The sequence below is a fragment of the Quercus lobata genome, chromosome 6, assembly GCF_001633185.2.
Source record: "Quercus lobata isolate SW786 chromosome 6, ValleyOak3.0 Primary Assembly, whole genome shotgun sequence".
NCBI classification, from domain to species: domain Eukaryota; kingdom Viridiplantae; phylum Streptophyta; class Magnoliopsida; order Fagales; family Fagaceae; genus Quercus; species Quercus lobata.
Window position 1 is genome coordinate 5,127,506 of NC_044909.1, and position 72,089 is coordinate 5,199,594.

The 72,089-nt window shown below is 33.9% G+C and overlaps 2 protein-coding genes and 2 long non-coding RNA genes across 5 annotated transcripts; 1 reads left to right on the forward strand and 3 right to left on the reverse strand.

The window, feature by feature from the left end:
- The first annotated feature begins 13,536 nt into the window (after positions 1-13,536).
- On the forward strand, positions 13,537-16,415 carry LOC115994616. The gene has a single exon (XM_031118822.1). It carries the CDS (start codon positions 14,859-14,861, stop codon positions 15,669-15,671), a length of 813 nt encoding a protein of 270 aa, XP_030974682.1. The 5' UTR covers positions 13,537-14,858; the 3' UTR covers positions 15,672-16,415.
- A 2,855-nt stretch (positions 16,416-19,270) lies between these two features.
- On the reverse strand, positions 19,271-21,431 carry LOC115994617. Its single transcript, XR_004093239.1, has 3 exons — positions 21,325-21,431; positions 20,690-20,857; positions 19,271-19,384 (listed from the first exon to the last, which is right to left on the reverse strand). It is a non-coding gene; the product is annotated as an uncharacterized LOC115994617 (long non-coding RNA).
- Positions 21,432-38,175: 16,744 nt separating this feature from the next.
- LOC115994618 lies at positions 38,176-43,640 on the reverse strand. 2 transcript variants are annotated; one of them, XR_004093241.1, is made up of 5 exons: positions 43,569-43,617; positions 42,767-42,807; positions 42,597-42,645; positions 40,282-40,390; positions 38,176-40,110 (listed from the first exon to the last, which is right to left on the reverse strand). It is a non-coding gene; the product is annotated as an uncharacterized LOC115994618 (long non-coding RNA). The 2 variants fall into 2 exon arrangements; XR_004093240.1 differs by lacking the exon at positions 42,767-42,807 and having other exon boundaries at positions 43,569-43,640.
- A 7,434-nt stretch (positions 43,641-51,074) lies between these two features.
- Positions 51,075-52,328, reverse strand: LOC115949711. The gene has a single exon (XM_031066999.1). The coding sequence runs from the start codon at positions 52,326-52,328 to the stop codon at positions 51,075-51,077; it is 1,254 nt and encodes a 417-aa protein (XP_030922859.1).
- Between the last annotated feature and the right edge of the window lie 19,761 nt (positions 52,329-72,089).

Here is a 72,089-nt window from a genome sequence, read left to right on the forward strand (position 1 = left end):
ATGTGGATGATATGCTTATTGCAGGGTCTAGCATTGAGGAGATTAATAATGTGAAGAAGCAATTGTCCAAACAGTTTGCAATGAAGGATTTGGGAGCTGCAAAACAAATCCTTGGTATGAGAATCATTAGAGACAAGACTAATGGTACATTGAAGCTTTCACAGTCAGAGTATGTGAAGAAAGTTCTCAGCAGGTTCAACATGAATGAAGCTAAACCAGTGAGCACACCCTTGGGTAGTCATTTCAAGCTAAGCAAAGAACAATCACCGAAGACAGAAGAAGAAATGGACCATATGAGCAAAGTGCCCTATGCCTCAGCTATTGGTAGCTTGATGTATGCTATGGTGTGTACAAGGCCAGACATTGCACATGCAGTGGGAGTTGTGAGCAGATTCATGAGTAGGCCTGGAAAGCAGCATTGGGAGGCAGTCAAGTGGATTCTGAGATATCTGAAGGGTTCATCAGATACATGTCTTTGCTTCACAGGTGCAAGTTTGAAACTGCAGGGTTATGTAGATGCTAATTTTGCTGGTGATATTGACAATAGAAAGAGTACTCAGGGTTTGTTTTCACTCTAGGTGGTACAGCTATATCATGGGCTTCAAATCTACAGAAGATTGTTACTTTGTCTACTACAGAAGCTGAGTATGTTGCAGCAACTGAAGCTGGAAAGGAGATGATTTGGCTACATGGTTTCTTAGATGAATTGGGTAAGAAGTAGGAGATGGGCATTCTACACAGTGACAGTCAGAGTGCAATTTTTCTTGCCAAAAATTCGGCTTTTCATTCAAAGTCGAAGCACATACAGACAAAATACCACTTTATCCGTTATCTTGTTGAAGATAAGCTGGTAATGCTTGAGAAGATTTGTGGATCTAAGAACCCGGCAGACATGTTGACTAAAGGTGTCACTATTGAGAAGTTGAAGCTGTGCACAGCTTCAATTGGTCTTCTAACTTGAGGACAGGAGGATGAGTTGCAGGGATGAGGGATTGTGTTATGGAGGATTGTGGCTGATGTTTGCAGCTTGTGAGCCCTTAAGGGCTAAGGTGGAGCTGATGGAGGAGTTTGCTAGTAGTGTAGCTTAATCAATTCAAGCCAAGGTGGAGATTTGTTAAAGTGGGCCCGTGTGTGGCTTGAATTGCCACAAACCCACCTTATTTGACCGAATCCTTTTTGGAATAGGAACCTACCTCTTCAGCCGACTTTGACATATATATATATATATATATTAGGTTTTTAGTAGTAGTGCAGCCATGAGATTAAAAAAAGAGTAATTCCAATTAACCTAGTTAGCGGCCGCATGAGAGAAAATAGAGAAAAGAGAGGCAGCCAGTTTCTATTCTTATTTTTTTTCTGTGAGAGAGTGTTAGGGTGTAATTGAGATTTGGGTTTCTTGAGAGTGTTCTTGTGTGCTATTGTATTTTTCCTAATAATAGTGAAATCCCTGCAACTCCGTAGACGTAGGCAAATTGCCGAACCACGTAAATATTGTCTTGTGCGTGTGATTATTTTCTTTGACGTGTGTTTTCTCTATTTGTTTTGTTTCTCACAGGTTGGGATTTTTTTATTAAATTCCCTACATGATCATCATTAGCTAGAACTACTGGAGACTTGGGAACCAACGTGCAATAGATGTACTCACTGAGTTAGTGAGGAAAAAAAGACCCACCGTTCTGTTTCTTATGGAGTTAAAGCAGTCAATAGCAGAGATGCGAAAACTATGTTTTGACTTGAACTTCCAATCAGTGCTAGTTGTTACTAGTGACGAATGTAGTGGAGGGTTGGGTATGTTTTGGAAGTCAAATTGTAACCTGCACATTCAGACCTTCTTGCCAAACCATATTGATGCACATATATTAATTACCTGATAACCAACAACCATGGAGGATTACTAGTTTCTATGGTAGACCAGAGGGACACCAAAAGCATTGAGTCGTGGCAACTCCTTAGACACTTACATGCAAGATCCTCACTACCATGGGTTTGTATGGGTGACTTTAATGAAGTAATTCACTCTTCAAAGAAGCACAGTGGCCTTCCTAAACAGCTATCACCAATGCTAGCATTCAAGGAGACACTTCTTCATTGTGAGTTGATGGACCTTGAATTCCATGGTTATTCGTTTACTTGGCAAAATGGTCAACCGGGTGCAGCATTTGTGGAGCTACATTTGGATAGAGCGTGTGCCAACACGATTTGGCAGGCTTTGTTCCCTACAACTAATGAGTTCCACCAACAGGTAACATACTCTGATCATGATCCTATACTCATAAACACCCAATATTCTGTCTAGTAGGTTCGGCTGCGGCGTAAGCAGCTTCACAGATTTGAGGAAAGATGGGCAACTCATGAAAGGTGTGAAGAAAAAATCAGGGAAGCATGGTCCCAACACATGCCTAATGGCAACCCTATGTCTCGACTGTTTGAGAAGTTTAAGTTTTGTCGAATGTAGCTGGTTGCTTGGAGTCGAGAGGTCTTTGGGAACACAAGACACTGGTTGGATGAAAAACAGAAGGTGTTAGGTTCTAAAGACTTAGGTATTTATGTATTTAGAACTCTAATGTGTATTGTTGGCAAACTATGATCAAAACAATATGTTTAGAAGTGTTTTAGTCTTGCTCAAAGTTGTGTATTTTATGTAAAGTTGGAATCGAGCTAATGCAGAAAGAATTATGCATTTTGGCCTGGCTTGATCGATCGAAGCTTAGGCTCGATCGATCGAATCTCGTGCAGAATGTTTTTTTTCTGTAGATTTCCAACTCAGCCCTAGTTGTTTAAAACGTTTTAGGGTTTTCTAATTTGTCCTAAGTATAAAAGGCAAACCCTAACCACGTTTTAGTGTTGCTCATATTGCGGTTTGTGTAAATCTCTTGTGAGATCTAGAGGAGCTTTCCTTTACACAAACTTAGGGTTTTCAAGGAGAAGATTTTATCTACACCTTGATGATCAACTCTGTTGCTGCCATTGAAGTTTAAAGAAAACACAAGCGGGTGTGCTTGTATTTGGTGGTGAATCCAAGAAAAAAGGAGTCCGTGGATTCAGAACTTGCACGTGGTCGTGTCAGTAAGTTCTATTGGTTGGTAGCAATAAGAAGTCGAGCGTGGGGGCTTGTAAGTCTTATTGTATGAATTTCGATTCTTTCAAGATAGTGGATTCAAGTTTACCTTGAGGATAGCTAGGTCAAATCCTCCCCAGGTTTTTACCGGTTTGGTTTCCTGGGTGATCATATCTTGTGTTATTTATCTTTCCGCTGCTTTACTTGATATGATCTTTGTGATTGTGATAACCTAAATTTGTTAAATTGGACTAAGTAACAACTTGGCTAATTACCTAGGTTAAATCAATTGTGTTTTGAGGGGTCTAAAAACTATCAAAAGGTACTAGAGGAGTTGATCAACACAGGCTATGGCAACAACCTGGACCAAATTAGCCAAGTGCGAGATGACATTAATGACTTGTTACACCATGAGGAGGTGTTTTGGAGGCAAAGATCAAGAGCGATATGGCTCCCAGCAAGGGACAAAAATACCAAGTTTTTCCACAGATGAGCAAGCCAAAGAAGATGAAAAAATTAGATTAAGGACCTAATGGATGAAAATAAGAGTTTGAGGTCAGATGAGCAGCAAATAGGTGGTATAGCAGAGAGGTACTTCTAGGTGATTTTCTACACATCACACCCGACCAATGTAGAGGAGGTTCTGACCTTGGTAGATAGTGTAGTAACGGAGGGGAATGAACCAAGAGCTGAATAGACCCTTTATGGGAGAGGAGGTGAGGAACGCATACTTTGAGATGCATCCGTCAAAATCGCTTGGCCCAAATGGTATGTTGCTGTTTTTCTTTCTGAAATATTGGCACAAAGTGGGTGGGGATGTCACCGAAGCAGTGCTCTCAATCCTAAACTCAGGCCACATCCTTAACAAGATGAATTTCACCCACATCCTACTCATCCCAAAGATTAAGGACCCGCAACATATGGCAGACTACCGCCCTATTAGTTTGAGCAATGTGGTGAGCTATATAATCTTAAAAGTTTTGGCTAATCGCGTAAAAACTATCCTCTTGAATATCATCTCTGATACACAAAGCGTATTTGTTCCAAATAGACTCATCTCCGATAATACGGTGGTTGAATATGAGATGTTGCATCGGTTGAGAAACAAAAGACAAGGTAAAATAGGTTACATGGCTGTAATGCTTGACATTAGTAAATCTTACGATCGAGTGGAATGGGAATTCCTACATAAGAAGTGGAAGATGCCAAGTAATTCCCATTGGTTGCAAGCAAGTGGAAGAAGTCAAACCGATGGATTTGTTATAGCAATTATAGTCTCCACCAAAGGACATATATGAGCAATTAGAGAAGATGCCCATAGACCTCTGAAACAAATGTTTCCAAGTAGGAGAGAGCCTCCCAGTCATAGAAAAGATGGAGCTAATATTGTTTCTGATAAACAATATGGATGTGTTTGCATGGAGTCCATACGAGGCACCTAGGGTAGATTCAGAGTTCATATGCCATCAACTTAATGTGGACCCCTGCTGTCTTCTAAAGAAGCAAAAACCACGCAGGTCTTCGGATGTCCACGCCAAAGCAGTGAAGGAAGAGATGCATAAGCTTAAGGAGGCTGGGGATATCAAAGAGGTTTTCTACCCCAAGTGGCTAGCCAACATGGTGGTAGTAAAAAAGAAGAACGAAAAGTGGTGAATCTGCATTGACTTTATGGACCTAAATAAAACTTGTCCAAAAGTTCCCTTCCCAGTACCAAAGATTGACCAATTTGTTGATGCAACTTTTGGACATCCAAAAATGAGCTTCCTTAATGCCTTCTAAGGATACCATCAGATAGCTTTAGCTCTCGAGGATCAAGAAAAAACCTCCTTTATTACCTCCACGGACAATTATCATTACAAGGTCATGTCGTTCGGGTTAAAAAATGCAGGGTTGACATATCCGAGGATGATTACTAAAATGTTCAAAAAAAAATTGGGGAGAAATATTGAGGCCTATATGGATGATATGGTGGTAAAAAGTAAGGTCGTTGAGGATCATCTTTCCGATCTTGCTAAAACTTTTGAAACTTTCTGGAAACATCGATTAAAGTTGAATGCCTCTAAATGTGCCTTTAGAGTAAGCTAGGGAAAGTTTCTAGGATACTTAGTTACACACCGGGGTATTGAAACGAACCCAGACCAAATTGTAGCATTGCAAAACCTGAAGTCCCAGAGAAATCCTAACGAACTCTAGCGCCTCAAAGGTATGAGTGCAGTACTTAATCAATTTATCTCTAGATCTGTAGATAAATGTAGGCCATTCTTCCAATTACTGAAGAAATGGAAGGATTTTCAATAGACAAGTGAATGCCAAGTGGCATTCAATGAGTTAAAATTATATTTATCTTGAGCCCCAATCTTCTCTCGACCAGTAGCCGGGGAAACGCTGTATATGTATTTGGCTGTAACAAACCACGTGGTAAGCGCTGTTGTAATTAGATTAGACCAAGATGTTCAAAAGCCGATCTTTTACATTAGTAAAACTCTTGTGGAGGTAGAGATGCACTATCTCCCTTTAGAGAAAGCAGTGTTAACAATAATCCACGCTGTATATGCATCCATCACCTCCACATTCAATGTTTTGCACCCACTTAGTTGGCAATATTAATAATGAAATGACCCTTGAACAGTGTCATTACAGCTTACAGCCTAATAGAAAAACCTTTTAGTAAGACCCTGATGGGACAAGTATCAGGGAAAATAAGCCATAGCCCTCCAAGTGAAAGGTCAGGATACAACCTGGATGACTATATAAAAGAAAGAGATCCCTACAAAGAGAGGGATGAAATGTTTGGAGAAAGGAGAAAAGAGAGTGACAGTATTGTAACCCAAGAACAAGTGTAAACCTACCCCTCGGACTAAACCCAAGGAGCATAACTTAATCAATCCAAGACTAGTATTGTTCAATTTCCTTGACTTAGATATATTCCTTGACTTATTTCAATATCACCTGATTAATTCACTCTAACAAGGGTAACTAAGGTTGATTGACATCCCATCTTTACAAATAAATTGTGTGAGGTTAGAATTTAGCTTATCTAATTTTGACCCGTCACAAACTAGTTTTTAACTTTTTATCTCGCATTATACAAATAAACTACTAAAAATAAGCATTCCCAAAGTTTTTTTTTTTTTTTCATCTGAACAACAAATGTTGACTCCACCTTATTATTTATATTGCTTTTGGACTTCATAATATAGTATGCGTTTGGATACACATTTTTGGTGCTGCTTTTGTGTTTTCCTTCTTTTTTTTTATTAATTTATTTGTTGAGAAGCACTGGGATGTTGTCTGTCAGTGGGTCTCGTGCACTGTGCACAGGACCTACTACCTCTTTGACCAGTAAAATAAGTGGTGGACAGTGCTTTTCAGTGGGTCCCGTGCACTGTGCATGAGACTCACTACCTCTTTGACCAGCAAAATAAACGGTGGACAGTGCTTTTCAGTGGGTCCCGTGCACTACATTTTTTTCAACCAAACTTTCATTAAAAATTGGTTTCATGACACTATTCACACATTTAAAAATTATTTTGTTACAGTGTTTTCAGTTTTCAGTAAAATAAATGGTATCTAAATGAACCCGTAATTAGCTAGTTTCCACTTCCTAACCTATTTTGGATTTTGAAGTTAGAATTTAGAAAACATTTTCTGTGTTGATAGTTAATTAGTACTTGGTTAATTAATTGGTTTAGCTCCAAATTGATTATAAGTTTATGATTTGATTGGGGCCACGTAGGAGGGTCCATTTGCATTGGATTACGTCGCGAAATTCGGCCTAAGTAATGCGGTGCCACAGATGTCCCTGTCATTTTCTAAAAGGGGTTGTAGTATTTCTGACTTGGAATGACTCTCTCATATTAAGAAAGTCGGTCTAATGGCAATCGAATCACAGAATCCATTGACAGCTGCATTTATCACTTTTGTAATGGCCCCTAAAGAAACGTAAGAAATAGCTGCGCACGCAGATTCGCAACATTAGGAGGCAAACGAATTTTTTGACACCTACCCAATTTTGTTGTTGTTGTTGTTGGGCTATTTATAGCAGGATAATGATTATCATTGACTCATTGCCCGTCCCTCTGTGAGTGTACTATCATCTGTACCCTGACCTCGTAAATCTTACTTTATCTTTTCTACAAGATCTACATGTCGTTCATGCCAAAACAAAAAATTAAAAAATATATATTATTTTCAAAAATTAATAATAATAATAATAATAAATTATAGATTCCGTGAATTGTTTTCTTACATATAATCTTTGTTATATAATTTTTTTTTAATAAGAAAGCAATATTTTTATTGACATAAATTGTGAGAAATAAAATACTCATCATTCACCGGTGTTTATTTACCAACTCAATGAACTCATACATTTCTAAGCCCACACGGCCACACGTGCACCATTATGTGCTGGTGGTACTCACAGACGATATATCTGTGAGGTGTGGTCGACTGTGATATCACACATGAGTCACCTTTTCAACTCTAAAAAAAAATAGATTCGCGTTATGTGGACATAAATTGTGAGAAATAAAATATTCATCATTCGCCAGAGTTTATTCACCAACTCAATGAACTCATACATTTCTAAGCCCACACGGGCACCATTATGTGCTGGTGGTACTCACAGACGATGTATCTGTGGGGTGTGGTCGGTTGTGATATCACACATGAACCACCCTTTTCGACTCTATAAAAAAAAAAAAAAAAGATTCGCGTTTTGTGGAATTTTTTTTTTAATAAAAAAAAAAAAGAGGATTATTATTAAGTAATAAGAAGCCTGATTACAAGTAATGTCCCATAAATTTTTCTATTTAATTGTATAGTTGTCGATGATTATTAATAGCTATTACGTTGACACCAACAAAATATTCACATATTTTGCTTCTATTTACCTTTTTTCCGATAAATAAATGAAATCAAAACATAAATGAAATATAATGAAATACAGCCACTCAATTAATACATCTAGAAATATGAATAAAATAATATTATCATAACCAATAGAGGCGATCAATAACACGAGGGTTTTTTAACCCCATCCATTATGCATCTAGAATTATAAAGTAGCTCATGGTGGAAAAACACCCATTAGTAAAGGCTTTTTCACCCTTACCATTATGATAGAGTCATAAAATAGCTCATGGCAGAAGAATTGTCATATGATTCATGTGAATAATTCAAATGAATCTTTCAAAAACATGAACCAAAAACTTCATTTCTTTAGAAAACACGGCTTTCCCGCAACTTAATATACCAACTCTTTACTTGCATCGCACTCCTCAAATACCTCCAGAGTTCAGATATGTTGGAAAGTACTACATATTCTTACTATCTTAGTTTAAATTTCATAAAACAGATTGAAAAGTTGTTAGGAAAGTCGATAGTATATGTGATTAGAAACTCATTAAAAGTTTATACACTTAAATTATCTTGTTCAATAGTAATGAAGTGATCAATCTAAAATTCTAATTCCTTTATTTGACATAGTTTTATATTTTTCAATTATTAATTTTGTTCATTTAGCCTCTCTCATGTAGTGCTAAAATATTCCAAAATATATACTACAATAAGTCTTGCCTGGGGTATGGTGATAACTTGAAATGATATTGATAAGCCTTGTCTAAATATAGGAACATTAAATAACACTTGACCAAGCTTGTTAAATTACTCAAATAAACAATTAACATAAATAAATAAATAAAGAACAATTTTCTTAGCAGTTTCGATAAATGAAATCAAATTGGTAGCTAAAACGCTTACACTTAGCTTGAAATGATTTATCTAATAAACTCATCTCAATGAAATAGATTGTGCCAACCAACTATATTGAAAGTAGATATGCACAGTCGGAAAATAACTTTGTCAAGGCCATGACTTAGCAAAAAAGAAAAGAAAAAAAAAATCTATATTATATAAAGTATGTAACAGACAACGGTCTTAGAAATTATAAGAAAGGTATTTAAGTGATTGCCCATTAATAATGACATTTTTATGGTATCCCATGTATTTGGTTCAAATCTTACCTCTCTTTTCCCCATTATCTATCTATAAAAAAAAATATATATATATATATATATATTCATAAGAAAAAAAATCTCACTTTCTAGTAATAAGAAGTTGCTGCATGCTTCTTTTCGTAAATGTAGTAATGTATATGCGTCAGCCTACTATTCATAAAAAGAATATGATCATTGATTTTATTTAATTACCTGAAACAAATATATTAATCAGAAAAACACTAAAAATATGATAATTGGAAAAAGATTACCAGGAAACTAATATAACTTTTTTATAAGATTACCATAAAAATAATATAATCGTTGGTATAATTATAAAAAGAAAAAGTAAAAACAAAAACGAAAGTAAACTTACGTCCATATCGCATACTAAATGACTCGTTAATGTCTCTTTAGTATTCAAATTATAAAAAGAATCTAAAGCCTAATAAAAATGTACAAAAGATCCTAAAAAACTGGGTGACATATGGTTAATCTCAGTTTTCTTTTTAAAAATCATTTAATATCTTATTGTATTAGTATTCAAATTGAAAAATACTCTAAAGCCTAGTAAAAAAGAAAACTATAACATTTTCACAACAAATCACAAGTAATAAGTTGTTATTAATTCTAATTTGAAGTTACAACTAAAATTACTTTTTTGTCTACCAATAACAATCTGTCGCTTATAGTTTGTTGTGAAAATATTGTGAAAATAACATATTTTATTAAAAAATATTAAAAAAAAACCTTAAAAATTGGGTGATAAATGGTTAATCTCAGTTTTCTTATTAAAAATCATTTAATACCTTATTGTAAGCAGCAAAATCGTTGTCTAGTGGAGGAGGGAATAATTTCACTGGGAAGAGATAGGCAAGTTTGAGTAACCATTGAGATTACATTAATAAATCTAGTATATTTTCTTTCATTAATTGTGATAGGCTATACCACAAGGTTAAAGGAAACCAAAAAACTAGCCTCATCTAATAACAGCAATTTACAGTAAATAAATAAATATTTGCAATGGTCAAAGATGCAACTAAAAGAAGATAAGTACAAGGCTATAAGCAAGAATGCAAGATAGCAAAGAAAGTGAGAGGGAAGGACAGCCCCGCCAAAAGACAAACAAATGAAGGTAAATTGTGGAGTGGTGTAGGTTTTGTCTTGCACAATCTCCTACTTTCACATAAAAATTAAATATAAGAAAACAATTCTATAATACGTTTCAAACACAATATATATATATATATATAAAATGATACAACAAGAATCTCAGGAAAAAAAAAAAGGAGAGAGAGAAAAAGATACAACATGAAGCTGAAGGAGAAAAAACCCAAAGATATGAAGCGTGGCTGTGGCCAATGTAGATATTGAACTCCTTTACCTTAAGGCAATTAGCTAGGCCATGTAAGTGTTCAAAAAAAAAAAAAAAAAAAAAAAGAGTTAGGCCATGTAAATACTATAGAAAGAATTATACATATCATTTTCCATATAAAACTGTACAAAATGAGTTTAGAATAAAAGCAGAACACTGGTGAATTTTATCAAACCATTTGTGTGCATCTTACTCAACATTTTGAATGTTGTTTTGATGCATGTCAGTCTGTTTATTAGAACAAAATATTTTGATACTAAAATATTTTGAGATTAGTAAATTATGTGTCAATTTGGAAACAGCTTATTTTGCTAAAATTAAAAACTTTTTACTGAAAGTATAGTAGATAAAAGTAAAAAATTAAAAATTAGCTGAAATAATATGAGATTCATGAATAATATCAAAAAGTACAGTGAAACTCATGAATAAACTGGCAGAAATAATCAATGTAAAACACGCGTGCGTGCACACACACACACACATATATATATATATAACAAATCTTAGATTAAAAAGTTTGTATTATATAATTTTAAAATAAATGTCGGTTTGTCTATTAGAAGGAAAAGAGAAAATAATAGCAATGAAAGCGTATGCTTTGATTTGACCGAGAAAGAGGGGATGAGGGATTGATACAACTTACAAGAGTGATGCACGTGAAAGAGATGTTTAGATTCATTAGAGAGAGATAGGGAGCCAGAGAGAGAAATATTAAAACGTAGAGGAAAAAAGAAAAGTGAGAAATCATAGTTAAGACTTTAGAGAGAGATAGTTGAGAATTGTGGCCGATATTGGGTTGAAATGACTTGGAATTTTCTGAGGTGGGGGGGGGGGGGGGGGGGGGTTCACTTTTTTGTCTCGATTTTTTTTGTGTTACTGGAATGGAATAGAATCAAATCAATCAATAACTATAATCTTATGTTTTTGTAGTTATTATTACCATTTTGGAAATTCCTGTAATCTGGAGCATGTCAATAATGTTGGCTACCAGTGGCGGCGCCACGTACAACTCAGGGTGTTCCTGGGAACACCTTGACCTGAAAAAAATTAAAAAAAAAAAATTATATTTAATGTGTATTAGGAACACCCTCAGTCACAAAATTAAGAACATCCTCAAATTAAAAAAAAAAAAATTATATGTTCTACTTTCAAGAGAAAAAAAAAAAAAATTGTAATAGAGCCAAGCCCACGGCGAGCCCAATAGATTACAGAGGTAGCAAACCCACCCACGGATTCTCAAAAAAAAAAAAAAAACCAATGTAGAGAATTAGAAATCAAACCCTTACCCATGGTCACGTCGCTGGCAGAGAAAACCAAGCCCCAATACAGTCAGTCTATAAGAGCAAAGCAAAACAAACTCCAATACAGAGGTGTTTTAGTGTTTATCAAAAAAAAAAAAAAAAAACCCAATACCGAGCAAACCAAAGGTCCAAAACCAAACCCCAGCAGACCAAACCCATGGTCACATCGTCCCCGTCGTCGTAGATCGCTCACAGATCACGTCGTCGTAGCCGTAGATCGCTCGTCGTCGCCGTCGTTCGCTCGCCCCTCATCGCAGATTGCAGATCGCTCTGCTCCAGTGCTCGATGCTCACCGCTCAGTGCTCCCTCCCTCAAGGTTCTCTCTTTTTCTCTCTGACTCTCTCTCAGTCTCTCAGTCTCTCTCTCTTTATCTCACTGAAATGAAAAAATGAAATAAAAGTAATGAATAGTTCTCTGTCTTTATTCTTTAATAGTCTAACTTTACTCAGTATCCCTCTCTCTTTTGAATTCTCTGATTGGTTGGCCGAATTACCTTTATTTATATTTTGCTTTTTACCTGTTTTTTGTTTTTTTGAATTGAATTTGGCCTTATGTTATCTGTTGGTGTTGGTGAGATATTGATTGTCTTTTAGTGTAATGTGTATTGTGATTGTGAAATTTTCTGATTGGCAGGCTATTGTGATTGGGGCATCAGGCTTGTGCTTGTTTGTTGAGGGGGGTAGATGGGCTGATGGGTTGGGACCAGGTAAACAATAATTAAAGCAGTGTAATATGCTGCACATTATACTGCTTTAAATGTGTAATGTGCACAAGGGGCTAAACAATATAACAAATTAAAGCAGTATAATTAATGACAAACAAATTAAAGCAATATAGTTTATTGTTACGCTAAACAACAATAATTAAAGCTGTATAATTAAATTAACCAATACATTATAAAAGACAAATAAATTAAATTATGTTAGGCTAAATAACAATTAATAATTTTATAATTAATGAAACAACAAATTTTATAATTATAGTTTATAAAAGACAAACAAATTAATGAAACAACTAAACAACAATAATTAATAATTTTATTAATATTTCAAATGAACTTATAGTTTATTGTACGGTTACATTTGTTCATTTATTTTCTTTTCATTTTTTTTTTCCTTTTGAGGTTTTTCGGTGTACAGAATGTAAATTTGTTTTGATTTTAAGAACTTTTTTTTTTTTAAAGTACAAACTTCATGCCGGCCAAATTTTAAATTTCGGCCGGTATTTATCGAAACGTCACAAAACACCCGAAATAGATCGAAATGACCCGAAATTTTTTCAAAGTGGAATAGGAACACCCTGGACAAAATTCCTGGAGTCGCCACTGTTGGCTACCCAATGGAGAAACATGTCAATAAGACAATGACTATAGAATGGGGCTGATGTTTGTGTAGGAAAAGCCAGCGAGGTGTCCTTGGATTCATATTAAGTTCTTAACCCACAATGCAACATCTGCTAATACTAAATCACCTACGTAATATATCCAATAGCATAATATTTGAAAACAAACAACTTTTAATACTTGTGTATTTCATTGTAAAATGTTTTACGAAGAACATTTTCTTAAAGTAGTTTATATGCGTTTTTCTTCAAACTAAAAGTTTTTAATAGGTTAGCTCCTAAAAAAATACGAATGCCCCCACCCCAAAAAAGAAAAAAAAAGTTATAGCATAATAGTATCTCATAAAAGATAATGATATTACAAATAAATTGTATAAAAATCACATCAAATTCATTATTTTTGTGAAAATAATACATGATTATTTTTTAGTGATTCTAATACAATTATATTTAAGACATGTAGCTAAATAAAATACATTGTGTATTTGTGTTTTCTAAAGTCAAATACCTATTTGGTATGAGTAAGTACTAAAATATTGTCTTAAGTTTTAATTTTTGTCAACCTAGTACCAGCAATGTACTTTTCGGACTGTGATTAGTTATATATTTATACAGCATCATCTTGGTCATAGGATCAGCCCCCTCCAGCTTTAAGGCAGCAGGTATACTAGCAATTCAGCATAAAAAAATAAACGCAGGGATACTGGCACAAAACACCTCACTGTTGCTTGGATTTACTGCCAAGCCTGAGATTTTTCCAAAATCCAGCAAGGCATCTTTGAGGAGATTAAATTAAGGCAGGTCAGCAGCAGAAAACATTAGAAGATCATATGCAAAGCTGAAATGAGTGAGCCCCAGTTCCTGGCAGACTTGCAGTGGGGATGGAACTTTAAATTATTGAAGCCTTGTACCCTAGAGTGGACCAACCTTGATAAAACCACAAATAGATAAGGGCACAAGGGATCTCCCAGTCTCAAACCTTTTCCTCGGAAATATACCACCAAAGAACCATTTAGGCTAATAGAAAATCTGGGATAAGTAATACAAACCCTGATCCAATGCACAAATTTGGTAGGGAAGCCAGCTGATAGCAGACACATAAGAATAAAGTTCCAATCTAGAGAATCATAGGCTCTCCTCAAATCAGCCTTGACGGCACACCTAGCTATACCATTGTTCCTATTAGTGTGTTAAGGCACCAACAGTTATTGCTATGAAGCCTAGCTGCTGAGCTGGAATGCCCCGTGGAGTTTGTACTTAGATACTTGTTGTAATGTTTACCCTTGTAATTGTAATGTAGTAGATTATACCTTCAATTAACTAACTTCTAATTGTCCATGTGAATAGTGGGATTTCTCACATATGGATAGTTGGGAATTAGTAAGGCTGTTAGGGAAGGAAATAACTGATTGAACAGTTAATTAGTTACGACAATTGTATTATAGAGAACAGTAGCATTGTAATGGGAATCAATCAAGAAATAAGATGAATACTCAGTTTCCATCTCGATCCCCTATTCTTCTCATGGAGGACTAGGTTCCCTCGAAGTAACCTACTCATATTCCCTATAATCTTTCTCCATTCACCCATTCAATCCCTAAAATTTGTGAGATCAGCTGGGATCTTAACATTTGGTATCAGAGCTAAATCATCTTATCACCATGGCTGAAGCTCGACCGGCCTCCCATAACTCAGAAAAGATCACAGCTTTAGCCAAAGTTACTGATCAACATGATATCATTTTACAATAAATCCAGAAACAGTTGCAATCCCTCAATCAGTTTATGCAGAAGATCGTTGAAGCAGAAGATCAAAGACAATTTATACCTAGGGATCACCATGCAACCAACGATTCAACAACTGCAGAATCTTTTTTCATGAATCCAGGAAAACCCTTGAAGCTGGATTTTCCAAGATTCCAAGGGGAAGATCCTGCGAGTCGGGTACTGAGGTACTTTGCATTTTTCTTACTACAATACACCAGTGCAACAACGAATTTTGTTGGCTTCTTATCATATGGATGGGGAAGCGTTGGTGTGGTTTCAAGATGTGAGAATGCTGGAATATTCACAAGCTGGGATGCTTTCAATAAAGCTCTACAGATTCACTTTGGCTCTACAGCCTACGATGATGCAATGGAAGCTTTAACAAGGCTTAAACAATCATCTAATGTAGTGGTTTACAAGAGTCAATTTGAGGCTTTATCAAACAGGATCACAGGTTTGTCAGAAACCCATAAACTCAGTTGCTTCTTGAGTGGGTTAAAGGATGAGATACATCTTCCTGTGAGGATGTTGGCACCCAAGTCTCTGAATGAAGCTTTTGGCTTAGCCAAAATTCAGGAGTATTTGATCAGTTGCAAGAAAAGCTTGAAGACTTCTTTTGATCCCAGCAAGCCCTCATTGTTAGGGGTGCCCAAGATTGAAAATAAGTCTGAACAAAAGGTAAGATTGCCTCTTCAAAGATTAACAAGTGCCCAAATGGAGGAAAGAAGAAAGCAAGAATTGCGTTACAATTGTGATGAGAAATGGCACACTGGCCATAAATGCAAAGGAGAAAAAAAAAAAAAAAAATTTATTGGAGGGCTCTGCATTTGAAGTGGAGCATGCACACAGTTTGCGATTGGTGGAATTAGATGACAATGGTGATGTGGTGATAGAGCTAGAAGAACAAGACGACAAGGCTGAGATTACACTCTATGCCTTGGGGGGAAATCCATCTCCAAACACTATGAGGGTCGAGCAAAATTAAAGATCAAGAGGTAATATCTCTGTTAGATTCAGGGAGTACTCAATTTCTTGGACGCTGCTATGGCAATGAAGTTGAAGTTACAAATTGATACTTATAAGATTTTGGAGGTGAAAGGTTAAGACTAAAGGTGTCTGTCATGGAGTCCAACTCTTGATGCAGGGTATCAAATTTATGGGGGAGCTTAATGCCATTCCTTTTGGGGGTTGTGAAGTGGTTTTGGGAACTCAGTGGCTGAGTACTTTGGGTGATATCAAGTGGGATTTTAAGTTGCTGACTATGCAATTCACTTACTCAGGCAAGCAGGTGATGTTAAGGGGTGTCCAACCTGAGAAATCAACTTTTCAAGAGGGTGTCAAGTTCTTCACCAACGGTGCAACAAAGGGCTTAATCTTACACATTTCAACACCAGTTCTCTCCTCTATGCCACTGACTCAGCTACCAGAACCTTTGCAGCAGCTCTTGGAGGAGTATTCTCAGGTCTTTGAGACTCCCCTAGTTCTTCCACCATTAAGAGGCCATGAACACAAGATTATTCTCAAAGAGAGCTCTCCACCAGTGTGTAAACAACCTTACAGGTACCCGTTTCCAAAGATCTGAAAATGAGAAAATTGCGAATGAATTGTTAGAGGTTGGATCCATTAGACCAGGCCAAAGTCCTTCCTCTTCTCCTGTTTTACTAGTTAGAAAACCAGATGGTAGTTGGTGAATGTGTATTGATTATAGAGCTTTAAATAAGGCTACTATTACCTATACCCATGGTGGATGAATTGTTGGATGAACTTGCTGGGGCTAGCATTTTCTCAAAACTGGACTTAAGATCTGGTTACCACCAGATTAGAATGAGGGAAGAGGATGTTCCTAAAACTGCATTTAGGACACGAGGGCCACTATGAGTTTCTGGTGATGCCATTTGGCCTTACTAATGCACCCTCTACATTTCAAGCACTCATGAATGATGTTTTCAAACCATATTTGAGACATTTTGTGCTAGTATTTTTATATGATCTATTAGTTTTAGCAAGACTATAGAAGATCATCTAGCTCATTTGAAATCTGTGTTAGAGTTTCTTCTTCAACATCAGCTGCATGCCAAGAAGAGCAAGTGTGTTTTTGGTAGTGGTGAGGTGAAATACCTAGGTCATAAGGCTGATCCTAAAAAGACTGTTGCTATGCAGCAATGGCCTGCCCCCACATCTGTTAAAGCATTAAGGGGATTTCTGGGATTAACAGGGTACTACAGAAAATTCAATCAGAACTATGGAGTGATAGCACAACCTCTAACTACCTTGTTGGAAAAAGACTCTTTCCATTGGGATGCTAAGTCTCAAGCAGGCAGTGGCTAGTCCACCAGTTATAGCTTTACCTGACTTCTCAAAACCTTTTGTTATTGAATGTGATGCATCTGGAATTGGTTTAGGAGCTGTGTTAATGCAAGTCCAGAGACCTATAGCTTTTCACAGTCAAGCCTTGAAAGGCAAGAATCTGCATTTATCTACCTATGAGGAGTTGTTGGCCTTAGTTTCTGCTGTGAGGAAGTAGGAAAAGTCCAATCACTAATCAGTCGCATCCAATGACAGTATAATCACCAAAAATAATGCTCAAACACAAGATCTATTAACAAATGCAACCTATAAATGGCACATCTCATGAATCTAAGGTTCAATATTCATCAATCTGTAAGAGAACATTCACCATAAAAATAATTGTTGGGAGGCATTCAGCACAACAATAATTCAGATCTAAAGGACTGAAAAAAAAAAAAAAATGGGATGAAGCAAAGCTATAATATATCTCTGAGGAGGCTGCAATACATCTCTGATCTATAGGTTACCCAAAACAGTGAGTTTTGTATGCAATGCACAACCATTGTGAATGGTATAGACCACAGAATTCAATCAGAGTTATCAGTTATTTCTTGTTTTATAACACATTCTGTCTTGTTTGGTTTCAAAACCAATAAAAGTTTCAGTTGCCTGTTGCCATTGCAACATATGTAACCTCTCCACAAGATATATTAAAGTGCAAATAACAAAACCCAAACCATGCTCAACACGTGTAACTTTTCCACAAGAATGAAGCGGGGTTCCCTAGGGAAAGCTCCCTTCATTCCTGGTTCAAAAGGAATCGCAATTGTTCTATTATTCACGCTCAATTTTCTATCCTTGGGCTATTGTGTTTTTTTGACAGGCATATGGAGCCTTTTGCTGAATAGAGATGCATAATTTTCAGCAATAAATTCCTCACCCTGAGACTATGTCATCTGTGTTTAAGTCAGGCAATGGAAACTTTTGCCTTTTTACACTCAAACGATGCATCTACAGCCGGGTCTACTATGTTTCTGAAATGGGAAACACCTCTGGTGGGCTGGTTCAACTCAATACCGATGGTTCCTCTAAAGGAGTTTGAGATTGTAGGTGTGAGAATAAAACAGAGAGACAGAGAGAGAGAGAGAGAGATTGAAAAACATCCAAATCTGATATTATGCAGCACACTCTGTAATGCAATACAAAAGTCCTATTTATAGGACTGGGATAAGCTTAAGCTTAGATCAATTTAGGCAGTAAACCAAAACTAATTCTCTAACAGAACTCTAACAACTACAGATTGACAGCCCTTAATCAATCATTAAACACATGTTTCCAATAAGTGCACCACGTGTTAAGCCTGAGGGAGATAATTAGACAGAGAACAATTTGGGGCTTTGGCACTTGTATGAAACGCTGCTGTTAATCTTAGAGTAATCTATTGTCCATTAGAATTGATAGTACAAATAGAACCAACTATCATCAAAAGCTGAGATAAAACACTAATGACATGAAGCTATCAAATTGGACAACTCCTAAAGAGACAATTACCATTAATCTAAACACCCATGGCCTACCAAGGCCCCTAGAAACCTGCTCATATAAAAAAACAGTTAATATAACAAAAAGATTAAACGAAGGTGTAGTAATTCTCTAATGCGCCCATAAAAATTTAATGCTAAACGAACTTCAATTGGTTATTGAAAATATACCCAACCTGGAAAAGCTAAATGTGAACCAAGAGCACTAAACTGGGCATCATTGATGACCAAGAACACTAAAAATGGCAGTTTCACAACCTCTAATCAATTTAGAATGCTGACAGATGTTCAAATACTTGGAATCTATGCCAAAACTTTATTTGGCATCAGGAAAACCAAGTTAGACTCCATTAAACCATACATATTTTACAACTACAGTAAGAATAAATTTGAGTGCCTCAATAAATGGTTCTTTACACAAACTCCAAGGTCCTCTTGTGTCATTAACATGCACATTTTCCAGTTTATCATTAAAAATTTTAATGATAGCAAAAGGGAGACATTTTTGAGTTGAAGAACAAAATACATTTTCAAAAACCATATTTTAGTCATAAGAACAACGAAACAGAAAATACAGAGTACTCCTGAAGATGTATCAAATACATAATTTCTATAAGTAGCCATAAAATACAAAAGTTGACATCACAGGTTCCAACTATACATACCTGTATAAGTACAGTGTTTACACCATTTGCATAGGTAGCTCTAACCAGCCTACATAAAAAGGTTAAACAAACATAAAGCTTTTAAAATTGTAGTCAACAACATGAAGGAAAAAGTTGGTAGTAGTACATATTAGAATCTAAATGACAAAAGGATTATTCTTGTAACACACAATATGCATAAAGTTTCTAAGCACCAATCTCTCAAATTGGTTTGACATGAAAACATTGAGAGAAACATCAAACTAAATGATGTGTAAAAATAGCGAACATTATAAACACTTATAGCATCTTATGTTGAATACTATTTAAGTCTACTTAAATGGGGGTGAAAATGAAAGATATGGATCAAATATACTTTTTCATTTAAAATTATCAAAAAGCAAAGAATGTTTTCAACATTTTTTAAGGTGGTCACATATGCAGTTGGTCATTGTTGTGTTTGCTACGAATTAGTAAGTTTGAGAAATAGATAAACATTACAAACTTTCAGTGTATTATTTCTTATACAAAGGATAACATTAGATAGAACAAAGATAATTCTTTTTTTTGATAGGTAATCAAAGATTTATTTCATAAAAAGGACATCATGTTCACAAGAGTGAACACTCAGAACTTAAAACGAATACAAGTACCTCAGGAAGAGATACACATAGAAAGAAGAAATTCAGAAATGGAAATACCTTGTGTAAAACCCCAAATTTTACCCCACTGAAATAAGGTCCCAACTAGTATAGGCTTCAAAAGATCTATTGATCTCACAATATCTTCAAAAGTATGATTATTACACTCCCACCAAATTAACCACATCAAACAAGCTGGAACCATATTCCAAATATTAGAAGGATGCTTCCCCGGCCAATTTCACCAGCCAAAAAGAAGGGAGGCTACTGTCTTCAGCATCACCCACTGTATTCCAAATATCAAAAAAACTTCACTCCACAAGGCATAAGCAAGCCTACAGTGGAGTAGAAGATGATCTACAGTTTTCTCATCACACCGGCACATGCAACGCCAATTAACTAGGGGTAAACGCCTAAGAACCAGATTATCAATGGTAAGAATACTACCCCTAGCTGCTGTCCATAAAAAGAAAGATACCCTTTTAGGTGCCTTTGTACTCCAAATGCACTTCCAGGTAAAAGAGATAGAAGAAGAGCCATCGGGATCAGCTAGCAATTTACAATGAAAATTCTCCCTATTGCAATTTATAAAGAATAAGCAAAATACACAGCACCCATAATCAACCTATCTGCTGAGCAAGATTAGGATTTCACATTCTATGAAACAATTTAATTAAACAACATAATAGTAAGCAAAAACAGAACAATCAAAGTAATATAGAAACACAAATTACCGTATAGTCTGATTAAGCAAATTGAGCATGTTAGGCTTGAAGTCGTGATCGACCACTTCGACACTAACCCCTATCACTCTTCAGCATCGCAAACACAGCTTCGACACGAACAGTAATTATATACAAACTCCCCAAGCATATGTCCAATGACCTCCAATTCGACTCTTCCTATATCAGTCACAATAATATAATTACTAATAATTTTGTACTTATCGAAGGAAATCACTCTCAATAATCACCGTCGATGTAAAACCTTGAAAATTGAAATAAACACACACAAAGTTCAGCCTAATTCAAAACCCTAGAATTAGCAACCAAAAAAAAAAAAAAATCAGAATAACCTAATAATTCAAAATTGAACTTTAATTTAAAATCCAATTGGATTTTCTCTCCGTATATGATTACCCTAAGGCAAATTTACCAGAAAGGCATAAATCTCATATACCAACATGGAAAAGCACCTGGTGATCCAGTAATAAAAAAAAATACCCCAAAATTTCAACAAATTTAACATATCTAAAATAAAAAAGTTTTATAGTTTTTCCCAAAATATAAACACCCTCAAAACAATTCATCACATTGAAAAAGATAAAACCCCAAAAGAAAAAGGAAAAAAGAAAAGAAATTCAAAGTACCCAGAAAGCCAGAAGATCTGCTTCGTAAACCTATTCCCATGATGGCCACGAGCACACCGAGCTGGGGCCTTCAGACCCATCGTACTTGCTTGAGCTTGTTAATTAATTATTATTATCATATATGCCTTTTTTTTTTTTTTTTTTTTTGGGTGCCTTTTCTTTCGGGGCCTTCCTTTTCGTGTGAAACGGTGCGTTATAGTAAATGCAAATTACGAAAAAAACCCATCAAACAGGACTTGGTACGATTGAATTTTGTCGACAAAAATGTAATTCCATATCTTAAGCGGGGAAAAGAAAAGAAAAGTACATTCTTGGCACGACGTAGTTTTGGAACAAAAAACACAAAATACGGTTTTTATTTTTTTGATGAATAATATACGGTTTTTATTGATATGGAGACTGGAGAGTAGAGAACATATGCTGCTAGCCTGCTACAGACATTCATCCCAAAAAGAAAAAAGAAAAAAACCTAAAACAGGCATATTTTGGCACGTATAGATATGTTGCCATTTGTTTCTACTACATAACAACTTTATTCTTTCCAAAGCTACTCTATATTATCTTCAACTATGGTGGCGAGGGGGCGGGCATATGAGTACGTGGGTTTGGTTTTGAAGGAGGAACCCGTCCACGACCTTGAGGATCTGTTGAGTTCATCGCAGCCGAAGGCGTAGACCTGGAAGAGCCAACAGTCTGGCAGTTAAAAATCAGCGCAGCCAAAAACACCACCTTTATGATTTTAGAGAAAGCTTTCCTCCACTTTTTTTGCCCCATCAAGAACTTAAAGGGCTAGGGCATAAGGGTTTTCTTTTGCGTTTTTTTCAATGTGACCAAATGTGTATGTACCAGAGCCTATTTATAGGGAAGTTTAATTTTTTGAAAATTAGCTAGTCTTTTATTTTTGTATTTATTTTCCTGATAATTTGAGGAAATGCATTTATATATGACCAATGACTAGTATTTTCTTTGAGGGGAATACTAGTTAATTACGTAATTGACCAAGTATTTACTATTTAGTACACTCACAGGTTCACCAGGGGCAAAACTTTTTGTTTGTTTGGTGTAGAGCATGTTCTCTAGAAGCCTTATCACATCTCCCAAAACTTTTTAAATCTTTATTCTCCTTTGTCATCACTAAAAAGTCTCTCATCACGGCCACTACTCAAATAACCGTCATTTACATATAATTTGGATATGGATTGCCCACAATTGGATTGGTGAGATGATAGATGAGTTTATGTATTAAATAAAAATAATATGTACAAACTTAGTATGCAAGCTAAGACTATAGATAAAATTTGATTAATTGGTGAGATATATTCAAAATATTAATTAAATAAAAAATTATTAAATAATGAAACATTACTTAAAGCTATATCATGGTAACATATCATTTTTTTTTTTTTTTATCAAAGAATGTTGAAAATGTGAGGAAAAGTGGATCAATCTAAATATAGAATTATTTATTTAAAAAAAAAAAAAAAAAACTTCTAATCTTCCTTCTTCAGTTTACCCTTGCTTCCTAGCCATATTTCATAGTTGCAGTCGTTGTGTAATTCTGCCACACCAGTAGGGGTAGAGCTATGTTATAGGGTGGGCGGCCATGGCCTCCAAAATTTTGAATTTTTTTTAACATATATATATATATATATATATAATTATTTTAATGTTTTCAAAATATAAGATGAAAATTTTATATGGGGCTTTTACTATGTAAATATCAATTAAAAAAATTTAATACTAATCAAAACAAGGTTAATTTGATACATTAAATACATAATTTGATGAATAGTATCAACTAAACTAATGTTAATTTCATATGAAGAATTGAATATCATAGTTGAGCTATAAATTTTAAATAAAAAAATTAAAAATTTATTATAATTAAAAATTTCGTTCAACCCAAACAACTTTCTCAATTTCTTTCAACCCAAAGACTTACCACGGCGATGGATAAAGTGTATAAAAATACGTGTAATATTATTTAAAAACTGAAAACATGTATTTAAACACATGAGTCGTTACTTTAAAAAAAAAAAAAAAAAAAAAAAAAAAAAAAATCTACCAAACAGGCCCTTAATGGTTCGGTCAAGTATTATGGTACACGTATGAGGGCCCAGGGCACAAGGTAGTGGTACACCGGCGGCGGCAGTGGATTATTATTATTATTATTATTATTATTATTATTATTATTTGTTACTATCACCAGATCCATTAAAGACGATAACATTTTGCCACTTTTCTTTGTTTTTTTCTTTTTTCCATTGAAGACTTTATCACCGACCCATTCCCGTTCTATTATTTCGATGGCTAGGTTTTAAACTTTAAACTCTAGTTTTTAGTCAAACACATACTAAACACGTACTTACGTGAGGTGGCGGCAAAACATTTGTCTCTTTGTTTCTTTTTTTTTTTTTTCTTTTTTTTTTTCTTTTTTCACTCGCTGATGGCATTCACGCGCGTGGCATTTTAGCTCAACCTAAATCTCCATGCAACATTATAGACAAAGAGTTCAAAGATATTTGTTGTGATGCAAAGGAAAATAAAATCATTAAAAAACAAAACAAAACAAAAAAAAAAGATGTTCCTCATAAGCTTTGAAAATTTTAAGAACTAAACTTTATAGCATTCGCATCCACTAAGCTACAAAATTAATTTAGTATTTAGCACTCTAAAATGTTATTTTATCTACTTTAATAACTCACTTAATAATAGAGAGACTAAAAAGAAAGAGAGAGATAAATTAATTAATTAAATAGTAATAGTAGATCACTGTAACATATTAAATTTTTTAACTTCGGACACCTTTGATGCAACATGTACTTTTGGTGTTTGGGTTGCTAAATTAGCAACACAGCCAATATGAATGCAAAAGTATCTAAACTTTTATTGTTTATTTATGTTGTAGGGGCGGCCCAACATAATTTGGAGCTTAAGTTGAAAATTTTATATGGGACTTTTAATATGTAAATATCAATTAAACAAAATTATTTAATAATAATCAAAACAAAGTTAATTTGATACATTAAAATGATTAAATACATAATTTGATAAATAGTATCAACTAAACTAATGTTAAATTCATATAGAGAATTGAATATCATAGTTGAGCCATAAATTTTAAATAAAAAAATAAAAATTTAGTATGATTAAAAAAGATACTTTATTTTGGATATATGACGATGCAAGTAAAGTATAGTTGTAATCTAATTTTTAATTTTATATCTTGTTTTTAAGAGAGAGAAATATATATAATATATTATTTGGTGTGTTGCTTTGTAAGATATTAGTTTACAAAAATTAAAATTTCAAACTATTATGAGAAATTAATCTATAATTGATGATTTAACATATTTGCAACATTTTTTTGAAACATTTTAGGGTTTCTATTGGTCTCATACTTTGAGAATTTTAATAGAAACGAAAATGAAAAATATGCTTAAAGCACTATAAAATGTTCATAATATGATGTGAGAATGACTCTCATTGATAAACTTCATCAATCTAATTAATGAATATTTAATCACTTTTTGTGATAAATAATGCTAGAGGTACAAATTATTTTACAAAATTTTTTACAAACTGTTGATGCAGTGAGTGATTATTAGTAAATGAAAAAAAATGATATTAATAGTGGACCTAGATGAAAACCAATAAGATGTTAGTCACATCAACATTTTGTAAATATGTTATAAAATAATTTATAACTGTAATATTACTCTTTTGTGTTTAGTAACATATCAATTTATAAACCAATAGTAAATTTTGTAGTATCTTTAAAAAAAATGCAATGCCTTTAAAAAATAAATAAAATTTTATACAAATTCGGGCCTTTAACAACGGTGAAGGGGCATTTTTCCTAAGGGAATTTTTTTTTATTTTTTTTGTGATGGGGCCTTGGGCCGCACTGGGTGGCGGTGGTAAAGAAAAGTCAAGGCTGATTGAGACAGAGTGAGCGAGCCCTTTGACTAGAAATTTTCCTACCCAACAGCATTGGCACCGGTACTTAGATATATCAAAGGTAAGCTCTAATTTACAATTTAGCCCAAAACTTCCCACACATCTAAACTTGTATTTACCAATTATTGCAAAAAAATTTGCAATAGTTTAGAATTGTGTAATTCAAATCTTAAAAAAAAAAAATACTAATATTTTATTTACTTACTTTATCAATTCATCTCTCTCACTGGGTTTTTGGGTTTTAGTTTTTTGTTTTTATTTAAATTTTGGGATATATTATTTTATTATGTAGAAATATTATTTTAATGTATTGTATTGTAAAATAAAAGTTAGGATACTAAGAGTATTATAAAATAATATGGTATAATTGATAAAGTAATTTTTTAAGATAGTAAAATAGGATGAGATAGAATTTTTGGATGTGAATATTTTAAGCATTCACATTGACAATGACAAATGGCATATGTTAGTTCAATTTATAAGTTTCAGTTAACTTAATTAGTAATGACTTGAAAAAAAAATTATATATAAAAAATATTTTTTTATTCATTTAATTACCCTTAAAAATATTTTTGCACAACTTGGCTTAAATCCTGCACACCTTGATCACAAATCAATTTAGCACAAAAATCAAACAACATAGATTAGTTCATCTCAAAACTAATTAACAATACAAATCACTCTCCCTTTCTCTCATGAATCTCATCTTATCTTTATTCTTTATCTGACTTTCTATATATCTCTGAGTCTAAGAGTAAAATGTGAGTGTTTGTGAGTTCTGAATGTCTCTCTTTATTATAAATTTATATTATATATATGTGAGTGTGTGTGTGTGTGATACTAATTTTGTGCATTATTATTATTATTATTATTATTTTTTGATATAATGTTATTTGTGTGAATTGTGATGTGTGTGAAGGTGTATATATATAGTATAAATATACTATAACTTTATATAATTTAATATCCAAGAAATATTTGTCTCATGTGTATATCGTGATCATGTTATAATAACTAGTGATTCAAGAAAAAAGAAAAAAAATAGTAAAATTAGTGATTGTTAAATGTATTATTTATGTATCGATGAGTGTGGTTATGTGAGTCAATAATTAATATAAGGTCAATAATTTATGAAATAACTAATAAATAATAACAACTACACAAAAATAAAAATATTATACAAACTTAACAAAATAAAATGGTTACATCTACATTGACAATAGATAATGACAATTGATAATAAACTATCATGTAACGATTTCAAAATATGAAAATTCGTAAAAAAAATATAAAATTTTATATATATTTGTGTTTTTTTTTTCAATAACACAATATATTCAAGTTATATTTTTGTTAAAATTTGTTTACTCTAAATTTCTTAATGACCCCTAAAAAAATTATTGGGACCGCCACCTGCTCTAGCTGTTGAAAAGAAAAGTCAATGCCTATTGAGACAGAGTGAGCGAGCCCTTTGACTAGAAATTTTCCTGTCATTTAGTACTTTTGTAATGTTTCTTAAAAATAAGTAAGAAATAGCTGCGCGAGCAGGTTCGCACTTCGCAACATTAGGAGGCAAACGACTTTTTGGACACCTACCCTTTTGTTTTTGTTTTTTTTTTTCTTTGGCTGTCGTTGTTGTTGCCTTGTTGGGTTATTTATAACAGGATAATGATTACCTTGACTCACTGTTCGTCTGTGGGTGCACTATAATGAATCTTACTTTATCTTTTCTACAATATTCCGTGAATTGTTTTCTTACATATAATCTTTGTTATATACTTTTTTTAATAAAAAATGAAATCAAATTGGTAGCTAAAACGCTTACACTTAGCTTGAAACAATTTATCTAATAAACTCATCTCAATGAAATAGATTAAGCCAACCAACTATATTGAAAGTAGATATGCACAGTCGGAAAATAACTTTGTCAAGGCCATGACTTAGCAAAAGAGAAAAAATATATATATAATATAATCGTTGGTATAATTATAACTAATAACTTTTTTATAAGATTACCATAAAAATAATATAATCGTTGGTATAATTATAAAAGGAAAAAGTAAAAACGAAAACGAACGTAAACTTGCGTACGTCCATATCGCATACTAAAAAGAATCTAAAGCATTCAAATTATAAAAAGAATCTACAGCCTAATAAAAATGTACAAAAGATCCTAAAAAATTGGGTGATATATGGTTAATCTCAGTTTTCCTTTTAAAAATCATTTAATATCTTATTGTATTAGCATTCAAATTGAAAAATACTCTAAAGCCTAATTAATAAAAAAGAAAACTATAACATTTTCAACAAATCATAAGTAATAAGTTGTTATTAATTCTAATTTGAAACTACAGCTGAAATTACTTTTTTGTTTACCAAAAACAATCTGTCACTTATAACTTGTTGTGAAAATAACATATTTCATTAAAAAAATTATAAAAAACCTAAAAAATTCGGTGATGAATGGTTAATCTCAGTTTTCTTTTTAAATAATCATTTAATACCTTATTGTAAGCAGAAAAATCGTTGTCTAGTGGAGGAGGGAATAATTTCACTGGGAAGAGATAGGCAAGTTTGAGTAACCATTGATATTACATTAATAAAATCTAGTATATTTTCTTTCATTAATTGTGATATGCTATACCACAAAGTTAAAGGAAACCAAAAAAGTGAAAAATTAGCCTCACCTAATGGCAGCAATTTATAATAAATAAATGTTTGCTTTTTGAATGGGAAAACGAAATGGTCAAAGATGCAACTAAAAGAAGATAAGTATAAGTTTACCAAAAAAAAGAAGATAAGTATAAGGCTATAAGCAAGAATGCAAGATAGCAAAGAAAGTGAGAGGGAAGGACAGCCTCGCCAAAAGACAAACAAATGAAAGTAAATTGTGGTGTGGTGTAGGTTTTGTCTTGCACAATCTCCTACTTTCACATAAAAATTAAATATAAGAAAACAATTCTATAATGCGTTTCAAACACAATATATATAAAATAAAATGATACAACAAGAATCTCAAAAAAAAAAAAAAAAAAAGGAGAGAGAGAAAAAGATCCAACATGAAGTTGAAAAATACAGTGAGCAAAGATATGTAAAGCCTTATCTTTCAAACACTCAGATAGTTAGATTTATTACAAAAATCAAGTGAAAATGTAATGACCAAATGGATCAATAGGAGGCAACAACCGAAGTTAGTTTTTTGGTTCATTAACGTTTAAAAGAGATGTGAAAGTGCCTAATTTTAAGCAATATGGATAACATGAGAGAGAGAAAAAAAACTATTTTATTATTATTTACAAAAAAAAAAAAAAATTTATTTCACCAACAAAAAATTGTTTAATGTATAGGTGATTCAAGCTAATTATTTCACCAGCAACAGTGGAAAGGAGCAACTAATGTAAAGAATTTTTTTTTTTTTTTGAAAACACTAATGTAAAGAATTAAACAACCAAAACATAAAACAGTTTGCACTTTATGTCCACCCTTTTAATATTTATCTTTTGTGTAGTTTGTCCATTAACCTCTTCAAATCTAAACGAGTCATCTCAAATTATAGTTTTTTATTGGTCATATTATAATGGGTGTTTCACAACTTGGAGCTTTTTCTCTTTTTTTTTTTTTTGGTACTGTGTTTCTCTTAGCTCATTGTATGTTGGTAATTGAAGTTACCATTATGTCTTTTCCGCTCATGTTTTGATTCTTTACTGGTAATAGTTTAATGGGTTTTCCACAAGTTAAAGATTTTGGTACTGCTCAACTTTATTGTGCTTTGTGGCTCTTTTAACTAATTATGTCATGGTAGTTGAAGTCACAATTGGAGATACATGCATTGCTAATCTATTATGTTCTTTGATCACAATTCATTCGAATATTCCACCTTATTCCTCGATTGTTGGTAATCCCGGCCATTTCACGTGGAATTTGACTAGCAGAAGAATATTAAGATATGATGATTATAATATAGTAATTGGTTATGGGCTTATGGCAAATTGAAGAAAGTTGAACCGACACATGTAACGTAAGAAGGTCAGACGAACAAAACACTTTTAGACTTTTACCAATTTTTGAATTCTTATAGATAAATAATATTTAACTAGCGCAATGTGCGAGATTGTTTTACATATTAATGAATTTTGCATCTAACATAAACTTAATTATCATACTTCTATTATATATATTCAAACTTTAATAACGTAGTATATTTAAGCATATAGTGTCCAATACCTAAAACTATATACATTAAATTGTTATGAATATGGAAGTGAGTTTTATTGATTGGAAGGTATGGGGATATACAGGTTCAAGCATGTGGGTCAATGGTGACAGAGGAGTAGCCCTATGCTATATATGTTAATACCATTGGAGTACTTCCTCATGGGATATGGCTTGTACCGGCCACCTCAATTAAGTGTCAGCCCAAGGAGCCCCTTGAATCCATCTTGCATTGCCCCGGAACTTCTCTCACCCAAAAGTATGGGCCTAAAGTTGAAACCAATTAAAACATGAATTTCATTGGAAGTCTAAAAGAAAGAATATGTACACTTACCGGTTAGGGTGTTGTAGATAAAAGGGGGGAAAAGGGAAGATGTAAGGGAAAAAAAAAAAAATTTAGAAAAGGAAGTATATATTATCGTTCTTTAATTTGTAATCATCTATGTATGTTAATTGAGGTAGGTTGAGCTGTCTGTATATCCTCAAATAATCTAGCAAAACCTGTGCCTTGGGTATTGCAATTTATGAAAAATTTGATAGTTTCGGTTTTTTAGTGGAACACGGCAGATTGACTAGAAATGCGTTAAACGATAGAGCATACCATACCAACGAGAGAAAATTAATTATTATGAGAAAGAGATTTCATAAAAAGAGTTTCAAAAGATAATTTTTCCTTACAAAGGGTGGGTTCATGCGGCACCAACGAGTAAGAGCGGACATAGGTTATCGAGAATAAAACTAACAAACATATAAAAGATCCGATCTAACATTGTCCGTCTGGCAAATCAAGTCAAAGTCAAGCATCATAATTTCTCTTTGGAATATTTTCCAAGCAAGCCGGATTGTTCAGTTTGAACTGTTTTCTCCCATTGCTTTATCTTTGCTTTTCCGACTTTTAGAAAATGGACCTTCTAGAAAGTGTGGCTACTTTTAAGAAGTGTGGTTTAAAATATTCAGTGCTCTAAAACCAATTGAATGCTAAAATAGAGAATGCTTTAAAACCCATTAAAAGCTAAAATCATAATTATTAAACCTGGACTGATCCGGTTGGAAATCCGTTGTGTTGAGAGAAAGAGATTTCGTAAAACCGTGTCATTATGTGGCACCCATGAGTAAGCCGACCAACCGTGTGATATGGGGGGAGGACTACCGAGAAGACTTAATAATTGAGTCTAGTGGCGTCATCCAGTTCGCATTTTGCACAAGTGAGATTTGACTTGATATTCCAACTACACACTGCACATTGACTAGAAATAAGTTAAACGATAGAGTTGTCTTTGGTTGGTAGTGGACCAGAGGTAGTACCTGGAGGAAGAAAAAGTAGGAGATAGACCTAAAAATTGTATTAAAAGAGCATGAGAATGAAGGACACGTTACTCAGAATTTGGGTTTTCCCTCTGCATGTGGGAAGAGAACGGTCGGCGCACACTTTCACGCAATTGGCACGCGTTACTCATGAGAATTTTTTTCCCCAATCGGACACGGTATAAAACTAAACTTTCTCTCTCTCTGGTTAAATTTTTTCCCCATTTTTATAAGAGATAACTAAACTAAAATTATGAAAAAAAAGGTCTAAGGGCAGTTTATTTTCTTGATTTATTAACATCTTAGATTTTGTTTATATATTATCTTTAAAATAAGGTTGTATACGTTGTATATTAATGAGTTATTGACTACTTGAAAGATATATGAGTTTTACATAAAAACTTAATTTTAAATTGAGCATTTATTTGGTATATGTAGTATAGATTTTTAGCTTTACATTTAAATTAAGCGTTTATTTGTTATATGTAGTATAGATTTTTAGTTTCAGTCATGTGCTATGAGATAATTTTTACTTTAGTGAAACTTTTGACTCCTTAAACATTTAAATTTCTATTTCTAAAAAATAACTTCATCTTTCTCAAAAAAAAATAACTTCATAATACTAACAAACTTGTGGAAGACACTAGATGTCTAACTTATATAACAACTATTTGACTAAAAAATAACAAAATAATACATCAATCAATAATCATTTTAGAAAACTACCATTCCAATTAATTTCTCCAAAAAAAAAAAATTCAATTATCTTTTCAATTGACATGTCATTTAATATTGCACTCTTTCCTATCCCAAAACTTAACAAATTACATACTAGAAAATAAGAAAAGGTATAAATTAATTGAAGATAAAATATTTTACCCATCAAGATTATGAGTATACTGAGCATATTGAACACATGAACCGAAAAGTTCATTCTTGGACTTGGTTGACAAAACCTAAAACTTCTTAGAAAATATCTTATTACTCATATCCATTTTAGAATTGACAATAAAGTTTCTTTAGCTAGATGCCTTAAATATAATTGCATTAGAATACCACTAAAGATTTGCCATGCATATTTCACAAAAGAGTGAATTTGAATAGAGTTTTTATATGAATTGTATAATCTACTTGTAATCTTATTATTTTTTATTGGATATTGGTGGAGACAGTTTTCTTCGAAAACATGTTTTGCTCCATCCTCGAGACACTACAAAAAACAGCCCTATATATATGTAGTTTCTAATCCACCATAAGAAAGGATGTGTGTTTCCAATGTAGGTTTTGTTGAATGAAAAATGACTTAATTTATAGTCAATTTTTTTTTGTTTATTTATAAAATTTCAATCTATATATGGTGTCTATTTCTAGTAACTACTCTATTTATCATCAGACCAGAACACCACGATAAAGCAATTTTCTAAATTGAATTGTGTTGTGCTATCTTCCAATACGAGTGGGAAAGGTTTTGAACAGTGGCGGAGCCACATTATAGGTTGGAGGGGCCATGCCCCCCCCCCCCAAAATATTGAAATATTTTAATACCCTATATATATATAATATATATATATGTTATAAATCGGTTATAGATCAGTTAAGGTGGGACCAAAGAAAAATGAGATTTGGCACCCCCCCCCCCCCCAAAAAAAAATGAGTTGCTCTCCAATAACGTTAGAAAAAAAAAAATTGGCTTCCCCCAAGAATAAACAAAAATAAATAACTTAGTCTTTCCAAAACAAATTTATAATTTAAAAAAAAAAAAAAAAAAACTTACACAAAGATCATTCATTATATATATTTTTTCTTTTCTTTTTTTCTTTTCATTTATACATCAAATCAATTGAGTTACAAGGTTCCTGACTCCATTATTTTTAAAAACTTAATTATTATTTTTTTTTGGATTATTTTCCTTACATGTTTAAAGTAAAGTAGTTAATTTGTGTATACTCATTAAAGTTTAGAAAGATTATGCTCATTAGAAAGAAAAAAAAAGAGAGGAAAATAACGAGTTCTTACTAATCTAATTATATATGAATATGTTTTGAATTTATCTAGACCGATTTATGAATACCATAGTTTGGCCCCCCAAGCCAAAATTCCTAACTCCGCTACTGGTTTTGAAAATTATTTGTCAATGCTGCATATCGTATGTTCTAGAAAAGGATAATATACATTTTGCTATTTTGGTACACATGTCATGACATTGAGTAGCACGAGTGAAGTGGGAAAATTAAACTTAAATAACTTAAATAACCTTTCTTTTCTCTCTAAATTTGGCTTAATTCATTTCTGATACAGTTTTACAAAATAACAAGCATGATATTGATGATTGTGTCACTAAAATGGATCTTTTTAAATTTTTTTTAACACAATAGTTGGGTAACTTGACAAGATAACACGATAGTTGTGTCACATGATTAGATATTCACAAGTTGTGTCACCACTCACCAGAATAACACCTTCTTTTAAAAAAAATATATATATATATATATAATTAGGTATTAATATAATAAGGAGAGTTTTCTCAAAAATATATATATATATATATATATATATATAATAAGGAAAGTTAAGAAGTGATAATATAATTGTAGAAAAATCTAATTAGGTATTTGACTTCATGACAACCAAAGGCCTCGTACCTTCAACAAATTATTCACCCTCTATGATATTATACCGTGATAAATGGTGGGGACAATGAATGTAGCATCAAGAAAAAAAAAAAGTTAAAAAAGATGCCACAAAATTAAGGTGATATATATGGATGAAAGCCGAGGCAAAATATCAAAGGTTACTAGGGTTGTTTGGTAGACAAACTTCAACATATATTTTCAGTTTTTAAACAATATTACACACATTTCCACACACTTTTTTACTTACACGTATTTTCACACATGTTTTCAAACACATGTACCAAACACCCTGTCTTGGACAGCTTGCCAATCCCTCTTTAATAAAGTAATAACATGTTATACACTTAGTTTAACTTCAACTAATGTTGCATTACTTAATAATTTTTTATATTTAGTAGATCAATGTTTTTTTTTTTTTTTATGTTTTTAAAAGGCATGTTAAATTTTATTCTAATTAATGTGTACTCTCGTATATATGCACGAGTATAATTAAAAACAATCACAATTACACGGTTCAAATTATACATTTTTTTTTTTGGAAAGATGTTGAAATATATATATATATATATATATATTAAAAGCCAAAACTCAAAGAAAATCAAATTAGAATCCAATAATTCATGACTTGCAACAAAAATTAAAAAATTAGATGGACACATGACATAAAATTGGACTCTAATTGAAATTTAATTTAGAATCTAATTGAATTTGGACTCTTTAATTTTTACACTCAATAATTTACTTGTCACAAAAATTAAAAATTAGATAGGATACATGACACACAATTGCATTCCAATTGAAATTCAAATTTGGATTCAAATTTATTTTTCTTTAAATTTTGACTTATAATATATATATATATATATATATATATATATGATGTTATTTAATTACTACTATTAATATTTAATACATGAACTCAACTATTATTCGCAATTTTAAAATATAAAAATTGGAGGGTGTTATCTATTATTCATAATTCGGAAACGAACTATGTGCAAATCCTCTCTTGCTCGAACCCAAACTCAACACAGCCTTAATTCCAGCTGTGCATTAGCTACTTCAATCCTGTTACACCAATTTTATGTTTATCTCAACATTTATTCTAGCTGGTCCTGTTGAGTTTCTACTTTCTAGCATACCAGTCAGCCCAGCCAAAGAGGAGCTTTTTAAAACCATTATCCAACTATACTTGTATGGCGTCAGAGCCCACCAGATGTTTTTTTTTTTTTGGGTGGGCTCTGACGCTATAGAAGTACAGTCCCAGAAAAACTAAAAAAAACTAATATGAGAAGTTTGGATTAGGATATGACACAATACTGAGGGTATTGCACCGGTTGCAATTCACCCTATCATATCTCACAAAACAATATTATTTTTTACATTTTTAAGTTTTACTTTTTACTTTACTTTAATTTTTTTCTTAGCTTTTTTTAATTAATGGTTCAGATCGAGAGTTGCTCTTTGTAACTATCAATCTTAACCCTTCATAGCAATTGCATCAGGTACAATAGCTAAGGATTGCACCTTATCTTAATAAGTGAAAATTATATGTTATACCCGGCATATATGGCGGGTCTCTTACACATAGACGGACCCCACAATGTGTGGGACCCGCTAGTCTGTGAGTGACCCGGCATATATGCCGGGTACACCATATACCTGCTCCTTAATACGAGAAGTTGCCGCCTCACACTTGGTCATTTTTCCCCTTTCATAAATGTATGGTGTCAGAGCTTACCAATACCATAGTACCATTTTGTAAAAAACACCAATATGATCAATGACTTTATAACACTACCAGAAAATAATATAAAAGATTACCGGAAAAGGCTGTCAAAAAGTATGACCAAGAAAAATAAAAGTATAAAAGAAATCTCTAATACATGAAATGAATGATGGGTTATATGGAGGCTAGTTTGTATTTGAGTTTGATTATAAAATAACTCGATATAAAAATACTACAGTTTAGATTGGAGATTTTTTAATGCTTGGTCCATAAAACAGAGGCTTAGGCCGATCTGCTATGTGGAATAATTATTGTTGTTTTGTATTAAGGTTTGGTGTGTTGTTTTTTAGAGAAAAAAAAAAAATTCTATTGCTACATCTAAGCATCTTTCTTGAAATAGTAATATCACTATGTTGATGCTCATTTTGGGGAAGCCTAATAGCAGGAAGAAGCCCAATAATATGGGTAGAAAAGAGTTAGTGGATTGATAGAAAAACCATTAAACCCGAATTGTAGAAACTATGGATCATAGGCCTATAAAATAAATAAATAGACTTTGAGAAAAGCAAATGGGTCTAAAGGAGCCCAGAGAGAGAAGTAGTAAATCCATGGGCATTATGTGATGTAGAAAAGTAAGAATAGGTCACAGTAGACTCGAAGTAATGAAATAAGAAAGTAATGGGTTGATGGAAAGTCCATGAGCCCTAAGGATGAAGAATACGATAATTGGGTTAGAGAAGCCCAAAAGAGTTAGTAAAAATTCATGGGAATGCAGAATTAGAAAGTGGGCCGAGGATGTCCAAGGAAAGAAAATGGGCTGAGGATAACCAAGGAGAAAGAAATGGGCAAAGGAGCCCACAGGCAATGTACTGGGTCAAGAAAACCCAAAGTAGTATGAGTATAAATCTAATGACCATGTTGGGTCATTGTAACCAATTGAGAGAAGAACATGCAGCAAGCCTAAAAGAGGCCCAGCAAGCACAGGTCAAATAACACCATAGCAGGAATAGTAGAGTGGCATGGCAAGAATGGTAGCAAAATCATAGAAGAAGCAAAAAGTGGGCTAAAGAGAGAAAAACCCACAATCAAGCAAGACCCGGCCCTTGAAAGGAGCAAGCCAATGAAGAATGAAAAATCAGAAAATAGTTCACGCCATAAGAGGTCAAGAATGAGTGGCAGAATGCACAAATGAAACTTTAGACCACGACAAACGCATGAGCAGCAGACAAACTTTTGACGTACACGGAAGTGGAGCACGCACAAGGTCCAAGCACTATCAACCTATACACAGCCAATACAGGAGTGGTGGGTCATGGGTCAAAGGTAAGAGAGAGTATGGTTTGGCGGTGGGGAGAAGGGTTGAAATGTGGCCGATATTGTTGAGAGAGAGAGAGAGAGAGAGAGAGAGAGAGTTGAGAATTGTGGCCGATATTGGGTTGAAATGACCTTGAATTTTCTAAGGTGGAATTAGGGGGTTTTCACTTTTTTGTCTCGATTTTTTTTTTTTTTTTTTGGAATGGAATAGAATCAAATCAATCAATAACTATAATCTAATGTTTTTGCAATTATTATTACTATTTTGGAAATTCTTGTAATCTGGAGCATATCAATAATGTTGGCTACCCAATGGAGAAACTTGTCAATGAGACAATGACCATAGAATGAGGCTGATGTTTGTCTAGGAAAAACCAGAGAGGAGTCCTTGGATTCATCTTAAGTTCTTAACCCACAATGCAACATCTTCTGCTTATACTAAATCACGTACGTAATATTTCCAATAGCATAACATTTGAAAACAAACAACTTTTAATACTTGTGTATTTCATTGTAAAATGTTTTACGAAGAACATTTTCTTAAAATAGTTCATATGCGTTGTTCTTCAAACTAAAAGTTTTTAATAGCTTGGCTCCTAAAAAAATACGAATGCCCCCACCCTAAAAAAGAAAAAAAAAAGTTATAGCATAATAGTATCTCTTAAATGATAGTGATATTACAAATAAATTATACAAATTGTATAAAAATAACATCAAATTCAGCATTTTTGTGAAAATAATACATGATTATTATTTAGTGATTCTAATACAATTATATTTAAGGCATGTAGCTAAATAAAATACATTGTGTATTTGTGTATTCTAAAGTCAAATACCTATTTGGTATGAGTAAGTACTAAAATATTGTCTAAGTTTTAATTTTTGTCAACCCAGTTCCAGCAATGTACTTTTCGGACTGTGATTCGTTATACATTTATACAGCATCATCTTCATCTTGGTCATAGGATCAGCGCCTCCAGCTTTGAGGCAGCAGGGATACTAGCAATTCAGCATAAAAAAATAAACGCAGGGATACTGGCACAAAACACCTCACTGTTGCTTGGATTTACTGCCAAGCCTGAGATTTTTCCAAAATCCAGCAAGGCATCTTTGAGGAGATTAAATTAAGGCAGGTCAGCAGCAGAAAACATTAGAAGATCATCTGCAAAGCTGAGATGAGTGAGCCCCAATTCCTTGCAGTGGGGATGGAACTTGAAATTATTGAAGCCTTGTACCCTAGAGTGGACCAACCTTGATAAAATCACAAAGAGATAAGGGCACAAGGGATATCCCAGTCTCAAACCTTTTCCTCCTTGGAAATATACCACCAAAGAACCATTTAGGCTAACAGAAAATCTGGGATAAGAGACAAATTTGGTAGGGAAGCCAGCTGATAGCAGACATAAGAATAAAATTCCAATCTAGAGAATCATCGGCTCTCCTAAAATCAGCCTTGATGGCACATCTGGCTATACCACCAACAGTTATTGCTATGAAGCCTAGCTGCTGAGCTGGAATGCCATGTGGAGTTTGTAATTGGATTCTTGTTGTAATGTTTACCCTTGTAATTGTAATGTAGTAGATTATACCTTCAATTAACTAACTCCTAATTGTCCATGTGAATGGTGGGATTTCTCACATATGGCTAGTTGGGAATGAGCAAGGCTTTAGGGAAGGAAATAACTGTTGAACTGTTAGTTACGACAATTGTATTATAGAGAACAGTAGCATTGTAATGGGAATCAATCAAGAAATAAGATGAACACTCAGTTTCCATCTCTATCCCCTATTCTTCTCATGGAGGACTAGGTTCCCTCGAAGTAACCCACTCATATTCCCTTTAATCTTCTCCATTCACCCATTCAACCCCTAAGACTTGTGAGATCAGCTGGGATCTTAACGTTTGGTATCAGAGCTAAATCATCCTATCACCATGGCTGAAGCTCGACCGGCCTCCCACAACTCAGAAAAGATCACAGCTTTAGCCAAAGTTACTGATCAATATGATATCATTTTACAATAAATCCAGAAACAGTTGCAATCCCTCAACCAGTTTATGCAGAAGATTATTGAAGCAGAAGATCGAAGACAATTTGTACCTAGGGATCACCATGCAACCAACGATTCAACAACTGCAGAATCTTTTTTCATGAATCCAGGAAAACCCTTGAACCTTGATTTTCCAAGATTCCAAGGGGAAGATCCTGCGAGTCAGGTACTGAGTTCCTCAGCATTTTTCTTACTACAATACACCAGTGCAACTACGAATTTTGTTGGCTTCTTATCATATGGATGGGGAAGCATCGGTGTGGTTTCAAGATCTGAGAATGCTGGAATATTCACAAGCTAGGATGCTTTCAAAAAAGCTCTACAGATTCGCTTTGGCTCTACAGCCTATGATGATGCAATGGAAGCTATAACAAGGCTTAAACAATCATCTAGTGTAGTGATTTACAAGAGTCAATTTGAGGCTTTATCAAACAGGATCACAGCTTTGTCAGAAACCCATAAACTCAGTTGCTTCTTGAGTGGGTTAAAGGATGAGATACATCTTCCTTTGAGGATGTCGGCACCCAAGTCTCTGAATGAAGCTTTTGGCTTAGCCAAAATTCAGGAGTATTTGATCAGTTGCAAGAAAAGCTTGAAGACTTCTTTTGATCCCAGCAAGCCCTCATTGTTAGGGTGCCCAAGATTGAAAATAAGTCTGAACAGAAGGTAAGATTGCCTCTTCAAAGGTTAACAAGTGCCCAAATGGAGGAAAGAAGAAAGCAAGGATTGCGTTACAATTGTGATGAGAAATGGCACACTGGCCATAAATGCAAAGGAGAAAAATTGTTTTTGTTGGAGGGCTCTGCATTTGAAGTGGAGCATGCACACGGTTTGCTATTGATGGAATTAGATGACAATGGTGATGTGGTGATAGAGCTAGAAGAACAAGATGACAAGGCTGAGATTACACTCTATGCCTTGGTGGGAAATCCATCTCCAAACACTATGAGAGTTGAGCAAAATTAAAGATCAAGAGGTAATGTCTCTGTTAGATTCAGGGAATACTCACAATTTCTTGGACGCTGCTATGGCAATGAAGTTGGAAGTTACAAATTGATACTTCTAAGATTTTGGAGGTGAAAGTGGCTAATTGTTAAGACTAAAATTAAGACTAAAGGTGTCGGTCATGGAGTCCAACTCCTGATGCAGGGTATAAAAATTTATGGTGGAGCTTAATGCCATTCCTTTTGGGGGTTGTGAAGTGGTTTTGGGAACTTAATGGCCGAGTACTTTGGATGTTATCAAGTGGGATTTTAAGTTGCTGACTATGCAATTCACTTACTCAGGCAAGCAGGTGATGTTAAGGGGTGTCCAACCTGAAAAATCAACTTTTCAAGAGGGTGTCAAGTTCTTCACCAACGGTGCAACAAAGGGCTTAATCTTACACATTTCAACACCAGTTCTCTCCTCTATGCCACTGACTCAGCTACCAGAACCTTTGCAGCAGCTCTTGGAGGAGTATTCTCAGGTCCTTGAGACTCCCACAGGTCTTCCACCATTAAGAGGCCATGAACACAAGATTATTCTCAAAGAGAGCTCTCCACCAGTGTGTAAACAACCTTAAAGGTACCCGTTTCCAAAAACCTGAAAATGAGAAAATTGTGAATGAATTGTTAGAGGTTGGATCCATTAGACCAGGCCAAAGACCTTTCTCTTCTCCTGTTTTACTAGTTAGAAAAGCAGATGGTAGTTGGTGAATGTGTATTGATTATAGAGCTTTAAATAAGGCTACTATTAAGGATAAATTTCCTATACCTGTGGTGGATGAATTGTTGGATGAACTTGCTGGCTAGCGTTTTCTAAAAACTGGACTTAAGATCTGGTTACCACCAGATTAGAATGAGGGAAGAGGATGTTCCTAAAACTGCATTTAGGACACAAGGGCCACTATGAGTTTCTAGTGATGCCATTTGGCCAAACAAAAAATTGGAGACTAAGAGAAAACACAGTTCCATTATCACATTCCAAATCAAACTAACATCAATTGGTCTAGTCCAGTTGCTAATCAGTTGCATCCAATGACAGTATAATCACCAAAAAAAATGCTCAAACAACAAGATCTATTAACAAATGCAACCTATAAATGGCACATCTCATGAATCTAAGGTTCAATATTCATCAATCCGTCAAAGAACGTTCACCATAAAAATAATTGTTGGGAGGCATTCAGCACAACAATAGTTCAAATCTAGAGGACTGAAAAAATATTGGATGAAGCAAAGCTATAATAATAATAATAATAATAATATATATATATATATATATTAATAGGTGAGGGCAGATTACTCATTACAGCAAGGGAAGAGTTTCTGGTCACCACCAGCAGTAAGATTCAGCCCAGAGGAGGCTGCAATGTATCTCTGATCTATAGGTTACCCAAAACAGTGAGTTTTGTATGCAATGCACAACCATTGTGAATGGTATAGACCACAGAATTCAATCAGAGTTATCAGTTATTTCTTGTTTTATAACACATTCTGTCTTGTTCGGTTTCAAAACCAATAAAAGTTTCAGTTGCCTGTTGCCATTGCAACATATGTAACCTCTCCACAAGATATATTAAAGTGCAAATAACAAAACCCAAACCATGCTCAACATGTGTAACTTTTCCACAAGAATGAAGCAGGGTTCCCTTGGGAAAGCTCCCTTCATTCCTGGTTCAAAAGGAAATTGTTCTATTATTCATGCTCAATCTTCTATCCTTGGGCTATTGTTTTTTTTTGACAGACATATGGAGTCTTTTGCTGCATAGAGATGCGTAATTTTCAGCAATAAATTCCTTAACCTGAGACTATGTCATCTGTGTTTTAGTCAGGCAATGGAAACTTTTGCCTCTTTTCACTCAAACGATGCATCTACAGCCGGATCTACTATGTTTCTGAAATGGGAAACACCTCTGGTGGACTGGTTCAACTCAATACCGACGGTTCCTCTAAAGGAGTTTGAGATTGTATGTGTGAGAATAAAACACACACACACACACACTGAAAAATATCCAAATCTGATATTATGCAGCACACTCTGTAATGCAATACAAGAGTCATATTTATAGGACTGGGATAAGCTTAAGCTTAGATCAATTTAGGCAGGAAACCAAAATTAATTCTCTAACAGAACTCTAACAGATTGACAGCCCGTAATCAATCATTAAACACATGTTTCCAATAATTGCACCACGTGTTAAGCCTGAGGGAGATAATTAGACAGAGAACAATTTGGGGCTTTGGCACTTGTATGAAACGCTGCTGTTAATCTTAGAGTACTCTATTGTCCATTAGAATTGATATTACAAATAGAACCAACTATCATCAAAAGCTGAGATAAAACACTAATGACTTGAAGCTATCAAAGTGGACAACTCCTAAAGAGACAATTAACATTAATCTAAACACCCATGGCCTACCAAGACCCCTAGAAACCTGCTCATATAAAAAAAACAGTTAATATAACAAAAAGATTAAACTAAGGTGTAGTAATTCTCTAATGCGCCCATTAAAATTTAATGCTAAATGAACTTCAATTGGTTATAGAAAATATACCCAAACTGGAAAAGCTAAATGTGAACCAAGAGCACTAAACTGAGCATCATTGATGACCATAGCTTCAAGGTTTTCGAACCAAGAACACTAAAAATGGCATTTTCACAACCTCTAATCAATTTAGAATGCTGACAGATGTTCAAATACTTGGAATCTATGCCAAAACTTTATTTGGCATCAAGAAAACCAAGTTAGACTCCATTAAGCCATACATATTTTACAACTACAGTAAGAATAAATTTGAGCGCCTCAATAAATAATTCTTTACACAAACTCCAAGGTCCTCTTGTGTCACTAATATGCACATTTTCCAGTTTATCATTACAAATTTTAAAAATAGCGAAAGGGAGATATTTTTGAGTTGAAGAACAAAACACATTTTCAAAAACCATATTTTAGTCATAAGAACAACGAAACAGAAAATACAGAGTACTCCTGAAGATGTATAAAATACATAATTTCTATAAAGAAATGTTTCTAAAGTTGCCGTAAAATACAAAAGTTGACATCACAGGTTCCAACTATACATACCTGTGTAAGTACAGTGTTTACACCCTTTGCATAGGTAGCTCTAACCAGCCTACACAAAAAGGTTAAACAAACATAAAGCTTTTAGAATTGTAGTCAACAACATGAAGGAAAAAGTTGGTAGTAGTACATATTAGAATCTAAACGACAAAAGAAGTATTCTTGTAACACACCATATGCATAAAGTTTCTAAGCACCAATCTCTCAAATTGTTCTGACATGAAAACATTAAGAGAAACATCAAACTAAATGATGCGTCAAAATAGCAAACATTATAAACACTTTTAGCATCTTACGTTGAATACTATTTAAGTGTACTTAAATGGGGGGTGAAAATTAAAGATATGTATCAAATATGCTTTTTTATTCAAAATTATCAAAAAGCAAAGAATGTTTTCAACATTTTTTCCTCATACAGGAAAAGTGCATCGCATTTTTTAAGGTGGTCACATATGCAGTTGGTCATTGTTGTGTTTGCTACGAATTAATAAATTTGAGAAATATATAAACTTAACAAACTTTCAGTGTATTATAAAGGATAACATTAGATAGAACAATGAAAATTCTCTCAATTGCAATTTACAAAGAAAAAGCAAAATACACCACACCCATAATCTACCAATCTACTGAGCAAGATTAGGATTTCACATTCTATGAAACAATTTAATTAAACAACATAATGGTAAGCAATAACAGAACAATCAAAGTAATATAGAAACACAAATTACCGTATAGTCTGATTAAGCAAATTGAGCATGTTAGGTAAAAATCTCATATACCCAGATGGCAAAGCACCTGGTGATCCAATATTATAAAAAAAAAAAAAAAAATCCCAAAATTTCAACAAATTTAACATATCTAAAATCAAAAAGTTCTATAGTTTTTCCCAAAACATAAAACCCCTCAAAACAATTCATCACATTTAAAGAGAAAAAGCCCCAAAAGAACAAAAAAGGAAAAAGAAATTCAAAGTACCCAGAAAGCCAAAAGATCCGCTTGAGCACATTGAGCAGAGTCCGTCAGACCCATCGTACTTGCTTGAGCTTGTTATCATCATTTTATTTCTTCTTTTGGGGGGGTGGGGTCCCTTTTCTTTTCGTACGAAACGGTGCGTTATAGTGGACTCAAATTACGAAACAACCCATCTAAATAGGCATTGGTACGATTGAATTTTATAGACGAAAATGTAATTTCATATCGTAAGGAAAAAAAAAAACATTTTCTTATTATGGAGATTGAGATTGAGATTGAGACTGGAGAGTAGAGAAATTTTTTTTTTTTTTTTTTCATTTGCTGGTAAAAAAAAATATATCTATACCAACTTTATGCATAAGGTCTGTTTTTATTGCAATAACAGAAAACAGAAATTTGGCAACGTATTGATGATATGTTGGATTTGTTTATACTTTCAATTACATATCAATTTTTTGACATCAAAGATAGAATTACATATCATGCACAGACCATGCATACTAAGCCGAAGCTTCTCTCCATTATTATCTTCAACTATGGCGGCGAGGGTGCGGGCAAATAAGTACGTGGGTTTGGTTCTGAATGAGGAACCGGTCCACGATCTTGTGGAACTGTGTTCATCACAGCCACAGGCGTAGATCTGGTAGAGCCAACAGGCTGGCTGTTGAAAATCAGCGTAGCCAAAAACGCCACCTTCATGATTTTAGAGAAAATTTTCCTCCACATTTTTTTCTCCACCAAGAATATAGCGCATAAGTTTTTTTTTTTCAATGTGACAAAATATGGTCGGCTTAAATCTATATATATAGGATTTTTGAATTCATTTTTATATTTATTTTTTTGATAATTTGAGCAGGACATTTATGACCACAGTAGTTACGTAATAGTGACGATTACATATTACGTAATGTAATCAGTTTAGGAGTCCAAAACTTTTTGTTTGTTTGTTTGTTAGACCGTGTAGTGTTCAGTAAGCATATTCTAGAAGCTTTATGTATTTTACTTTTCAATCACTAAAAAGGTCTCTCATCAGCCATCATTAACACTACCCAAAAAACTTTCATTTACATATAATGGATTGCTAAATTATGAATAATATTTATCCTCCAAGTTTTTGTACTTTTAAATTATAAATAATAAATGAGTTTATGTATTTAATAAAATTATTATATTAAGTAGAGTTGTAACTATTTACTACAAGCCTACTTATACTAAGTTTGTAGTCATGATTGTCATTTAAATGTATAGTGCGTAAATGTATAGTGTGTTAGGGCCTGTTTGGTAGTCTATTTTAAGCAATCTTTTGAGCATTTTAAACACACTTATACTTTCACATATTTTTCACCTACACGAATATAAAAAATACTCAAACAATATTATCTAAACTCTTCTACCAAACACCCCTTAATCTTATGAAATAGGAATGATCACAATTCATTCAAATATTCCACCTTATTCCTCGATTGTTGGTGATCCCGGCCATGCCACGTAGAATTTGACTAGCAGAAGAATATTAAGATATGATGATTATAATATAGTAATTTGTTATGACAAATTGAAGAAAGTTGTACCGACATGTGTAACGTACTTAAGAAAGTCAAATGAGCAGGATACTGTTTACACTTTTACCAATTTTTGAATTCTTCTAGATAATTCTTTCATTGACCTCAAATTTCATCTTCTTTTAATTAATGTTATGTCCCATTTTTGTCATGAGTGCCTAGTGTGGTTCTCATGTTAAAGTATAAATTTTTGTGGGGTATAGTTATCTTAATAATAATCTCACACATATATATTTATAGGATCATGTTAATAATGAGGTATTTGGTAGAGAAATTTGAGAAATGTTGTTTGGATGTTTTTGATATACATGTGGGTGAAAAATTTGTAAAAATATATGTAATGTTATTTAAAATGCTCAAAAGTGTGTTTAAACTTATCTGCCAAACATCCCTATACCTTAAAGACAATAATTTTGACACTATTTTTATTAAACATAAAAAAAATTAACAAAATATTATTTTTTTTCATTAAAACTTTTTTAAATGGCATCCTTTAATATTTTCCTTTCAAATATGCTCAATTTTTTGCGTGCCCTCCACAAGCTTCTGGATTGCGGCTCCCAAGACCATTCAAAGCTTTATTTTTTGCGTCTTTAACTTTGTCGGCGCCGGCCACATGCTGACCTTAGTAAACGGAGACATTAATTTGACTACATACAAAGAAAGACAACATATCACAAGTTAATATTTTAACATATTTCAAATATATACATGTCCTTGGAAAGACACTAAGATGTCCTGTTTTTTTTTTTTTTTTTGGCTGAATAAACATCTTTATTTCACAAAAGGGAACCAAGACTGGCACAGCAATGAACTCATGGCCGTTGCCCATCTCTTTCCAAAACTTGAGCCACTAACAAAGATGGATCAGAGATGGAGACAGGCCCTGAGTTGTTACAAAAAGCAGCCCAGAGGGCTAACAAATGAGCTGAGGAATTACCCTCTCTTTTCACAAAAGAAAAAGAAACATTATCAAACAAACTACAAAGAGTTAAAATATTCTGCAATATTACATCAATAGTCCATTCAGATGATGACTTTTTGTCTTTAAGAGGTTTAATAACATTCCAAGCATCACCTTCTATTATAACCTTTTTGAACCCAGCTTCAATTGCTTTATTTATCGCTACGTAAGCTGCTTTAGCTTCGCCCCACAGGGGGCTTCCTAGGTCCAAAATGTCAGTCCAAGCCAAAACAACTCTGCCATGATTGTCTCTGCCCACCACTGCAACTGAAATCTTGTTCTCTCTTATGGCAGTATTAAAATTTAATTTCACCCAACTAGCAGGAGGAGGGATCCAACTAGACTCAGTCAATTTTAATTTTTCCCCACGAACTTCTTCCCAAGCGGCTTTTTGTTCGTTATAAGAGCTTTGAATTTTCCTAGCTAGATCTACCACCGAACCAATATCTTCACCCAATCTAGCCTTATTCCTCTGCATCCAAATCCTGTCACACACAATTGAGGCATATAATTGGAAATGAAAGGATTCTTCGTCCCTCATTCCCAATTTCATTTTGGGATCAATGATACATTTTACCCATTCTATAATATCAATATGAGATAAATTAGACATATTTAAAGGCCATGGAGCCATAAGCCATACCTGAGAGGTCCACGGACATTGGAGGAAAATATGTTCAATTGTCTCAACTGCATTCTTGCATAAGTAGCACTCTGTGGATGGGATATGAGATCTTTTCTCCAGCTCCTCACCTACAAGTAGCATCCTCCAAACCATCTTCCACAGGAGATTCTTAAATCTGGCATGGACCTTAAGCTTCCATAAGCCTCTCCATTCTTTGATACGAAGAGGATTTGGGCCAGATAATTGGGGTTGGATGATTGACATATAGGCTGACTTGACTGAGAAAAAGCCCGATTTTGACAAACACTAAAAAATCTAATCATTGTGTTGTTGATGTGGAAGATTGATCTTAAGAATTTTCATTGCTGTCTCCGTATCAAATAACTCGAATAGCTTGCCACGGTCCTATTGTCTTAAGTCCTAATCAATGAGACAAGCCACATAAACATCACTGCTACTTATGTCATTGGAGCTGGTGGGAATAAATATTGGGATTTCAGGAACCCATGGGTCTTCCCATATACACGTACCCCATCCATTCCCAATCTTATGGCAAAGCCCATTACTAAGGACATCTCTGCATTTGAATATACTCATAGCTGCCCAAGAAATAGATTTGGGGCACTATATCTTCATAAAGTTTCTATGCTTCACATATTTCTTCCGAAAAAGTTGAACCCATTTTTTCCCAGAGTTACTAGCCACTTCCTAAGATAATTTAGCTACTAAAGCTTTATTTAAATCCTCTGTTTTCCTTATACCTATACCACCAGCCCATTTAGGGAGGCATATTGAGTCCCAGCTTCTTAAAAACAACCTATGCTTCTTATCATTTAGGGAGGCGTCCATTCCGCTTCCCCACCTTATCAGATGAGCCGCCGGACATAAATGAGCCTCGTAAAGGGGATTTACTAAAGGCGTGTCTGGGATAGTCAATCGGCAGGAGCAGATCACGAGCAGATTAAACGGACTCCCTTGAAAAACGGCTAACTTCGTGGACAGGCGGAAAACCGCTCACATAAATGCGGGGTCAAATTAAATGGGCCATATTGAGGGCCCGGGTTTGCCAAAACCCTCCTTTCCAACCTGGAAGTCGGACAGAAGGGTTTTGAGGGGCTATTGTGGGGCCCAACAATTCGTGGACCAGGCCCATTTATCCTTAGAGCGTCCGAAGGCCCAATCCGAGGAGAGCTGTGGCCCAAGCTCTACAACGCAGAGCACAAAACAATTTTTGGGAAGCAGCCGAGGACAGTTTAGTCCTCGGCAGATCCATAATCTCACCAGAATAAAGGGGCAAAACTGGTATAGGGACGAATTAGTAAGGAAATCCAGAATATCTTGGGGAAGTTATCCATACTACCCTTCTAGATAAGGCCCGACGCCTGACAGAGCCGTACTCTGCAGCTTTATCAAACCATCCCCAACAATTCCGGGATTGGACTGATGGGACAAATGTCAGTGTTCGTAAAGATTGACCCTACACGTGGACGAAGGGCAATGAATGCAAGCTAGTATAAAATAAGGAAGTAAGTAGATCTGAGGGAGGCCCCTTTTTCCACCTCCGAAAAAAAGAGAGACGACATGGGAAAACATCTCAGGAACACCGAACTTCATGGAAGAAAGTCCGTCGTTGGGCAACCGAGAGAAGACCTCAACAGGTCCTCGGATCAACTCCGAGGAGCTCCATCCCATGGGGTACGACGCCTCAGGGCTTAAATGTTCATACCCAATCCCCTTTTTCTACGTAGATTCCTCTAAAGCCATGACCGGACAACGCCACTTGACCAACGGCTAGCTTTTCAAGCCCACTCTCTACAAATCATATTGTGAGGGATCTTTCGTACGCGAGCCCAACATCCTTATTGGGCCGCCAGAGAACTGTGTCCTTACAATCTTGTAACCTCATGCACATGCATGGATACACTTAAAGATATACAATAAGATGCATAATATAATTTAAATACCATTGATAGTCTTTTTTATATTTTGTTAACTCTTTAAAAAAATTTGTAAGGATATTATTAGGTATAAAATGTAAATTGTCCATGTTTTTAAAAAAAAAAAAAATATTGTGAAACACTTTTTTTTTTTTTTTTTTTTACGATTCATTATTTTAGACTCTTTGTTTTGTACTTTTTTTTTTTTTTAAAGAAAACTTTGGTTTTTGTACTTAATAACTCACTTGAATGAATATATATAATGTGGTCCCATATTTGATTCTAAAATTAAGAAATAAAACTCTTTAAGAATAAATAATTTAGGACACATGACACAAAATTGGAACAATAATTTGGAATTCTAATTTGAGTTTCTCTCAGTTTCACCTATTATTATTATTATTATTATATAAGTTTTTTTTTTTTTTTTCTTTTGGAGAAGAAAATAAATATGAGAGCCGACACCCTCAATTAAATTAATGTAGCCACTTGGCTTGAATTCCTAGTAGATAATGTAATCATACTGTTTTGACCATCCTCACCATTGGGCTCACCTCTGGCCTAACCTCCCTTATCTACAATATTAAAATTATTTTAGAAACATTTTATTAGGAGAATAATAAAATAATAAATGTTGTTGACAATTTTTTATATTTTCCATAAAAATGGTGTTAAAATTTTCTTATTATGATCATGGTTTTCAGATCCGGACCGTTCATTGAACCGTAAAAAGGAGAGGTTCAAGGTTTTCAAGGTCGAACTGAGATCGAACCGAGGTCGAACTGTGATGACGTCATAATTAATTTAATAATTATTTTAAATATATATAAAAACATTAAATTAATAAAAAAATAAAAAAAATTAACTAAATTAGTCTAATTTACTTTCAAGACAGCCAACAGACATACACAAATGCATTCACAGGCTGAGAAAAAGGCAAAGCTTAGTAAATTATTAGTTTGAAGTATCTATATATAATATATTCACCTGCATAGCCCTAGCTAGATCTCAAGAGAGTGGGCTTGCAATGAAATCTTCATCTAAGTACTTTCATGTACATGCATTACAGGTATATCCAGATTCCAGCTCAGACATGCACAAACTACAAAGTACTATTACTGCTTCTAGTACAAAAGCACAAAAAGACATTACTCTTACTAATTAACTATACTAACACAAAGGTAAAACATACATAACTAATAATTAAGTAAGCAACCATAGATAGAGTACTGCCGTACTGGTACTAGTACTGCTTCTATTACCAAAATTCACACCCCAATGTAGTCCAAACTAGCCAATGTAGTCCATAAAACTTAAAAGTACAAAGTAAAAATACATAAACAAGCCTCCAAGTTATAGTACACAACTACACATTGTTTCTTACAAAAATACATAAAACTTAGTTCTAAAAAACAATAATAAAACTTCAAACTCCAAGTTACACACTATGTCTTACAAAAAGACAGAAATTATCTCTAAAATACAAAATAGAACTTTAACGTTCAAACAGAATTATTATGATCATAAATCATCAATGTCATGAAAGTTATCATGCTCGTTATCATTCCCTGGAAATCCAGGAGGAGGGCCAATAGGTTGTCCAAATGTTCCCAAATCAATTCCTTCAACCTCACTGCTATCATCTATAGATTCTACACACAAGTTTGAACAAAATAAAAAGAAAAATTATTATAATGTTTATATAAGTTTGAAAAAAATAAAAGAAAAATCACTATATGTTATCAAATTGTTTACATATAAACTAACCTTCAATATTAGAAGAAGCCTCTACATTTGCTGGATATGCACCCTCTTCATAAATTGCATTCTCCAACTCTTCATAATTAAGATACGGGTCTTCCTCTTCCACAAATACCCAAAAATCAGTTTTGTCGATACTTGCATAACCAATGGGATCAAAATTAAGCTTTTTGTTGTAAAGCCTGCATAAAATGTCATGCTCATTATTGGAATTTGAACATAATTAGTAACTAACAATTACATTATATAAATGACTTCTTAAAAATTAATATAATGACAAAATATAGCATTTAATTACCTATGTCTCAATTGCAAGTTATGATTAACAAATACAAGATCATTGAGCCTTTGATGCTCCAACCTATTTCTCCTCTTAGAATGTATTTGATCAAATAAACTCCAACAACGCTCACATCCAGAAGAGGCGGAAGTTTGGCTAAGGATTCTAATTGCCAATTTTTGCAAGTTTGGAGCATCAGCACCTCACAACTTCCACCATTCATCTGATTTTCATAACACAATGTAATCTAATATTAATCAACATAAACAAACAAACTTTCAATTAAATAATCACTTCAGTTATTTTAATTATAGTGACAAAACTAACTTTTAACATGAACAAAAAAACTAAGATTTGTTTATAGTACTAAAGTAAACTAATTACTTCTCACCTGGATGAGTGGTATTGCTTGTTGACAATGCAAGATCTCTATCAAAGCTCCCAATACGGTCTCGAAAATATTGGGTTTCCCTAATTACCTTTTCTTGATCACCATCATATTTTGTCCCAATGTAGTCCAAAATAGCCATATTTACTGCTGGTTTCCGACAAAAATTCTCCTCATCATATTGAAAAGCGGGATTTAACCAATATGCAGCAGCATGAAGATCTTTACGCAAATGCTTGTCCCAACAGTTTTTTATAATTGAGGTGTATGGCTTGTACAAGTGCCTCTTCATTCGGAAGATCTTCTTGATTCCCAACCGTGCTCTATGCATGCCCTCATACGCATATCCTATTGCAGGCCTTTGATCAGAATCAACAATCCGTAACAAACGAATGAGTGGCGATGAAATCTTGACAAGAACATTAATATCATCCCAAAAAGAATTATCCAATATGATAGAAACTACTTCTTTTGTCTTTGACTCTCTTGCCAATCTATTGTCCACAAAGAACTTGCTAGTCACTAAGGCTTGCAAGTCATACTTATGCACATGAAGGCTTCCAAATGAAAGGAAAGTAGTAGCAAATCTTGTTGCTCCTGCACGTACAATATTTGTCCAACCAGGTCTCTTCCTCAACCAAGCAATCAAAGCTACATGATTATAAATAAAAATTGTAACTTTGGTTGCACGATTTTTTAGTCTCTCCACATGAGACATCTCCCCCATATCCTGCAACACAAGATTCAGGTAATGTGCTGCACAAGGAGACCAACTAATAGTTTTATACTTTTCACATAACAATTTACCAGCAGATACATAGTTGGAAGCATTATCAGTAACCAAGTGAACTATGTTTTTTGGACCAACCCATGTAACTACTTCATCAAACAATTTAAACAAGTTTCTAGTATTCTTCACAATATCTGAGGCATTAACTGATTTTACAAATACCATTCCCCTAGGACAATAAACAAGGAAATTAATCAATGACCTATGTCTAGTATCTGTCCAACCATCAGCCATAAGTGTACATCCAACTTCTGCCCAATGCCTACGTTGTGACTCAACCAACAACTGAACTTCTTTCTTATTATCCCTCAACAAAGGGACCCGTACAGCATGATAAGATGGACCTTTGTAACCAGGACGAGCAGCAACTATGGCATCAATCATCATTTGGTAGTACATTGAATTCACTACATTAAAAGGAATGCAATTGTCATACAGAAACCTTGCAATAGCCATATCAGCTTGCCTCACCCTTTCTTTGCTTTGGAATACACTTTTAAGACCAGGTTGAGCTCCTGGAGTAGTTCTTGGAGCAAAGTAATTATCCACTAGCTTTGTACCCTTTCTTTTACCTAAAATAGGTTTTTTAGGCAACCCACTACTAAATACTTATTGAACATCATCATCTTCTTGCAAATCACTATTTGTAGAAGGCACACTAAACATTTCTTCTTGACGTTGTTTCTCAGTTTTTTTCTTCAACTCAAACTCCTTCACATATTCCAACATTTGGTATCTCACATCATGAGAAACCTTTTTACACGATCCAATATCACCTTTTATCCCCACAAGGTGTTTTTTCATCCTATTAATAACCCCACCTTTATATGTTTGCCTACAATACACACATGTAAAAGTATTCCGTCCCTTCTCATTCGACCCAAGGCTAAAATGTTCCCAAGCCGGATCAACCTTTTCCCTTACTCTTGAGCAAGATTCCACTACATTGGAATCAACTTCATGTGATGGAGTAGACCCGGTCTCTATTTCCATTTTAATCTAAAAGACTAAACAACAGTCAAACATGCATAGACCCATCAATTTTTGAAATACAGATATTCAAAGAACCACAACTTCATACACATTAAAACACTACCAATCGTAAAAAAGAGTAAAGACACTACAAATTAAAACATAACAACATACTCTATCCACATAAATACACCAACTAATATCAATCAATTCTATTCCAATTCATAAAATATAAATTGACATAAAAGAAAGAAGAATTAAAAAGGATAAAGCTTCCACAGATAAATCTCAGTAAGAAGAATAAACTCTATCAATTAATTCTCTCTAAATCTCAAAATCTATATTCAGAAAGTTCCCATAATGCTGTCAAAGTTTCCACAGATAAATCTCAGTAAGCTTAAATAAAATAAATCAGCGGTATGTTACATAGACAACAAAGCTACGACTCCCAAACTGAAAACAACTCACAGTAGGATACATGACAGAAAAGAAAATTTTATTGTAATTATTGATTGCTCTAAAATTAATAAATTCCCATTTTCAACAAAGAGTTAAATGTTATAGGCAACGAAGCAACAATGCAAGAACTCTGCCGATAAACTATGAACTTCTAGATGTAATTATGGATTCCTCTAAAATTAACAAATTCCCTTTTTCAACAATGTTTTTAAATGCTAAAGACATCAAAGCAAGAATGCCAGAACTACAAAGACATCCTAATCTTGTGACGATACTGCATTAATAGTTAGGAAGCAACTCATACCGCTAAGATTATACAATCGAAGAATAAACCTTAATCAGATTATAATTTCTGCAATTTTTGCATTACTAAGAATACAGTTTCAGACAACACGAACACAAATTTGAACAAAAACATTTCTCATTAGTAAAACTGTGATCACAAACTCACCCAGATTCGGCTTTCAAGCCCCACAGTAACATAAACCCCCACTTTCAAAAACAAAAAATACCAGAATTTCTCATTTCTCATTAATCAAAGAATTATCCAATTTTTGAATGAAAAATAAAATGTAGTAATGGAATTAAAGAAGAAGAAAATGGAAATGACTTCTTCAACGGCCTTTTCTCGAGCGATGACCGTGCGATCTTGGCTGAGCTGCGAACTGGGCTGAGCTGCGACGTCGACGACAAAGAGAGGCAGAGACGAGAGAGTGATTGAGAGAGTGGGCTGAGCTGAGCTGTGACGGTGACGTCGACGACAAAGAGAGGCAGAGACGAGAGAGTGATTGAGAGAGTGGGCTGAGCTGAGCGCGACGGCAACGTCGACGACGGAGAGAGGCAGAGACGAGAGAGTGATTGAGAGTGGGCTGCGCTGAGCTGCGACGGCGACGTTGACGACAGAGGGAGGCAGAGACGAGAAAGTGATTGAGAGAGTGAGGAAGAGGCAGAAACGAATGAGAGGGTTTCGTTTAAGGGTAAAGGGATTGAAGGTTATTCAATCAGGATTCAAAAAGCCCAAACGACGTCGTATTAAGGGAAAAAAAAAAGGGACGAAACGGTGCCGTTTTGAGACAAAACAAGGCAGCCCGTTTGAACCGTCCGAACCGGTCACAGTTCACAGAACCGGACGGTCGGACCGCGGTCCGGACGGTTCCATGCTTTTTTCGCATGGAACGGTTCTTCACCTTAAATGGACCGTAGATGTGAACGGTTCGAGGGTTTTACGGTCCAACCGTACGGTCCGGTCCGGGTCTAAGTTCCATGATTATGATTTATTAACAATTGCCCTAAGACCACTGTGTACCTTAGGTGTGGTGGTCACTCTACAAGTATAAGTGCTTGTGAGGTATGTGGGGGGATAATGGCCAAGGTTCAAGTCTTCAAGAAGAAACTTCACTTATACACTTAGATTAGGTTAAAGTAGAATTTCTATCTTGTAAAATAAAAAATAAAAAAAATTACCCTAAAGACATCCGTTAACATATGACCCTAAAACTATTACATATTTACATGTCCAAACATTAATAAAAATTGTAGATTAATAACAACAGCATCAATAATATCAATTACAAATTATAAATTTCCCGAGAATACCCAATTCAGTGTGATGCCACATTGTGTTTCCAAAATGATTTTCGAATATGCAAAATGTATTTGATAGTTTCACTGGTGTAGCATCATTCATTGCATAGCTTTTATAGTACCATTCCTCTGTTCGGTCCATGTATCACACAATCATCTACATATATAGAAATTATTGGACCGGCTTGAATGTCGAATCCCAGGTGGAACTCCCATTTTGCCCAATCGGTCACATAGAACAATTGAGGCTTTGTTAATTTATTCAAGTTATGGTGATAACTTGAAATCATAAGCCCTGTCTAAATATAGGACATCAAATAACACTTGACCAAGCTTGTTAGAATACTTAAATAAATAAGGCGAAAAGCCACTTTTAGTCACTACATTTTCAGGTGATTCCTATTTTAGTCCCTACATTTTATTTTTACCGTTTTTAATCCCTATCCTGAAAAACGCTTCTCGTTTTGGTCCATGCCATTACATCAAAAACGGAAAAAGTTGACGTGGCAAACGGCAGGAATAAATAATAGTAAATTAATGTCCACGTGGCCTATATTAATAATAAAAAATGCCACGTCAGCATCTAAATTAAAAAAATTAATTTATTAATTTTAACTAAATAAAAAAATTAAAAACAGAATTAAAAACTAAAATTTACATGAATTGAGATCTAAGTGTATTTTGAACAAGAACACAAACCTAAATCTAAGAACACAAACCCAAAAATTAAAAATCTCAAAATCATCATTTTCTCAAACCTAGCAATATCATCAAATCCTAAAGCCTCATAGTATCAAATCAATCCAAAAATACAACACAACTAATCCAAACAAAAAAATCTCAAACTCAGGACAACCCATCAACCACCACGTCTGAAGCAAGCCACGAACCCAAGGACAATCACAATGACCAAACCCACCAATAAATCACAAACCAAACCACAAATGAAGAACCAAACCACGAAGCAAGCCATGCACCAAACCCAGATCGAAACCACCAACCACCGCCACCCTAACCCGAATTGGAACCACAACCCAACAAAAATTTACCCATGAAACCCACAAATTTAGAACAAACACCGTGGCCCACTCCCAACAAACACAATCACAATGGGCCGATGGTTTTCAGGTGGATGTGCTCTCTCACGTTTGACCGGCGAGAGTTGCAGTGGAATGAGCTTTCCGTCGAAGAAGAGCTCGTCGGCGGGGAGCATGGCCATCAGATCTGGTTTTGCTTGAGGTGGGTTTGCTGGGTTTCTTTTTAAATGAGATGGGTTGTTCTGTGTTTGAGATTTTTTTGTTTGGATTGGTTGTGTTGTATTTTTGGATTGATTTGATACTATGAGGCTTTAGGATTTGATGATATTGCTGGGTTTGAGAAAATGGTGATTTTGAGATTTTTAATTTTTGGATTTTAATTTTTGGGTTTGTATTCTTAGATCTAGGTTTGTGTTTTTGTTCAAGACACGTTTAGATCTCAATTCATGTAATTTTTAGTTTTTAAATCTGTTTTTAATTTTTTTTATTTAGTTAAAATTAGTAAATTAAATTTTTTAATTTAGATGCTGATGTGGCATTTTTTTATTATTAATTTAGGCCACGTGGACATTAATTTACTATTATTTATTCACGCCGTTTGCCACGTTAGCTTTTTCCGTTTCTGATGTAACGGTAGGGACCAAAACGAGAAACGTTTTTCAGGATAGAGACTAAAAGCGGTAAAAATAAAATGTAGGGATTAAAATGGGAATCGCCTGAAAATGTAGGGACTAAAAGTGGCTTTTCGCCAATAAATAATTAACATTAAATTTTTTTTTTAAAAAGAACAATTTTCTTATCAGTTTCGAAAAATAAAATCAATTTGGTAGCTATACGCTTACACTTAGCTTGAAACAATTTATCCAATAAACTCATCTCAATGAAATAGATTATGCCAACCAACTATATGAAAGTAGATATGCACACAAGGTAAATAAATAAATGTTTGCTTTTTGAATGGGAAAACGAAATGGTCAAAGATGCAACTAAGAAGATAAGTATAAGCAGGAATGCAAGATAGCAAACACAGTGAAAGGGAAGGACACCCACTCCAAAAGACGAAAAAAATGAAGGTGAATTGTTGTGCGTTGGAGGTTTCCTCTTGCTCAATCTCCTACTTTCACATAAAAATTAAATATAAGGAAACAATTCTATAATACGATGCGTTGGCTGTGGCCAATGTAGATATTGAACTCCTTTACCTTTAGGCTTTGTTTAGTAACAACTGAGAGAAGATAAGAGAAAAGAAATGAATAATAGAAGGGAAATGAGAAAAAAAATAAATAAATAAATTAAATCTCTTATCTATGTTTGGAAATAAGAAGAGATAGAGTGTAGGGTTGAAATTTTATCAACCATCTTGTTGGCTTTATTCTGTGCCAAATTTGCTTGTATTTTAACAATTAGTAACCCTGTATTTAGATAGAAATCATGTAAGGGTAGTTTGTGAGAGAGTGTGAAGAAATGCTCAAGATTGTACAAAAAAGCAAGGATTCGCGACTGGATTTCGCAAGTGGCTCGTGGCTTGCAAGCCGCCAGAAGTTGCACACATGTCAAGCATGCCAAAAGTTGAAGCATCATGCCAGCTGTTGCACTACTAGACAAAAATCCTAGGCTCGCCAGGCCGTTAGCTCGCGACTTGAACTCGCGACTCAGTCCAATCACGAGGCCAAGTCGCCAGACCATCTTATTTGGAAAAAACTGACTTTTCGCATTCCTTTCTCACCCCACTATATATAGACCCTTATACCCACGAAATATAGAGAGCTTCCAAAGAGAATTTTGAGAGAGAAACCCTAGAGAAAAACAAGATTAACTCATCCACAATCTTCACATAGAGACTGTTCAAATTTCTCTACTCTCTTCCTCTCCATTGTTACATCCTGGAGAGGCACATTACCAAAACATTTTCTCACCATACTCATATCTGTGAGAAAGCTATTTGGTGTTTTGGGAAGCAGTTAAGAAGGGACCAATTTCATATTGGTTGATGCTATGGTCAAGTAGCAGAATCCAGTAAGTTAAAGAAGAAATAGGTTCGGTGTAACCTCGTTGGGGTAGGAGCTTGGAAGGCAGGTACATTGGGTAGATTAGGTTTGGAAAATTTTCTGCTGTTCATGTATCCCAACTACATTTTTTTAGTAGATTATTTACCGCTTGGAAGGCGGCAGAGAGGTTTTACGCCGAGGGTTTCGGTTTCCTCTTCGATAACACATTGTTGTATTGTCCTTGTGTTTGCATCTCTCTTCCCTTAATCTTTGCTATTTAATTTCTGCTGTAAATGTGATTTTATTTGGTTTAGATTGTTTATCAATTATGTATTAAGTTTATGTTCATATTCCGCATATTAATTGTTTGATATTAAGCTTGAATTGATAATTTGTTAATTGAGGGTCTAAACGTTTATAGTGTTTTATACACTAATTGAACTTTCACAGAGAAAAAAAAAGAGAAAAATGATTTTTTTTTTCTTTCCTTTGTTTGGTTTGCAATAAGAAAGGAAATGAAAAGAAAATGAAAAGAAAATATATGTTTTTTTTTATTACTTTTATGCCCATATAAATGTGAAGGATGTATAAAAATTATGGGCAAATATGTAACTTCATATCATATCATGTTATTTATGTGGGTCATAGTTTTTTTAAAACCATTGTCTCCCTTCAAATTTGCCCAAATTGGGTGGATTGCAAATATGTGGCCCAGGGAAGCGGTTTCTGCCCTTTTGTTATATTCCATGCTAACCAAATGGAGGAAAAGACTCTATTTCCTATCATTTCTCTTCTCTTCCTCTCTCTTCCAGTGTTTCCAAACACACTATTAGGCAATTAGCTAAGCCATAAAAGTACTATAGAAAGAATTATGCGTATCATTTTCCACATGAAACATCGTACAAAATGAGTTTAGAATAAAAACATAATACTCTTAAATTTTATCAAACCATTTGTGTTCATCTTACTCAATGTTTTGAGTATTGTTTTTATACATATGTCAATTTGTCTATTAGAACGAAATATTTTGATACTTATATATTTTGAGATTACCAATTCAAGTTTTTATATTTTTCACGAAAATTGTGTTAAAACTTTCCTACTATAGTTTATTAATAATTGTCTTAAGCACACGCGTTAACATTATCTTTATTGTATATATAACAAATCTTAGATTAAAAAGTTTATATCATATTTTTAAAAAATAAAGTAATAATATATACAGTATATTTCATATGAGATAAATTTTAAATAAATCAAAATAATAATTGATGGGATGGGCCATGTCCACGTGGAGAAGGAAAAGTGAAAATAATAATAATAAAAGTGTATTATTTGATTTAACTGTGGATGAGGAATTGATGCGAGAGTGATGCAAGAGAAAGAGAAGTTTAGATTCTTCTTTAGGGGCTATTATTAGGTAATCTAGGAGTATATTTTTTCTCTCTCACATAAAGGTGAGTCTTATAATAAATGAGACCTACTCCTATGTGAGAGAGAATGAGTATATTCTCGAAGTACCTAATAAATTTCTCTTATTTAAAGGATAAAAGAAAAGTGAGAAATGTGGTAACTGGCCGATATGGGTTGAAATGACCGAAATTTTTTTGATATTTTCACTGGTGTTGTACCAACTACCATCATTCATAGTATGGTATATGCGTTAAAGATTACACCACAGATTGACCAAAACCAAATTCGCTACTATCAAAAAAGTGTTGGAAAACTAGTATGGAGTGAATAAGAAATTGACTCATAATGTGTTCACTTGAACATGATATTGAAGTAGTGAAAATTTTTGAGTCTCACATGGAAAATGATAGAGAATATAGGTTTATATGCTCATGGGTTGGACATTGAGTTGTGCTTTAGACATGTGTGGATTGGGCCCTCTTTTTTAAATAATGATAATATTCTATTATTTTTATTTTTTGAGTCCGTAAGTCTGTATACCGTAGTTTTTTTTTTGTGTGAAATAGTGTGTTTGTTTAGTAATGTATATATATTTATAGTCCCTCATTCATGAAAAACAACTTTTGAGAAAATCTTCCAGGGAGAAAATATTTTGTGCACTCATTTGGTAGGATCAGTAGGATCCCATATGATTCTACGATCCTACGTATGATCTTACCATTTTCACGATCCTAATGCGATCCTAAACGTTTTGGTGAGGTGGAATCGTAAAATCGTACAATCTTACGATCCACATCGTAATTTTGACAATCATGATCAAGACAGCATTTTTTGAAGAGAGCGCTAGAGCCCATGCATGTTTGATGTTTCTTTCCAATTTGCTTTATTTCTTTAGTCATCATCATTTTTTTTTTTTTTTTGAGTAATCCACTCCCCCAAAGTGTCAGCTCAAGCCTACCATTCTTATCAACTTGTATTGTTAGTTTTCTTTTACCTTTTCAATTTGCATTTCCCATATATATATATATATATATATATTAAGAGGTGAAACCGAGATAAACTTAAATTCAAATTCAAATTTTGCACCATATGTATTAAATTATTTATTCTTAAAGAGTTTTATTTCTTAATTTTAGAATAAAATGTAGGACCACATCATAAATATTCATCTAAGTGAGTTATTAAGTACAAAAACCAAAGAGTCTATAGTAAATGAATGGTAAAAAAAAAAAAAACAATAGTGCTTCACAATAATTTTTTTATTTAAAAAATGGACAATTTACATTTTATACCTAATAATATCCTTACAACATTTTTTAAAGAGTTAACAAAATATAAAAATGACTATCAATAATATTTAAATTTTATATATATATATATATAGAACTTATATTATGTATTTTATTGTATATATTGTTAAATATATCCACGCATATGCATAAAATTACAAGTTAGTTTTACTTAACATTGTACTGCCACCCAATTCAAGGTGATTAGTAACTCAGGTGCTCTCACACTATTTAGAGGCTGTTTGGATTGAGTTTTTTGATAACTCAATTCTCTGTTTCCATAACTCATAACTTAAAAATGGTGGGACCCATAGTAAAAATGTTGTTTGGCCAAACGATAACTCTGTTTCCATAACTCTATTTCCATCACTCAATTCTCTGATTTTTGAGTTATGAGTTATGGAAACTGAAAACAACAAAAGGCTGTTTTCAGTTTCCATAACTCATAACTCAATGGCACTTCCGTAAATAAACACACATGAAGGACCCACAGCCGCAACTTTTGACCACCTTTTGACTTTTTTATTTATTTATTTTTTTTTTCTGGGTTGGCGTTGGCTTTTTTTTTTTCTTTTTCTTTTTCTTTTTCTTTTCCTGGGTTGGCTGTTTGGGTTTTTTTTTTTTTTTTTTTTTTTTTTTTTTTTTCCTGGGTTGGCTGTTCGGTTTGGTTTTTTTATTTTTTATTATATATATATATATATATATATTAGCTTCGGTGAGTTGGGTACTAAAAAAAAAAACTGTACTGGCTGACAGGTGTGGGACCCATGAATAGTGTGAAAAAATTGAGTGATGAAAATAAAAGTGATGTTGCCAAATGAGTATGAAAAAATGAGTGATGAGTGATGGAAAATGAGTTATGAGTTATGAGTGATGAAAAATCCTTACCCAAATAGGCTCTTAATCTCTCTACTTTCAGATAGAGGCTCTTAATCTCTCTACTTTCACATAGTTACATTCTCATTTAGCTCTTTTTGGTCTTAACAAAAAGCTTTCTTATTTGAAGTTAAGGGGAAATGGTTTTAGAATCTTGAGAGATACAAAATAGTTTTTTCCCTTTAATTTACTAAACCAATCGAGAGGTTTTATTTATTATTTTATCTAAAATTTCATACTAACTTCAAATCAGAATCAAATACAAGCATGATTGATTGGATATGACAAACACTACTAGTACAAGATTACAACATAAATTTTATGGTCCATTTGGATTGAGGGGAAGTAGAGTAGAATAGAGTAGATTTAATACAAAATTAGCTTATTTTTAGCAAACTCTACTCTACTCCCCTCTATTCTCCCTCCTTCCCCTTTCCATCCAAACAGGCCATTATTTGGAAAATCTCATAGACATGCCAAAACTGATAAATTTGTTTATGTATTTGACATTTGGAGACACAAATCCAGAAGATGATGTTTAAAAATTCTTAGTTTAGTGATGAGTGAGTTAGACATACATACAGAGGTACAATATAAATATTATCATTAAGTTTTGGTCTCCCAAACAAAAAAAATCCTAGTTCCACCCCTGATTGTCATCCATAAATGGTTATAGCAACTATGAGTAAGAAATTTTTACGACCACTAGGGGCATCGGAAATTGAAACTAGAGTTTTTTAAGAAGGCATGATATTTGCTCCGGATGTTATTGTCAAGCCGGCATTATATATGATTCTGGGTGGTCATAGGACCACCCTGAACTTGGAAAAAAAATATTTTTATACCTTAAAAAAAAAAGGAATTTTAAATTAACAATATGGGTTGTTGACCACCTCAAGAAAAAAACTTGACCACACACCAAAAAAAAAAAAAAAAAAAAAAATTCATCCTAAAAGAAATTTGAGCCCATTAAAAATAAAATTTGATCTCTCCAAAATTTTAGTATGTTGAAGATTTATATTCACAAATCACAACACTTTCTCAACAAATTTTAAGTGATAGGTTACCGTTGAACAAAAAATAGTTTCAGTGATATGTAAATTAGAACCAATAACAATTGCTAACTAGGATTTGTTGTGAAAAATTTGTGGACATAGCATTTCTCAAAAATTGTCCAAAAAAATAAATTAGCCTAAAAGCCTAAATCAAATGTTTAATTGTGATATTTTAAATTGTTTTTTTTTTTTTTTTAAATATGTATCTTAAAATTGCTATTTTTTTATATATAAAAATGCATATTTTCCAATAGCTAGTTGGTTAGTGCTTACTTTGGTCTTTAGTTGAATTTATTGGATTTTTTTTTTTTTTTTTGGTGCTCAATATTAGATTTATGTGATACATCTTGTACATACGTATATGCACTAAAATAATGTTTCAATACTTTGTTGAACATAGCTTCAAAAAAAAAAAACTTTATTGGACATGATTAATGTAAATTTTTAATGCCTAATTTGAATATTTTGAATGAATTTATAATTTACCCTTTATTCTTTTGTTAGCACTATTGACAAAATTCTTGTAAGGAAATCAATTTTATTTAATTTCAAAATTTATCTTCTAAGCAAATTCGTATTCACTTGAATAATCTTCTTTTAGACCCTAGGTTATGAGAAATGTCTCATCTTTTCATCCTAATGATAAGGAGAAAATAAAAAGAGCATATTTACAAAGATGTTCTTGTCAAACTCTTAACCATGATTTCCCTACAAAAAATTAGTGAAGCATTACATTGATTCATTCCTGATTAGTGATTAGTTTAAAGAATACAAAATAGTGGTTGTTTATTTTGTTTAATTATGTTGTTACTTATTTAGGCAAAATTTTGGTAATTGAGTGGGAGATCAGTAGTTCAATGATTATTTTTGGTTGTGTGCATTGAAAAAAATGTAACTGATATTATTGATAGCATTAATAATGAAACTATTATATAATAATTTCTAATATGAAAAACTCTTAGAAAGAAATTTTAAAATTTTATGTATTTGGAATTTTTTTTATGTCAAAATATTCAAATTTTATTTTCATTAAAAAATTTTAAATTTAAATTTATTAATAACCTCCCTGAACAAAATTCCTAGAGCTTTCATCGATCATTGTTGGATGTGATTCTCTAGTGGTCTTTAATGCAGTTGCTGGAAAGTCTCCTCCACCATCTTCAATAGCAACGGTAGTTTACGGTGTTTCTTCTCTAGCCCATGAGGTCTGTTGTTTTCAAGTTTTACATACAAGAAGGAATATTTTGGTACAATATGACACTGGGTAATTTAGGTATGTGAGACTGAGTAATTAATTTGGGTTAATTCATTTCTGACAGTTATACAAAATAACACGATGATTGTGTCAATAAAATGGCTCTTTTGCTCTTTTCCAGTCCGTTTGTGGTAATCGTTGTTTTTGGCTTGCTCTTTTTGGAGCCTTGTTATAAAATTTCTTGATTATCAAAAAAATATAATAAAAAATATCTACATGCATGTGGCAGCTTTTACATATCACTCGTGCCAAAATAATAATTAAAAAAAGAAAGAAGAAAACATAGGTTCCATGAATTTTTTTTTTTTTTTTGGTAAACAGGTTCCATGAATTAGTTTCTTATATATAATCTTTGACATATATGTAGCTAGCTTTTCGAAACAAATAAAATATTCATCATTCACCAACTCATGCATATACGTATCTAAGCCCACACAATCCATCTACGAATATGTGTAAACTAATATATTATCATAATCAATAATAGAGGCAACCATAATCAGAGATTCTTTTGGTCGAGCTGTGGCAGCTTTTGAGTAAGAAATTGCTTCACCCCTTAGAATAGATGCTCCGGAATGTGAAGCTTGAAGCTTTTTGAGGAAGGTTTAATTGTCTTTTGCTAGTAGAAACATTGGTATATATCCATGTCTTTCTAAGCCCACACAATATTGCTTGACAGTTGTTAAGGGCTGTTTGGTTTTCACATTTCTCCTACCTCCATTGTCTCTTTTATTTACGGTATTTCAGCTGCCAATCATGATTTCAGAGTCTTTATGTTTGTCGTATTGGACGCTTGGGTAAATTTGCAAGTCATGGTTTTGGCATAGATGGTTTTGTTAAAGGTAGGAAGGGTGATACCACAAATTAAGTTAAAGGTAACCCAAAAAAAAAACTAGCCACCTAATTACAGCAATTTCTAATAGACAAAAATTCTAACTGAACTAAGAAGGTAAGTATAAGCAAGATAGCAAATACTGTGAAAGCGAAAGACACTTACCAAGCCAAAAATGAAGGTTCATTTGATGTAGGTTTTGTCTTGGCGCCCAAGCTCGTATTTTCACATAAAAACTAAATATAAGATAACAATTCTATAATAAGAACTAAGAAATACATTATACATAAATATAAAAAAAAAAATTAAAAATTTTAAAATTTTTTTAAAAAAGCCATAAAATAAACTGATACCACTTGAAGCTGAAGGAGAAAGAACCCAATGATATGAAGCTGGCCATGGCCAACGAAGATATTGAACTTCTTTAGGCAGCTAGATGTAACTACGTAGTATAAATGAGTTTTGAATAAATGAGTTTTATCAAACCATTTGTCTGCTTCTTACTCAACATTTTGAATGCAAAATATTTTGATGCCAGTGTATTTCTTCAAGATAACTGGTTATTATTATTATTATTATTGTAGGGGCATTGGGCCTTGGAGACCGTCGTTTATGTGTGTCTTGGGCCCAAGGCCTAAATCGAGGACTAAAGACCAACCGGGGAGGGATGAGCACCTTCAAGGAAACCCGTGCTAAAGGGTGATGAGGTCAACTTTAGCCATAATGGCACAAGAGTGTAGGCCGAGGATAGATGTCACCTCGGAATGATAATGCCGAGATCTAAACAGGTAGTCTACCATCCAAAGAGGTATTCCCGGAAGTTCTACGAGCACGGACAAGCATTGCAAAAACAAATTACGTACAAAAGCCCTAAAATATCTGAGAAGGAATCCACTACCACCGCATTTAAGGTTTTGTAGCTAATTTTCTGACTGCATTAATGTGGAGAAGAGTCCTGAACAGGGTTATGTTGGCCATTCCAATGCACAAGGTAGCCTGAGGAGGTCTCTGATAGGACAAACATTCAAGTAAGGGTATGGATAGCCAACAAGTGGAAGGCCAAGATCGTTTAAAGGAGACTATATAATAGGAGAAACTCCTTATAGGGATCAAAAAATAACAAGAGAAACACTGTAACAATCAAAAACCAACTCCGTAATCAAACTTATAGGAAATATATAAGAATTGATCTCCTTGGACTATGCCGAGGATGATTTTCTCTAATTTAATTCAATCTTTTTCTTTGTCCTTGTCAACTGAGCCCACTTTATTCGTGATCCAACTCTTTTTTATCCAGTTTTCCAATTCACTCTCTACAAATTCATTGTTTTGGACTTTTTAAACCTAGGTTCATCCATCGTCTGGACTAAGGACTCAAATCTAGTCCTTACAATTATTATTATTATTATTATTATTATAACAAATCTTAGATTAAAAATTTTATATCATATTATTTTTAAATAAATTAATAATATACTATGTATATCACACAAAATAAATTTAAAATAAATCAAAATAATAAATGATAGGATGCCCGCGGGAGGAGGAAAGATAATAATAATAAAAGTGTATACTTTGATTTGAGCGAGAGAGACAGAGAGACGTGATGAGGGAGTGATGCAAGAGAGATTAAAGAAAAAAAAAAAAAAAAAAAGGAAAGAGATGTTTAGAGGGTGAGGAGAAACAGTAAAATGTAGAGGAAAAAATTTTGGAATGTGAAGCTTGAAGCTTTTGAGGTATATATCCATGACGCAGTACTGGTGGAAGGTGATCATTGCTTGACAGTAGTTAATTCACTGCATGCAAGCAACTCCCCCCTCCCCCCGATCTATCTCCTACCTCCATTGTCTCTCTTATTTACGATATTTCAGCTGCCAGTCATGATTTCACACCCACCCACTGCTCTAGCTAAAAGCAGTCAGAAGTTCCATTAGACCACTCGGTTGAAACATTTCTAGGAGAATATACCCAATATCCTTGGCAAATGTTATCTCATATGCTCTCTCAAAGACATTCATATAACCATGTATTATTTTTAGGTCTACTCCCTCATGAAACAAAATTCTTCAGGGAGATCGGAAAGATCCAATGCCCAAACAATAGAAACAACTTGGGATTTTTTTTTTTTTTTTTTTCATTACAACTTTCACCTAGAAATGGATGGCTCATTATATTCCTTTGGGCTTTCTTGACATAATTAACATCATAATCTGGGGCAAGTCAATAATATGGGGCTGATTTTTATGTACGTAGGAAAGCCAGAGAGGGGTTTCTTAAGCCAACAATGGAACATTTTCGGCTAATTCTAAATCACTTATATAATATTACCGATATCAAGACATTTGAAAAAAAAACAACTTTTAACACTATGTTTGTTTCATTATTAAATATTTTACGAAAAATATTTTTAAGCATTTTCTTAAATTAAAACTTCTTAATAATTTGGCTCCTAAAAAAAAAAATGAATGCACTCCCCCCCCCCCCCCAAAAAAAAGACTTTTTATGAAATTTTTAAAAAAAAAGTTATAGAATAATAGTATCTCATAAAACATAAAGAGATTACAAATAAATTAAACAAATAGTATAAAAACCACACTCAAATTCATTATTTTTGTGAAAATAATAAATGATTACTATTAATTTAGTGATTTTAATTAAAGTCTCACTCTACTATTACAAGAGTTAGGCCCTTTTATAGTGGTATTTTGAATATATAATGTGTTTGAACATGGTAAAATAGTATAATTATGTGTGTGTGTACGCGCGTGTGTGTATTTGATAGTTAGTTTGTTTATAAAAAATAAAATAAAAAAACAATTACATTTAAGGCATGTGGCTAAATAAAATACATTGCCAAATCTAAAGTAAACTACCTACTCGGCATGAGTACTAACATAGTTGTCAGTATCATACGATACACGATACATATCGTACGATACGTATCGTATCGTGTACAAAAAGTTTCGTATCGTAAGGGCGTATCATAAATGCTCATGAATCGTTCGATACATAGGTGCATATCGTATGAATCGTATCTTATTAGTGAATCGTACAAATCGTACGATACATAGACATGTGAGTTTAAAATGAGTTTTTTTGGTTAAAATTTGTGGTTTTATTTGATTTAAACAAGTTGTTAGACTTTGTTAACACAAAATTATTTGGAAACTTAATTGAGTCTAATGAAATAGCAAGTCCATGAGTTTTTTTCCCTCCCTTCTCTTTCTCCTACAAAATTTAGACTATAGTCATAACACTCACTTTATTATGTGCAAATTTATTTTCTATGCTATTTGTAAGGTCACAATTTGGGACCTAAGCCTAAAATGTATGGAGCCTTGGTCCAATGAGCCCGATACAATGAATTTGTAGAGAATGGGTTGGAAACTTGAGCCTTAACGAGTTAGACAAGCGACCAACATGTCCAAATGATAAAGAAAGGAAGATAATGTCCATTTACGAGGGAGTGTCATCCTCGAATCTTATCCGAGGAAGAGGTTAATTCTTAATATGTTGTTTTTTCTCCTTTGTCCCCGTCCCCCTTTGTTTTTGCTCTATCCTCTATTTTATACTATCTTCCTTCCATCTCCACCGCCCAAATGTAGATTCATATTTATGGTGCTAATACTTGTCCCATCAGCCCCTCCCTAAAGTCAGTGGGAGTGGTTGTAAAGGCTAGAAAACAGAGTTCAGTTAGTTGCAGAACACTTAATGCACTGGCAGCAGCTTTCTTCTAGATATTTTCATGCCTCTCTTTCTCCTTTTCTTCCTTAATACTTATCCTCTTTCATGGTGTGGTTCGATGCGTCACCTTCAGATTGCTGACCATCCCCTTTCTCCTCGGCTTGGCCTGTCCGAGGAGGAGTTCTTCCTTGGGTTGGGCTCTTAGCCTAACATATACATTGATTTGAGCTTTCCTGTTTATCACCCTCACAATAGCCCCTCGGGATTCTTCTTTTCTTTTTCCCGGGAGGAAAGGAGGATCTTGATGTGATAAAAATTCATTCGCGCCCATTTTACCCCATTTCTGACAACAAAGTTATTTCTTAATTTACCTAGGTCACGTTCCTGATGTTTCGATACACGAGGCGCGCCTCCATTAAGGTCCTTACGAAGTGACGCAGATCCAACGGTTTGAAGACTTCTTTGAAAATTGTGCGGGATTTATTTTCACCCATAACTTTCTCTTTGAAACCTGGGTGAATTAATTTCTACCAGATTTCGCCTCCCATATAAGACACTTTTGGGGGAATCATTCTTCCTCATTCACAGATCCTTGAGTTCTGTAGGGACTTTAAGTTCTTATTCCTTTAGACATTTTCAAGGACCCCACCATGATGGTGATCAAAGTCTAAGGAATGAGATGGCCAAGGATAAGGGTGAGGGCAAGGAAAACAAGCCCTTCTTGGAAATCAAGGATGCCACCAAGATCCAAGATAACGTAGTTAAGGCAAGGGAAGCAAAGGCCAAGGGTGTTTCTTCCTCTCAACCGAGCAAATTACTTCTTCTTAAGTCAGGACCCAAAGCAGGTGTAGATCGCATCAGATTTTTGGTGCAACAAGGTTTGAATCCTATCCGTTTCTCAGCCTTGATAGCAGAACATCCCGTAACTAGGAGAAGAGGGGTCCATCAAGCGTTCCCACCTCTTCTTCTTTCTCATCACCGGTACCATCCATGCTTGCTCATTGCCGGTACCATCCATACTTGCTCGATTGCTACTAAAACAAGATTGTGGACCTGCCATTCCTATTACCTTCCCCCCCCCCCTTTTTTTTTTTTTTTTTTTTTAGTTAGCTTTTGAAACAGGCTTGCCTAAGCCATTTTATATATGATGTAATTTCCCTTTATTTAATAAATGAGAACTGCATTTTCACTTTACGAGTCTTCCCTTTTTGCAATAAACGTTTCATGAATGGGTGTGTTAGTATTTTTCTTTCAAATAGGGCTTAGAACTGATGTTGTTGATTGTAATGAAAAGTTGTCACCCTACCCTAATAAAAATTGATAGTGGTACCCAACCGTTAACTTTGAATAAGTTAAACTATGTAGGATTAATCAGGAAAATAACCATATGCTCTACACTGCGAATAGTGCAATCATTAAAGAGTGTAGAATTTGAAGTAAGTGATCCGAGAGGACCATCGTGTACTAGGGTTCTATTTGACGTTTATGATGGTGTTATAGTGTTAATTCCCCTAAGCATCTGGTCCGAAGACTCAGGCATGTGTTAGGTTCTGTCTAAATAAATGAAAGGATGACAATGTAGTTAGTTTCCCCTAAACCTGTGATCCGAGGAGCCATCAAGGATTCAGGTTCTGTTTAAGCACTTCATAGAGATGTTTTAGTGTTAATTTCCCCCAAGCATCTAGTCCGAGAACTCAGGTATGCGTTGGGTTCTGTTTAAGCACTTCATAAAGATGTTTTAGTGTTAATTTCCTCCAAGCATCTGGTCAGAAGACTCAGGCATGCGTTGGGTTTTGTTTAAACACTTCATAGAGATGTTTTAGTATTAATTTCCCCCCAGCATCTGGTCCGAGAACTCAGGCATGTGTTAGGTTCTGTTTAAGTACTTCATAGAGATGTTGCTTCGTAGAGATGTTGTGGTTAGCCCCACTTCGAATCATCTTTGACTCGTGGTACCATCAATATGCACTATTCTGGACAAAAGGTTCCCTGTAGCGAGACCATACCCACTAATTTCCATATACATCCTGTGCTTCTGTCATTAGGTCTATGAGAAACTGGCTCTTAACGGAGTTACAAGACGCATATCTAATGTTGAAAGCCCCCAATATTGCTCCGCACGGAGAAATTCTCCGCGTAGCATGCACCACGGCCAAAATGATCTCTTCCACCAATGGTCGATACATCGTTGCATTGTCACCGTGTGTTGAGCGTTCAACTCACTAAAACACCGAGTTTCCCATAGACAGTGCCAATTGTAAGGTCACAATTTGGGACCTAATCCTAAAATGTATAGAGCCTTGGTCCAATGAGTCCGATACAATGAACTTGTAGAGAATGGGTTGGAAACTCGGGCCTTAACGAGTTAGACAAGCGACCAACATGTCCAAATGATAAAGAAAGGAAGATAATGTCCGTTTACTAGGAAGTGTCATCCTCGGATAAGATCCGAGGAGAAGGTTGATTCTTAATATGTTGTTTTTTCTCCTTTGTTCCCCGTCCCCCTTTGTTTTCGCTCTATCCTTCCATCTCCACCGCCCACGTGTAGATTCAGATTTATGGTGCTGATACTAGTTCCATCAGCCCCTCCCCAAAGTCGTTAGGAGTGGTTGTAAAGGCTAAAAAATAGGGTTCAGTTAGTTGCAGAATACTTAATGCATTGGCAGCAGTTTTCTCCTAGATATTTCCATGCCTCTCTGTCATTTTCTTCCTTAATACTTATCCTCTTTCATGGTGTGGTTCGATGCATCACCTTCAGATGGCTGACATTCCCCTTTCTCCTCAGCCTGGCCTGTCCGAGGAGTAGTTCTTCCTTGGGTTGGGCCCTTGGCCCAACATATACATTGGTCTGGGCTTCCCCGTTTATCACACCTACACTATTAATAATGTATTAAATGAAAATATAATTATTTTTTATTTTGTTATTATTATTTTGAGTTTATAAAGCTATAATTTCAAGAAAAAAATATAAAGAATAAATTACTAGAATAAAATTAAAAAACCAAAAAAAGAAAGTATATGTTGATAATAATAAAGAAAATGTGTATGAAAAAATAATTTTGCAAGATACTGAACATGATGATAACATTGACTTAGATGGAGTTGATTAGCAAAGATGATGAAAAGATATTATTATTTTGATTCATATATCATATATCACTTCTGAGTTTAATCAATTTAAATATGCATGTTATAAACATAAGTTAATTTGATTTATTTAGTTAGCTTTGTTAAATTTTATCACATAAGTAATGATTAAATTGGTCATTAGTTGAATATATTTTGAATTTATAATGAATATACATTTTACATATGTATATTTACAATTATTTTATAATTTTATTAAGTCAAAAATCAAAAATCAATTTCTGATACAATTCATGATTTGACAACTATTAGTAGTAAAATATTGTCTAAAGTTTTAAGTTTTGTCAACCAAGTTCCAACAATATACTTTTCAGACTATGTATTTAATATGCTCAGTTATATATTTTCATTATTATTTTCTTGAGTATTCAAGTTTTTTCTTTTCTTCAATTTATTACTAGAAGTTTTCTTATTTTTTAAAAATTCATTTTTTGATATTTGGGATAAAAAAGAGTGCAAAGTTACATGAGATGCTAATTGAAAAGAAATTCGAGTTTTAAATTGATTGAACGATATTTCCATAAAATGGTTCTTAAATGAAGTATTACTTTGTTATTTGTGGGTCAAATAATTGTTATTTATGCTAGGCATCTTGTGTTTTTTACAATTTTGTTAGTATTGTGAGT

Excerpts from the sequence above, each read along its gene's own strand:
- LOC115994616 (XM_031118822.1), top strand. The coding sequence starts at position 14,859 with ATGCAGAAGATCGTTGAAGCAGAAGATCAAAGACAATTTATACCTAGG.
- LOC115949711 (XM_031066999.1), bottom strand. The coding sequence starts at position 52,328 with ATGGCTATTGCAAGGTTTCTGTATGACAATTGCATTCCTTTTAATGTA.